The sequence below is a fragment of the Eptatretus burgeri genome, chromosome 2 (genome assembly GCF_056783735.1).
Source record: "Eptatretus burgeri isolate ZD-2024b chromosome 2, Ebu_testis_v1, whole genome shotgun sequence".
Lineage (NCBI taxonomy): Eukaryota > Metazoa > Chordata > Myxini > Myxiniformes > Myxinidae > Eptatretus > Eptatretus burgeri.
Window position 1 is genome coordinate 141,268,123 of NC_140962.1, and position 72,089 is coordinate 141,340,211.

Sequence of the window (72,089 nt, forward strand, 5' to 3'; positions counted from 1 at the left end):
AAAAACCACACCTTATCTGCCATTTAATTGGGCAAAGACACACCTTATCTGCCATTTAATTGCGCAAAAAGCACACCTTATCTGCCATTTCATTTGGCAAAAACACACCTTATCTGCCATTTAATTCAGCAAAAAACACACCTTATCTGCCATTTAATTTGGCAAAAACCACACCTTATCTGCCATTTAATTGGGCAAAAACACACCATATCTGCCATTTAATTTGGCAAAAACACACCTTATCTGCCATTTAATTGTGCAAAAAGCACACCTTATCTGCCATTTAATTGTGCAAAAAGCACACCTTATCTGCCATTTAATTTGGCAAAAAAACACACCTTATCTGCCATTTAATTCAGCAAAAAGCACACCTTATCTGCCATTTAAAACACACCTTATCTGCCATTTAAAACACACTTTATCTGCTATTTAATTTATTTGAGCAAAAAACACCTTATTTGCCATTTATTTGGGCAAAAAATGTGCCATTTAATTGGGCAAAAAACACCTATCTGCCATTTAATTGGGCAAATAACACACCTTATCTGCCATTTAAAACACACCTCATCTGCCATTTAATTGGGGGAAAACACACCTTATCTCCTATTTAATTGAGCAAAAAACACACCTTATCTGTCATTTAACGGGAGGAGCCGAAAAACGGCGTTACCCTCTGAAGGAGCTGGCCAATCGAAAGTGAGAGGGGCAGAGCCAGCCGGGGGTGAATGGAAGAAGGTGAAAGATCGAGCACCCCCCGAACCCAATAAAGAGGCATGCTTGAATGCCGAGAAACCAGTTGGAAGTTGGAAGTTGGAGTTGGGCTGGGCCGTTGGAGAGAGTCTTGAGTCTGGAGTTTGTGGCTTGCAGTTGGTGATGGGAGTGGAGAGACGCCCTGTTGGGAGCTAGAGAGTTCGGAGTTCAGGCAGTTGGTTCGCTGGGGGTTCGCCGGCGCAACCAGGAGGCCTGCGGCGAGACCCATTCCCTCCTCCAGCGCGTCGTCGGCTAGACCAGGCCGCAGTGGAGGCCGGACGACCAAGGGAGCCAGTCGGAGCTCGGGGGTCCGGGCACAGACATCGAGGGTCGCCGAACCAGGACCCAGCGAGTCACCACGAGGGTGGCCAGTTAGCCAGCTTGGTCTCTCGGATCCCCTTCGGTCATCCCGGCTCCGAGCAGTTATAAAGGCTCACGAGCCCGGTTCTTTCTTTCTGGGGTTTTGCATGAAAGTCTGTGGCGCCTTGTCCATAAGTAACAAACTGTTAAGTGCATGATTGTGTACATAACATATAGACATCGGGTGTAGGTTTGTGCTTGTGTCCTGTCCCATTCTCCCATTCATTGCATATGTGCATTTAAAATAAATATCCCCCATTTTTGAATGTTAACCTGCTCGTTGTGTCACTTTCTGCCATTGACTGCCATAATTGCGTTTGGGATATTAGCTGGCTGATTATAAGCCGATAAAACGTACATCTGGTCCGACGGGGCTTGGCGATATAAAACTGCTCGGCAATCGCATACGGAACGAGCTGCTTAAGCGGCTCGTTTTCGTGCAGGTCCCGTTGAGGTATAAACTCCCGGCATTTCTGTCCGTGCGAAGTTAGGTATATCGACAATTCGGCGATCGACCCTGTAGTGCGTAGACAGAAGAGTTGGCTGGTTAATGGTGTGTTAAAAACACCCATAGCTGTGTTTCGGCGTTGATCTGGAAGCTCCGACTAGATTGCCACGTTTGGTGGGTGCGTGCGGCCGCAATCGGGCTAAAAGTGGTCGTCCGCATGCCGAAGTGGCGAAAATCAACAACAATATATTCTGATATAGAGAGTAGTTGGTCTGTGTCATGGATAGGTGGGGGTTTACTCACAGGATACTGTTTGGGCCTAATTTGTTGATTGCGCTTATGGTGATGTGGGTGTGGATGTGGTTTTTTTGTAGTTTCCATTGTTCATTGGGGGATGTTTTGGAGGATGTCACTGTAGTGTCTTGCTGGTGTCGCTTTAATGTGTCTAGGGGCCGGTGGGTGGTTGTACGTGTAAGTGGCATGGGTGATTCGGATTGACACTTGCCTTTTGCAAGGAACTGTGTGCAGCACTCACGTCCCAATGATCTTCGATTATTTTTTTCGCATTTTTAGCTCACCTGGACTTCAGTCAGGTGAGTTTATGCGATCGAGCAGTGTCTGTAGGTGAGTGAGTGTCAGTGAGTCCGTAAACACTTCAGTCATTATCGCTTGAATCAAACACACGGTTTTGATGAAACTTGGCCACAAGCATCATATCTGATGCCTCATGAAGGTGTATTGATCGCATCAAAATGTGTGCTCATCAAGGGAGTTTACGAAGGGGGGGGGGAGGGTTGACCACCAAAAGAGGTATTTGCTCTCTTCTCAGAATCTACACACACAATTCTAATGAAACTTGATCCCAACCTTCATCACCCTTGATCGACCAAAGTTTGTTCAGGGCATTAAAAACATAGGGGCAATACTTCTGGGTGCTCACCTGGTAGTGGCTGGATAAGATAACGAGGTTACCACTGGTAGGCATGGATGACCCACAAAATATATAACGGAGAAGAAAGTAAATACCTATGGATGTTTTTTCATGCCATGAATAAATATTGGTACATCACGGGTTTTAAAGGTGGTGGTCAAGCTTCATCGGAATTGTATGTGGTTTCTGAGATGAAAACAAATACATATTTTGGGGGACAACCTCCACATAGAATCCCTTAGACCGCCAATTTTTTTTTAACGTCGTGAACAAACTTTAGTGCACAACGGGTGATGAAGGTTGTGGTCAGGTTTCATCAAAATTGTGTGTGTAGTTTTGGAGAGGAAAGCAAATACATTTTGGTGGGGGGGAAGGCACCCCTTTACATCACGGGTGATGAAGGTTGTGGTCAAGTTTCATCAAAATTGTCTGTGTAGTTTTGCAGAAGAAAGCAAATACCTATTTTGGGGGGCACCTCTATTAGACCCCCCCCCCCTCAGGGCCTAATTTAAAAAAATTTTTAATGCCATGAACAAACTTTGGTACATACACGGTGAAGAACGTTGTGATAAAGTTTCATCGAAATGGGATGTGTAGTTTCAGAGAAGAAGTTGAAAGTATTTGTGGACGGACTGATGGACTGACGACGCGCCATTCCATAAGCTCCCGGAAATATAGGTACAGTATTTGCTTTCTTCTCCGAAACTACACACACAATTTTGATGAAACCTGACCACAACCTTCATCACCCATGATGGACCAAAGTTGTTTTTCACAGCATAAAAAAAACAGAGGGTCTAAGGGTGGTTTGAGTGACTTGCTCCTGACCCAGGTGTCGGGGCAGTTTTGGCCACATCAAGACAGAAAAACCTTTAGTTCAATTTAAGCTGTTTATTCAGTAAATATCAGACAGACTCACGCGAGGAAGCCAAGCTTGGAACAGCGTCTCAGGCAAGAACTTCAGTATACATGGCGTATTACAAATATATATGATCTCACCAGGGCATGTTTAACACTTCAAAGGAAATCAACTGAACAAAGAAAGAGAGACCTCTTGGAGAAACAGCAGATGGAACTTTGGAAGGTTTAAAATGACATTGCAAACACAGGATGGAAAATGGTCTGTTATCGGAGCTTGCTTATTGCCCATGTGAGGGAAGGGAAAGAGCATGCGATTCCTTGCTGGCCATCTGGAAAGCGACGAGGTTTTACAAGGTTTTTACGACTACAGAGGAATGCGTGTTCTCCCTCCTAATAGCTTTCCCAGCAGATATATTTATTAAATTCTTTCTCAAAGCACGAACTGAAGCTAATTGGCATTTTACCTCATTATAAATGCAATTAACAATTCAGTTTTCACAATTCCCCCTCCCCCTTTTTGTTCATGCAGAACAACCCTAGGGTTTGTTCTGTAAGGACAAACCTACAGAAATTTAAATTTGTCTTCAGCGAGTGGCAGGCCCATTTCCACCGTGTCACCCAGACTTGCGCTCTGTGGTGGGTCGACACCCTATAGAGTGGATGCAACCCTCGGGGGGCCACCACCTCCCCGTGCTGTCTCGTTCCACAGAGTTTGGGTGCCCAGGCGATCTGAAAGAAACGAACCCTGTGCACACCGAACATATACATCCAAGAGGCAATTGCCTTTTTCAATTATATTATACTAATCAGCTTTTATTTGAGCGAGCCGCTCAAATTATTTTTCCTCTTCAGTTTTTAAGATATCTTTATTGTCCCACATCTCTTCATTACAATCATCCATCTGTTTTTGGTTCTTTAGCAACAATTGTTGAATTGTTTCAAAAGGGCTTTTGTCAGTCCCAAGGGCATGAGTGTCTGCACTTCACATTTTCCATAAAATACCACCGACACGGTGTCTCGACTCGATTTTATACTAGCTTCTTCATTTTCTGGGTTTTCTGGATCTTCTCATTGCCATAGTTGCCCAGAGATGGTCGGTCCAGGGAAATTTCATGCACCACAACCTTCAAGTGACATCATTGTCATTGTGGCAAATTTTCACAAACACACACACACACACACACACACACACACACACACACACACACACACACACACCGATTATTGCTCTTATACATGCTATGATGACAACAATAGCGACGAATATCATGAGTCCAATGAGTAATATGTGGAGTATCCAAGGTTCCCAATCCACCAAACACTCCCTTTCACCAAGATCCGAACCCTCCGTTCTTAAAATAGTCATGGTACTTTGCAGCTACCTTCCTTACGTGTCGTACCACATCATGGATATGTACCGTTTGGCGCTACTTTTGCATATGTCCCATTTATGCAATTCCGGTTATCTGCCATGTAATTATGGTACCATCCGGCTCCACAATAATCGATTTCCTCAAATGGGATCACCGCTAACGGCAGTCCTGTTTGTGAAGAGCGCGGTATGTTGGCACATACCCAACACTTCGCCTTATTTTCCTTCGTTGTGTAATTGTGCGACAGGGTCATAAAGGTGTTTATCCCACACATGCCTTTCTCATGCAATTGGTCCCGATGTTTACCTTCTTCTGCCCTGCGCACCCTGTCACGACCCATTCCTTGTTTCCCTTGCTCTTGACCGACCAAACATTCTGCTCTCTATGGGCATTCCCATAATGCCTTCACTGTCTGTTATCATCCAAATCACAATTATGCACATGCTAATCAGAAGCACTGCTACATATGTCATGAACCCCCAGTAACATTCTTCCCACTTGTGGGTTTCCTATATTTTCTTTATGACGTCCTGTATGCTCTTTTGCAGTGAGATGCGTGAGTCCATGATTAGCTTACCTTCTCACTTGACAGCTGTGTGAGTAACCAATAATACCTGGTGGGGTCCGGTCGAATGTGCCTTCAGTGCGTTCTTCCGCTTGAACACCTCGATGTACACCCAGTCACCAGGCTGGATGTCGTGGTGTTCCTCCGCAGCTGGTCTGGTGGCACTTGTTTGACTTGCAAGTCAAATTATTTGACAACATTTGTTAGTATTTCATGTGGGGACAATCCGCCGCGCCTGCCTGTTTACCGTTGACCCACCTGACATCAGTTTCAGAGGAATAGCCTCTGGCCATTTCAAACCCGTTTCATCACATATTTTATAGACAGTGGAAGTGTTGTGTTATTTGCAAAGCTCTGCAAAGTTCCTTAGTAATATCCTATGTGATGAGCTTCTTCTGGTTGTTTAAACACTTTACCAACATTATAGCCTGGTGTTGGCTTAGCGGTTACGGTGGTGGCTTGGGACCCAAGAGTCCTGAGTTTGAGCCCCGTTGGCCACTGAATTAACACCAGGGGGTTGACTGTCATTCTTCCAAGGCTGGCAAAATGAGTACCAGTATACTGGTAATAGGAGCACTGTATCAGCAGCATAGTCGCGCCCCCAACCAATGATGCAACCAGCAGCCAAAAAGGTAGCACATGATGGGAACCAACATTATGGTGTTGACAACACACACAGCTTCTACAAAAATTTTCTGCCATAGCTGTAAATCCTGGAGCATGCCATGTTCGTAGCACCTCCTTCTGTCTCCCCCGTTTGCTCGTGTGGCCACTTCCGTAAGGCAAACGAGCAGACCATGGCAAAAATGCCTTTGCGGCAACCACCGTACCCTCCTTTGAGACCCAAAGTTTTGTTTCCGCGCTATAGCAGCAACCTGTTTTCTCCCACTTGGCTCTTTCACTTGCCTCAGTTTCCTCCTGTAGTGCTGCAATGTCGTCAGTAGCCAGCGCCCTTTCCTAATTTTTCCCCTTTTGAGAGTACGTTCGCTCCCTTTCAAAAGAGCTGTATGATCGAGTGGACATGGGCCCATTGTTACGATAAACGTTGAATGTTGATCAATAACCTGACTTGCACAAGCACCTCCATAAGGCCGAAGGAACTCTGACATGAAATGCATCAACATCCATCCGAGAGGCGGAACGTACATTGATGCATCGCCTGTTTGTGAATTTTGCAGCATGAGCAATGATGTCCATTTATATATTATGTATGCAATTTTTGTGTTTTCACATCATACCATCACCTTCACCGCATGCATGCGCTCACATGCATCCACCGAAGCTCACCTGAACAAGGCTTGCCCCAAACGTGAAAGGAACCAATTTTGACTCATGACTCGTGTCCCATCCAAGCCCTGCACCAAAAACTTACGAGACACACATGTGGTCTGCTGCCAAATCCCCGACCACACTCCACTTGCACACCCGTTCCTGAAATGCCCTTTGCCATTTCAGCTTTTATCAAGCGAAGCAAATACATATTTTCACACACCTCTCTCTGGCCGCAACATATAGGACCTCCTTTCTCGAGCAATTAACTACAAAGTGTGGAAGTTTTAAAATGCACTGGTCTGACCACAAAACCCTCCGACAACGATAACACCAGGAGCTCCACAATCATCACCCACCCGGCTCGCCAACCAACATGGCGGCCCAAGCAAGAACATTCCACATTCTAACGTGTAATTTTAAAACACCTCTTCAAAAGAGCTGTATTTTAAAATACCTCTGCAACATGCATGCCCCTCACTGCGCAACCCTCCATTCACAAACCATGCATGCAAATCTGAAAGGCAAGGATGAACAACTTCACAAACTACACGGCACTCTCGGTACGGCCGCCCGAATATCCCCAACACCAGGCGACCCCTCCCCTCAAACATCGTTGCGGTCTCCACACCCGGCTCAGTTGCACATGTATTATGTCCACAGCCCACAGCGGTCGCACACAGAAAAATGCTTTTCATCTTCGTAAGTGGTTCAAATCGTTAAAGCTCATTCACATCAACTCATTCCTCATTCAAACATGTCATGATAACTAAGGTGACCAGATACCTTGACTCGTGGTTAATAAAGTTGTCATGCACACGGCTGGAATGACACGGCTCCACACCCCCAGCAATTTATATTTCCCAATGTCACCACCCATGCCAACTATCTGCATAAACTCCCCTCCTGACCACCACGCATGATTCTAATTCCTTCTAATCTCTCACATGGAGGACATACTGTTACGAATCTGGAAGCCATTTGCACACAAACAGACAGCAGCCCCCGCAGTTCAGTTATTTCGATAAGTATGTGTTTATAGGCAGGGTCCCGTCCTTCTGTCTAATGGGAATTACATGTGTGCGCTGCGAAAGTTTCTTTATTGTTAGTTTTTTTTTTTACATCTTCAAGCCACACAACGCCAACAAATCTTTTTCGCTCATCACCTCAGGGCTGGCTCCGCCTTAGCCAGATGGAGTGTTCGGCCCGACCAATGAGGGGCGGCCACTAGTTGCCCGACAACCCCTCGTTCAATCCGGGGGCGAGTTCCTCAGAGCGGTTCCCTCAACCCGCGGGGGAGGGGAAGGATAAGAGAAGGTGGCGAGCCGTCGTCAAGAGAGAGAAGAAGCAGGTGCAGATTAATCGTTACTTGAAGCTTGCCTGGAGCACCACCAGTGGAATTATTAATAAGTGTGTTGTTCTCATTTGGCTCGCCTTTGCTGGAAGGAGAAGCAGCCTTGTCGCCTGCTAGCGTTCTCGTCTTGCCTGCTGGCATTCTCGTCTTGCCTGCTGGCGTTCTCGTCTTGCCTGCTGGCGTTCTCGTCTACCCGCGGGTGCTCGTCTTGTCTGGTCCGTTCTCGTGCTGGCTGGTGCGTCGTTGCGTCGTTCCTGGTTCCTGGTGCTTGGTGCGGTGACGGAGGTGTGGGTTCGAGTCCCCCCCACCCCGAACCAGCTCGTCTCGACCAGACCGCACAAGGCGGACAGGTGCTAGCGTTGGCTCCTGCCCTCAGCTCGCTTTCCCTCCCGAGCTGAAGGGCCACCATTTCTTTGGGTGTGTGTGTGTGTGTGTGTGTGTGTGTGTGTGTGTGTGTGTGTGTGTGTGTGTGTGTGTGTGTGTGTGTGCCCCCCATCTGTAAGTAGAAACTGTTAAGTGTTTTTGTTCATTGTACATTTTCCTGCATATTTGGATAATTCTGCTCTTTGTGCCCCCCCCCCCCCCCCCGATAAATAAACCCATAATTGTTCAATATACCAGCTCGTTGTCTGTCACTTTCTTTCATTGACCCAGCACTGCGCGTATTGAGAATTAGAGAGGCCGTTTGGGCCGGTAAGTTGTCATTGGGACCGGCGCGGCTCTGGTAACTCCCGCTCGGTACGCCGGACCCGAGTCGGTACATGCGACTCGGTTCGGACAGAGTCGGCTGAGGGTGTGGTTTCCCTGGTAGCTAGACGGCGTGAGTACTTAGGTAAATTGGAATAGACAAGTGGACCCCACCTCACGCCGTCAAAATATTGGCGACCATGGTCCTTTAAGTGGCCCGTCGACTCCGGAGTTATCCGGGATGACGACCTTTCAATTCCGGTGTTCGGGAGACGGCCCAACTGCTCCATCTGGCGTTCGTCCTCGCTACCGAATCCGGCACCACAACAATACATCCTACAACCTTTCTCCACCCAAATGCCAACCATGGATGCCCAATAAGCCAAACATGGGAGAAAGAGTTAAAAGTTGGTCATTTTAACTCGCCCTGTATAACAAGCACAGTGTAATCAAATCATTGGATTTATATTCCACAGACTGAGATGAAACAACCTGTTCCTCGGATGAATTAAATTGGCTGACCCTTTTTGAGTCGTCCATATACACTGTTAATGCAACTCCAAATTTTGAAAGTAGTCAGCACGAACCGACACATACCATTTTATCTTTTCGTGATCACCATCGGGAATGCAATGGCAAACCACCTTGTGTAATCCTTGCACTGAAGTATAAACTCCAGTGCTGTCACCAGTTGCCATGGTTTTCGCATGCCATTTTTACCTGCCGGCATTTGCTTACATGCACACGCTTACTTCCGTGTATCTGCGTGCAGCCATTCACATAATGAGTGAAGCTCTCTGCCACATCTGCATGGTTGGCTCACTCAGTGCCACATTTCGAATCCATAACACTCAGCATCAACTTTAAATCTTTCTACTCTGGTGCCAACCAGCACACGAGGTACCACAATGTCCAACAAGTTCCAATCAATTTCAGACATCATCCAACTACAAACTGCCGCAACCAAACCAGCAACCAAACTAGCCAATGATGCAACCAACCATTCACATTGATGCCATAATAGCTTCGTTATGCTCAAATAATTATCGTTTTTATATCTTCAGTGTGTGTGTACCCACTCTCAAGAGATAAAAATTGAGCAATTCTTTGGCTAGGACATTTTCACCAGCAAAAGTTAATTTCCTTATTAATCAATTTTACAATGATTATTTTTCCTGCAACCAGTTTCTCGAGCATTTCAAAGACAAGCTGCCTCCACCCTTTTTCCCTTATCAGGCAAATCACACACAGCCTGGAAAACAAGGCAAATTCCTCCACTTCACAGCAGGGCATCCCTCACACCCCCGCCCCACCCCCAACCCCACTTTTTCATAATGGTTCTGCTCCAGTTCAGTGCACATAAATAACTTTTGCTTAATTTTAACACAACTTTTCCATTGAGATGTAAATTCATTTTTTTAACATAACAAAGGGAAACAAATAAATTCTCGAAACCAAACTGAAACTATATATTTTCTTTCAATTGGATCTTACAATCCAACAATCCGACCATTCCTCCACTGCATCCAGCATGACGACCCCACCCGTTCATGCCTGATCTGACTGTCAATTGTCCCAGCAACGTACTTTGCAGATACACAGCCAGGCAGAGATCGTGCACCCTTCCGGACGCCCCTCGCTCCGCACTCAAGCCTCGTGTAGATTTCATTATAATTCTCTCACGCTTGTAACCACAACACAACTGCGTATATGTTCGACACACACGTTCCCACATGCACTGAAGCATTGTACACAAACTATTTCAGAAACTTTCAGAACATTGACTCAATATAAACACCTCACATTAAATCACTTTGGTTCCATTCGCGATGAATTAAAACAATTCCGATGTTGATTCGTTACCTGGTTCAGCATCCTTTGTTCAATCATCGGGCATGCTCTTTCAAGTTCCATCTGGGGCTGGTTTATTGTCCTCAATGATTTTAATTCCCTTATCAAGTTTTCAACTCTGTCTCGCTGTAATTTTTGTTTTTCAGTTCACTCTGCCCACAACTTCACATCTTTTGAAGTACTCGACCCAAAGTTCTCATTCATATACTCGGCATTTTACCCGCTAGGAGTGGGCACATCGCCATCCCCTGCTTTTCAATGCTGGTTCCCCATAACCATACTTCTAAATCGCTCTAAGAACTCGTCGGCACTCTTTTTTTTTCTTTACAGCGACTTCTTCAAACCCCTTGGCTCCCGGCTCTTGCAACTTCAGTAACAAAAAAAAATCCTTGTTACTCGCCCTTGTGGCTATTCTTGCACCGACGCACCAACCCATGACTCGGTGTCTTATATTTCCTGCAGTGCCACCGCCGTTTCCCGACTTTCAGTTAAACAACTCTCTGTGCAATGCCTCTGGCCCTCCAACATGTGACTAGGTGCTTTTATCAAAACACAAGATGTTACCCGACTAAAGGAATAATAAATCCCTTATGCCTTTATGGGTTTACGCTGGCCGTTTTACCCGATGAAAACCCCAAAAGTCTTTAATTTCACTCAATAAACAGCTATGTATATATCCTTACCTTTTAAATTTTGATTCAGGACTGCGCAGTGTCAGCAGAGGTGAGCAATCTGCCTGGTGGGAACAGGTCACCCTCCAGCAGAGGTCTCTCACCTTTGGCTCCGCTAGTGCTTGCTGACCGCCGGACAGAGGTCCCCTCTTCTCCCCAGATGGAGGCTGTTGATCCATCCCAGTCACCAATTCTGTAGTGGTAATTTTGGCCACACCAAGACAGAAAAACCTTTAGTTCAATCTCAGCTGTTTATTCAGTAAATATCAGACAAACTCTCACGAGGAAGCCTATCCTGGAGCAGTGTCTCAGGCAAGAACTTAACTATACATAGCGTATTATGAATATATATGATCTCACCAGGGCATTTAACACTTCAAAGGAAATTAATTCAACCAAGAGAGGCCTCTTGGAGAAACAACAGATGGAACTTTGTAAGGTTTAAAATTACAAACACAGGATGAAAAATGGTCTGTTATCGGAGCTTGCTTATTGCGCCGGTGAGGGGATGGAAAGAGTAAGTGATTCCTTGCTGGCCACCTGGAAAGCGATGAGGTTTTGCAAGGTTTTTACCACGAGGAATGTGGGTATTCTGCCTCCTACTAGCTCTCCGAGCATATATTTATGAAATTATTTCTCAAAGAACTAAAGCTAATTGGCATTTTACCTCATTATAAATTCAATTAACAATTCAGTTTCCACACAGGTGAGCTTCAGGATGCACGGTCCTATTTTTAGCTCTGTGTAGGTGCTCGTTGGATGTTGTTCATGTGCAACCTGTGATGATGTGAAGGGCTTTGTTTTGTTTGGTTTGTGGGGTGTTGAGATGAATGTTTGATAAGCTGGAGGCCCAAGATGAGCTGACGGAGTTAATGACTGATCTAATGTACTGTTTGTATATTAGTGATGTTGTTTCTTTGTGGTAACCAAAGTCTGTGACTGTGAGTGCCCTAAATGTGTTAAGCCTGTGTGTGCATGTTTTTTTCAATGTTTGTGATGCGATCTGAGAATGACATGGATGTGTTAAAAGTCACGCCGAGTATTATTCTTTGGTGTGCGTGGGATAGGGATGTTGTTCAGTGTGATGTGTGGTGCAGCACTATGTTCATTGGTGTGATTTGTTAAAAGAGTGACTGTTCATTTTGAGGGGGCTACTTTCAGTCTGTTGATGGTGAGCCAGGTTTGAAGGGCACTGAGGAAGGGTTGAAGTTGTGGCGGTGTTGATGTTGTTATGAGTAGAGGTAATGGTTATATTGTCCGCATATGGGGCTCTATGTATGTTCTTGGGTAGTTGTGGAATGTCGTGCAAGAACAGATTAAAGAGTGTGGGGGAGAGGACTGAGCCTTGAGGGACTCCGTTATGAAAGTATCGTGTGCGTGATGACTTGCTGTTAAAAAATTACGAATGACTGCCTACACGATAGGTAGTTGGCCAGCCAGCGTTTGGTGTTGTGCATGTTTGTGTTGATTATTTTGTTTGTGAGCAAGAGTTTTTGGTGTGTGTCAAATGCTTTGCTGATATCCCCTGTGGTGAGAAAAGTACATTTTGATGGTTTTCTTTTGTTAAAGCCATCAAAGGTGTTTTGTATGAGGTCTGTGAGGAGAGTGGTCATGGAGTGGTTTGCTCTGAATCCCTGTTGGGTGTGTGAGAGAGGGATGTGAGGGTTTGTGAGTGTGAGTATTTGGAGTTCTATAACTTTGGGGGGGGGGTGTACAAAGTCATGTAAAAGGTCTGTAGGAAGCTGCTTTGGTGGGATCTTTGTTTGATTTAAGAATGGTCATGATTTTGCCTAGTTTCCAAATTTGGGGAATTATTAAGTGTTGGTGGAGAAATTGCTTATATTTGTGAGGACTGGTATGCTGTGTGGTCTTAGGTGTTTTAAATGTAAATTGGAGATGTTGCCAGGGCCGGTGGCCTGCGAGTTTTTGATGATTTTTGTTGTTTGTGCGGGAGTGAATGGCGTGATGGTGGTGTCGAGTTAGCAGCTTAGTTTGCGTCTTGCAATACGTGTTTCCTCTTCTCTGGGTCTGATATGACTTGTGTTTGCGTTGTGGTCGATGAGGATGTTAACTTTTTATATGATGGTATGTTGTCTGTGATAGTTATGAGGGTGTTATACTGCTGTTGGAGTTAGTGATGCTGTTAATGGTTTCGTACAGTTTATGGTGCCGGAGGGAGGTCACTCCCCAAAGAAGAAAAAGAAAGAAAGAAAGAAACGTTTTGTGGATATGTGATGCATGTGTGACTGTGATGTGTGGTGTTTGAATGAGTGTGAGGTGCTCATGTGGAAGATGAGAGGGAGTGGGCTAGTCCATGGGGACCGATCAGCGCTCTGACCATGACCGCACTGCTTCAACAAATCCAGGCAGCAGGGAAAAGTGGGGAAGATTTGGCCCCATCTTGCATTGGGGGGGGGGAGGGGGGTGAAACTATCGTGAAGAGGCATCCCCAATAGTTGCTCAGAATGTGGTTGTCCTTGTTGCTGTAATCGAGAGTTCATAAAAGAAAGGCAATTTAAGAATAGTGGGTTGCACCCAATTATATACGTGAAGACTGTTAAAATGGTAATTTTGAGAGAAGGAGAGAGAGAGCTGAATTGTACCATGTGGTGGATGAAATGGCAACCACCATATATGAGCCATGAATAAAAGAGGATTTAAAGGATATGGAATAAACGACAGGAGGGTTATAAGAGGAGGAAGAAGAAGAAGACCTACTATAGCCCACACAATGCATTCGTTTGTCTGTGCACACATATTAACGATATAACTGACTAGAGAACTCTACGTGTCATGGATGTTCATTCACCTGGGGGCCAGTTTCATAACCATCACACTACCCCCCTCCCCGTACCAGACTCATCCTGAGCTGTTAGTGCAGTTTACTTACGGATCCCTAAGTGTGACAATGCATGCATGTTCCCAAAAATAATAAAACCAAATGCATTTTGTAACTCTATCAGAACCATACAGACACATGTATGTAACATTCCATATTAAATCACAAAATCTAAACACATATCCAAAGTGGGCTCAAATACTTTACACCGTCTACATTCCACCCTGGTCCAGGACCTGCACCAAAAAGAACCAGAGTGGTGTCAAAGCCACCCAACGCTCGCCTGTTTATACATTTATCGTTTTAAAAAGACTAGTCTAATAATATTTTTAATAAAGGATTGCAGTGAAGTCTGATCCAAATAATTTTAAAGCAATATATGTATTTGTATATTGTAATCAGTAAAAAATAGTGTGGTAGATAAAAACATTAGAAAGGAAATAACTTGCACCAAAAACTTTAACATTTTCATGCTGACACTAACGCTCAAAGACTAGTCTGATAATATTTTTTTTATAAAGCATTGCAGTGAAGTCTGATCCAAATAATTTTAAAGCAATATATGTATTTGTATATTGTAATCAGTAAAAAATAGTGTGGTAGATAAAAACATTAGAAAGGAAATAACTTGCACCAAAAACTTTAACATTTTCATGCTGACACTAACGCTCAAAGACTAGTCTGATAATATTTTTTTATTAAGCATTGTAGTGAAGTCTGATCCAAATAATTTTAAAGCAATATATGTATTTGTATATTGTAATCAGTAAAAAATAGTGTGGTAGATAAAAACATTAGAAAGGAAATAACTTTCACCAAAAACTTTTACATTTTCACGCTCACTCTGACGCTGATGCTCACGCTGACGCTCACGCCGGGGGTATCGCTATAGCTCTCTGTTCTTCGAACAGGCGAGCGAATAAGTAAACGCCTTGGTGCAAATGTTGAATAACGGGGCCACAACAAAACTGGTCCTTGGCACAACGCCGAAGAATGGGGCCACAACAAAAGTGGTCGTTTCAGCTGATATGAACTTGAGGCCACAGCACAGTGGTCTTTTGCAGCAGGTAGGAACTTAGGGAGGCATGACAGGCGACAGGCAATTGGTGGGACAACAGACATGGGTAAATGCAAACGAGGTAATGCGTCGGCATACCAGGTCTGGCAGGCATCGCTGGGGTGGCGGAGCCAGTAGATTTGAATATGGGCTCGGCCTTAAATTAACCGTCCCCTCCCCTTAAAAGAAAATATAAAAAATCCTATGCCTATTTTGTCATGGTCCGTGCCCCCCCAGTCTCTCTCTGCAGTTGTACTAACCCGAGCCTCCCTGTCCAATTTGTGTCTGTCTTCTAACTATAACATCTATGAAGTCCCACCAATCCATTGCCAAATTCCGACCCAGTCCCCGAAGGATTCCCTCGAAAGAAAAGGAAGATTCACGGGAATCTCATTGCAAGTTCAAAATACATCTACAGGTCCCACAGTTTCCAGGAGTGGGCAAGCCCAGCAGCCAGCAATCATCCAAGCGGTGGATGGGGTGGAGTGCCGGAAGGGGCACATATAACATCTCAATTTATCCTCTCCATTATGACATTTAAACTTCCCTGGGACTTACCAACACGTCTCTTTAAACTATGCGGTTCTAATAACCCAAATTCTCTGTTGTCCCACTCATTGGTGCTCATACAGGTTTGGGCCTGGTCCTCAAATTTTTACTTGTGCCCTCACACAATTTTGTGGCTGGCAGTGTGGCTCAACTGGCAGGTCTGCCCATCTGCATCCTCACCCAATGACACCCCCAGGACACTGAGGCTGCCTCTGAGCTTACCTGCTCCTCTCACTGATACCTGGCGGGGGGGAGCCTTTGCTGTCTTCCTCCCCAATGCAAACACTGCACTGGTTGGTGTTGAAGAAAACTCACTCAGGTTCTTTCAACAATTTATTTTAATGGAGTTTGTGAGTGAGTTTTCTTCAACAGTTTTGGCGTCATGGACAGGACAGCAAACCCCAAAGGAGGTCGCACAGCAACTTCGAGATGGCAGCAAACACTGAAAGCTGGCTGAAACAAGGTAAAGGGAGCCTTTGAACATCCTTAATTCTTCTGTGTTTGCTGTCATCACAGGTCTCCAGCTTACTGGGTAACGGGATCCGAAAGTTTTATCTGCGTGTTCAAACTTGAATTATTTATAAGGCCACAGGAAACAGGTTAGAATCCTGTTGCATTTGTGAATGCGATAAAAGGGATTGCACTTCCCATCCCCACGTCCCCTCCCCCATGTCCCTTCCCCTTTCCCTCACCAAACCCCTCCACATTCCCCCTGATCCTACCCTATTCTACAAGAGGGGCGGGAGTGGGAAGGACAAAACAGTGGGGAACAGAGACATTAGGAGATCTGTGGAAGGGAGAGGGATGGGGCATGGAACACGGGGTATACAAGATGGACATTACTGGGACTTTCAGGAAGGAAAGCAGAGAATTTGAAGGAAGTGGGTTTGGGGCGGATTAATGGGGGTAGAAAAGATTGTGGTTTTGGATGGGGAACGATAAGAGGTGGTGGTGAACAGCCGTTTTGAAGGCTTGGAGGGAAGAATGGGATTGAACAGAGTGAGGGAGTTTATTCCAAAGGTGGGGAAAAAGAGGAATGAAAGAGTGCAGGTGAGCAGTGATTCGTGATTTTGGTAGTTTTACCAGAAGGGGATTGTTTGCAGACCTTGAGCGCCCTGCGGAAATATGGTGGGGACACATCGCAGACAGAGCAGGGGGGGGGGTACCGGAGAGGAGACGGTAGAAGACAAAAAGACCACCAATGTGCCTGCGGTGAGAGAGTGAGAGGCCCAAAGACTCAGCCTCAATGAGGGAGATGCCAATGATCCGAAATGCCTTGGTTTCCACAGCGTGAAGCCGAGAAAGTTGGGAGGCAGGAGCATCAGCCCAGAAGGGAGAGCAGTACTCCATCAGGCTGTGGACAAAAGCTTTATGTGGTCAGGAGCTCAGGTGGGCTGAGGAAGGACTTTGCACAATGGAGGATTCCCAGTCGGTGAGTGGTTTTGGAGGCCAGCTTGGAAATGTGGCTTTCCCAGGAAAGATCATGGCATATAGTGAGACCCAGAAGCTTGAAAAAAAGTACTTCTTCCAGAGGATTGTAGAGAAAGTGGATGGGGTGGGGTGGGGGGGGTTCCAAATGGTCCTTTTGGCGAGACATAATGAGAGTGAGAGATTTGTTTAGATTGAAAGACATGTTCCACGTGTTGGACCAGTTTGTGATTTTACCCAGATCTGCAGTGAGTGAAGAAGCTGCTGCTGAAGGCAGAGTGAGTGAAGGCAGAGAGGGTGAAATGTTAACAAGGCAGAGGGTGAAATCATCAGCAAAGAGATAAAGAGGATTTTCCAGAGAGTCGGAGAGATCATTGATGAAAACCAGAAAGCACAGGGCCCAGAACACTGCCGAGAGGAACTCCAGCCTGGACAGGAAGAGGGAATGAAATAACTCCATTTAGGGCAACACGTTGACTGCGACAGCAGAGGAAGTCTGCGAGCCATGAGTGGAGATGGCTTTGGATACCATATGAAGAGTTTGGTGAGCAGAGCAGGGTGCCAGACCGTGTCAAAATCACGTGATATGTCGAGTGATATGGCTCTGATTTCATGTCCGGCATTGAGGACCTCCATCCATTGTTGGGAGAGCAGAAGCAGCATATCCACTGTGGAGTGACCTGGTCTGAAACCAAATTGATGATCAGAAATAAGGCCATTGGAGAAGAGAAAGGATTTAATGTCTGAAGCGATGATGGATCCATAACATTGCTGATGATTGGGAGAAGGCTGATTGGTCTGTAGTTGCAGGGATCTGTTTTACACATTTTTTACCAGTCTGTCACCCCCAAGCTCGCCAAGCACTCATTTGCATCATGCACATAACCAGACTCGCCATGATTCACCTTAACTGGACTCATCTCCTCCCGGTTCGTCTCAACGACCTGTATCCTCTTTGCGTGATCTCTGAGCAACTTGTCACGCTGTAAATATAACATGTTCATGCATTCCATCATCTCCTCCTTTACTCATCACCTGCTTCTACCTGTTTTGCTTTGATTTCAGTTCTCATTCTTTACCTCATCCACCTCTACTTTTACCTTCGTTAATTCCCGATGCGCCCCTTGTATTTCCCCCTTTAACGTCACCTTTGTTATTTCTGTCTGTTTTTCTCTGCCCATCTCTTCACTCATCTGCCTTTTTATTTCATCGCCCATCATGTCCATTTTTCTGCTCATCACGCCCATTCTCCTGTTGTTGTCTTCACTCATCCTGTCCATTCTGCTGCTGCTGTTTTGGTCCATCATAATTATTTGTGCCATTAATTGCCTCATGAACAACATAGTGTCATTCTCGGGCTGCACTGGCTGCGATAACCCACCGTTCTGCACTATTGGCACTGCGTTTTTCTGAGGCTGAGGGTGGGAGTTATTTTCCATCTCTCCCATTGTTTCCTCTTCACCATCCATTGCAACTTCATGCAGGTCCTGGATCAATTCCTTAACCAAATTCACATCATTTACGTGACCCACTGGAACCTGCCCGTGTTGGTCTGCCATTGTCCGCACCAATAAATTTGAATAAAATTTAGTCGAAACAGCTCTGAATTTTGAGGTGCATGAAGTGCACCACAGATCCAAATATCCCACTTCTGATCAACAATTTGTTGATCAGGGTTCTAATTTCACACTCTTAACATCAGCTTGTTAATCGGGGGGGTTCGAAAAATCCCACTCCTGATACCAGTTTGTTACGGCCATGTGTACCGAGTGTATTATGAGGGGGTTAATCGTCGTTTCTCCTCGGAAGAGCCGGACCTGGGGCCACCACTCACAATTAACTTTGTGGTATGGTGGGTTGCATTACAACCATGAACGCCAATCAGTTAACCATGAGTTCCAGTGTCCACCACCTCATTTTCCGTTTAACTTGAGGTCACGTGGCTTCCTGAATGGGGAGCGCGCCCTCGGCGATGTACCAATCTTATCTTGATTAGATCTTAAGTCAGGCGGCCGAGCATTTACCGCTGGTGCATGCTGACTATGACAGGTTAATTAGGTTCGGACAATGCTGGATCAATGGAAGGAAAGGACAAGCACGGACAGGTTGAAATGTTAAGGAATTTATTATAAAGAAAAAATAAATAAACGGAAAAACTTTTTATTTCTTCGTGGTGAAAATAGATGAATTCAAATCAATCAAAATAATCTCAAACAAAAAAAGAACTAAACAGGCATTCAGAGAAAAATCAGGCAAAGAGCAGATGCTTATTACTATGCCTTACTTAGCGATTAAACACGAGACAAGGGTACCCAGCAGATCATTCGCTTGGGGGGGGGGGGTGGGGGTGGGGTGGGGGGGAAGGAATCTGGTCTCAGATTACAAAGGCAGAAGTCGTTGTGTGTCCAATAAAATGTCCCAAAATGTGTGAGCATGCCTTGGTCTGCTGCCAGCGCCCTGCTTCACCATGCACCCACCCACAAGCAGGCTCGAACACCAATAGACATAAAGTCGTCCCCGCCAGGAACCAGAGACACCAGGAATCAGGTACGCCAATAATCAGGTACCGAGCAGAACGAGCAGGAACGCTCCAACCATCACCCACCATCAGGAACTACCAGGAGCTGCAACCAATGGACAGCTGTAAGGAGCTGTAAGCATTGGTCAGGAACCATCACCAGCTGTCAGGAATTGTCACCAACTGACTGGAGCTGTGAGGAACCGTCATCCAGATGTGAGGAACCGTCACCCAGCTGTGAGGAATTGTCACCCAGCTATGAGGAATTGTCACCCTGCTGTCAAGAATTGTCACCCAGCAGTCAGGAATTGTCACCAACTGACTGGAACTGCAAGGAACTGTCACGCAGCTGTCAGGAATTGTCACCAACTGACTGGAGCTGTAAGGAGCTGTCACCCAGCTGTCAGGAATTATCACCAACTGACTGGAACTGCAAGGAACTGTCACGCAACAATCAGGAATTGTCACCAACTGGCTGGAGTTGTGAGGAACTGTCACCCAGCTGTTAGGATTTGTCACCAACTGTCAGGACGATGGTCCTCCCATCCTTCGTATAGGCGACCAGCCTGGGCGGAGCCTCAAGCAGACTTCAGCCAAATCCACCTTGCCTATTGGTGCATCGCTGCATGTGACCGACCATCAATCTCGTCATCATCACTTCCTCGTTCAGCCCGACATGAACAAGAGCCAGCCAGCATCCACAGAGCTGCCAAATGGGGCATCAAAGGTCGATGGAAAAAGGTGAACGTCAACTTCGGTGAAAGAGGTGGGTGTGGAACGTCAATGAAAGATAGGTGGGTGAGGTAAATGATCCACAGCCATATTTGACCGTCAGAATAACTGTTCAGAGAAAGCCTGTGGTGTGCTTCATCAAATGTCCTGCAAGTCCAAAGTGTAAATAAATAGTCCACCTCCAAGCCAATGTGTCCCGATGAAAAGGGGGTAGAATAAGCCTCCGTTGGGGTAATGGCTATCTCTCGCGTGCATGAATGTGTCGAAAAGAGAAAAAGGCCATCCCATAATAAAGGGAATCTGTTCTATACCCTTCTCCAACGCATCAAAGAGTTAGCATCCCACCAAACAAGGGGATGGGCCTATCCTGGACATGCATTTATGGAAATAACTGTCTGAGGACCTGAATGTTGTATGCATTAGTCGGATCTGATTCTGTAAACCAAAAAAAACACACACACACACACACACTATTTGCATATTTTAGCCCCTTTTTCAGTTTAAACGTTCACTTGGGAGAGAAGGACATGTTTAATTTCCAAGCATTCTTTCTGGATTTTGTGGCCTTTTTCGATCAACTTGGAGTTTTAAGTGTTCATGATAGTCCTTGTTATTAATATTTTGTGCAGTTGCTTATTTTCCATCTTCTATGCAAAGATGTTTCAAAATAAACAATAATTTGATATTTAAGGCTGGATAAAACCTCAATTCCATACATAATGTGGAAAATTAAAGTTGTGTTTTGTGATGAATATGGAACATTTGATAAACCTCCAGAAAAGTTCAAAACAAGGTCCTTGTCACACTCCCCTCCTTATTCAATCATCCTACCTTGATGTCTGAAACATCGAGACTTGAGCTTCTTCAATAACTTGTCCAAGCTCTCAGAAAGTCCTTTCCACGTCAAGGGAATCTTCAACTGGAATTGAGGGTCCGGGCTGCGGTGAGAAAAATTCACACAAATTGTCTTTACATCATTATTGCTGTTCCTTTCAGGAAACAATGCACTCAAACACACCTGGCACAGTGTATATGTCAGGTACTTGTTATATTTTAATATTTATACGGATGAGTATTTGCATATAACTCATGAACCCCCCCAAAAAAGGTAACATCATCGGTAAAAAGCAAAATACAACACGTGAAGCTTTACCAGAGCACCGACATGGTGGGTGTATGATTTTCCAAATTACGATTCCCGGTGGAGTCAGGCCAACTGTCGAGCCAATGGGTTTTCCCAGGAACGCTTCAGACCCATGCACACAGACAGCTTCATCAACATTTCTAATATATCGGATTTCTTGTGCAGCTTCTCCCCAACACAACAGAAGGTTTTGAAGCTGTTTTCACCAAGTAAAGAAGAAAGAAAAGGAGGAGAGTCTCACAGCTGGTCCTCATGTCAAACAATTAAAAAAGCTGTCTAAAAACAGAAACTCGACTGGGTTTTGGAATTCAGGAAAGGAAACTTGTCAACGACAATTAATATTAAAAAGACTGAACGAACCATTTCGATGTCATGTTGAAAGTGTCGGAAGAGTCGAGGCTGCTATTCATCTGGCTCGCCTGTGTGGAGACAATAAGTAAATAAGTGTGATGACATATTGTGGAAAATCATGGTTTTATTTTGTGAATAATAAGAACCTTGTCATACTCCTCCAGAGAAACTCAAGTCCAAATAAGGAACTCTTCAAATTCCCCTGATTATTCAATCCTCCCACCTTGACGTCTTAAACATCGAGGCTTGAGTCTCTTAAAGAATCTGCGCAAGCGTTGACAAATTCCTTTGCGCTTCACCGGATTTTCCTGTGGGGGTTTGGGTGTCTCCTGGAGTGGAAACAAAAATTACATGAATTATCTTGAAAAAACGAACTCTGTACTCAGCAAGAACGATACAATCACACAGCTCCGGAATTCACATATTACCCTCGAGAGGGAATTGTATTTGGGTCCATTTGTTAGTTTGTCTGTCGGTCTGCACAGAATGTGTTCTTGTCGGCCACAAACACCACCTGGTGATCGCCATTGTTACATACATGTTATCTTTTTTCTCTATAAAGTGTGGTGCCTCTATCAAGTATTACAATTACAATGTGAGCACATCCTGGAAGTACGTACTATGGGAATGCAAGTCTGTCAATAAAGGATGTCCTATTAACATTGTGTGTTCGTCTCCAAAATACACGTGATTGGAACGTGAATCCACACAATGATAGAGAAAAGGGCTGTTTGGCCGCTGTATTAACATAATCATACGTCGGTCGTGAATACACCGTCTATAAACCACACAAACACAAACACAAACACACCAACACACAAACACCACACAAAACGAGTCTTGGTGAGAGCCTGCAATCTCTGATTGCTCTTTTAAGTTCCATTGCAGAAATGCATAACAACAAAAAAAAAAAAGAAACTCTCACGAAGAAGAAATGAAAATGTTCTGTTGTTTTTGATCAATTCACTTTGAAATCTTCAGCAGAAAAATCGAAAATGCTTCACAACTTCACATCATAACACAACAAACATTAATTCACCATCATGAAGTACAAGGTGCTTACCACTTCCTGGACAGGTAATGGTTCTGGATTGCCATGCACACCATCACTACTGAAAGTATGTATTGATTCAATGTTCTCATAATTAATTTCCATTTCAACAACTCCTTCAGGGACTCTTTTCTCTTCAACAACAACCTTGGGAGGGAGGGATTCTGAGAGGAGGTCGAATGAGAACAAAAACAAAATTACAGGAGTGAGAATTCCTTCACATGTGATATTTTCTAAATCTAAAAATGGTAAAACTCTGAAAAATTCATGAAACGCTGTGAAACTCGAACTTGTTCTGCAACTTATCATAATAAAGCCGTGCACAAAGTTTCAGGTGAATATGTTAAAGGGTATGGGGAGAAAAGGCTGAAAAACCACAGGTGGGATGGACTGACAGACAGAAAACGTGTCGTCCCCTCCGGTGAACGAGCATGGGGTTTTTATTTATTGTCATAAATTATCATCGTGATGATTGCACACACTCAGGTGATGTGATCACATCATGATCATTGATGGATTTCAAAATAAGATTTCACTTCAAACACTCAATGTCTCCATAAAGTGGACACTTACAGCGACACCTCCATGACACAGATGAAGAAACAGCATCATGACAAAATCTCTGATGTGAGGACAAGTTTCACCAAAGAACTTGTTCCTCATGAATCGATCAACGAGCCACCCGGTGATCATAACTCCTGCATCATATGACCTGATGAGATGTATTATAAGATATCAATACCATCCTGCCTTTTAACACATATCTCTACATGTTGATCAATTCTTATATTGAGAGCCCTGTTAAGTGTAGCCATTGTAGGTGCACTCAACAAAAGCAAGTCAATAGTTCAAGTTCTTTCCAAAAAAACTCGAGTAATTTGACTGTGCGCAGTTGACGGGTATGCCTCCGCTCTCCCGCACAAACACTTGAGTATTGACATATTTGACCCTTGATCTTTATCATATCTGGCTCAAAATCGAATCAATTAATTGCCCTGTCTAACTTTACCTTTGTACCAAGTTTGATGAAATTCTGTCCAATATTTATTGAGTTAGGGCATAAACTGTAAAATTTCAGTTTGACCTTTGACCCTTGACCTTTATCACATCTGGCTCAAAATATAATCACTTAATTGCCCTGTCTTACCTTACCTTCTTACCATGTTTGATGAAATTCTACAATTTGATTCTTGAGTTATCACGTAAACGAAAATACGGACGGGCGGACGGACAACCCGGAAACATAATGCCTCCATCACCCTTGGTGCGGAGGCATAAAAATATTTTTCTGAAATTTTGCTGAATACGTGAATTATGGAAGAAGAAAAAATTAATCAGGGGTAAAATTGGGATCCTCAATGGCAAATTAAACAAATGATGAGTGATGATGTTCACTCCTTCATGAAGAGAAGGCAAGCTATCGCCGGCACCATGGCCAAGTTCCAAATTCCTGCCAAAACTACTGCTGAGAAGGTGACGGAAAACCACCAAATATAACCCTTACTCAGGAAGTTGCTTTGATGACACCGACGCTCTGTGATGAGTGTGGATCATCAGTGAAAGAGGGAGATAGAGAGACAAAGAGATCAGACAATGAAGTTCACAATTGGCATCCCATAACATTCAAGGCAACAGAGAGGGTGTATCGTGAGAATAGGAATCCTGATAAAAAAAATATTTGCTTCCACAAAACAAAAATCAGGCAGGAAGTGGGAAAGAGGTAGCATGAGAAAGATCTCAAATGTCAACAATGTGTCAGTGATGGGGTTGAGCTGTGAAATGTAAAGGACGAGTCATTGAGAGTTAACACTGAAAAGAAGGGTGTCTGTGGGTTCCACATCATGACCTCTCCTCCGCCCTTGGACTGTGTCATTGGGCTGGATGCTCATTACAAACTGGTGGGAATGGCTCTTTCCTTGTCAGCCTTAGACCTGCGGCTTTCAAATGCCTTACTCATCTCCGAGCCACACTTTGATCCTGTTTTTTACCTCCTTGACCATCTGGCTTGTGCAATTATGAAAGTCTGTGAGGGTCAGACCAATGAAAGATCTTGGTTGGTCAGAATCCCAGGTGCCTTTAAGGTCTTATGACGACTCAGGGACATTGTCGTCCACAATGTTTATCAACATCTTTGATGACACCAAAATTGAAATAGATTGATTGGGGTGATGGCCACTCGGGTAAGAGATTGAGATATAACTGACAGCCTCTGACTGTTTACAAACACACCATCGAATCAGAGAACAATAGACCTGTTTGTTTAACTCCAGAAAGATGTTAGAGATGTTAATTATGGATCAGCTGGAGAAACATTTTGGTAAATTTAAACTAATTACATGCAGTCATTCATCATGGATTAAAGGGAGGTCATGTTAATTTTTTATTAGGGTTCCATGAAGCAGTTTCTGATTGGGTAAAAGAGGGTTAACCCTTTGAAGCCTGAGCTCCTTGGACTATCGCCTTCCCACCCTGGGCTCCCGGAAGAAAAATCCGGCCGTTCGGGCATGAGGAGGTTTGAATAGCGGCTGGTAAAATGGCCACTCGGGTTCAAAAGGTTAACATAAACAAATGCGAGGTGCTGGGGATGGGTAAGAATCATAAAAGTGTGGATTACATGCTTTTCGGGGCAATCTTGGAGCGTGTCGCACAGGAGACGGATCTGGGGTGGAAATGGATAAGGTGGGGTTGGGGGGGGTGGGGGTAAGTAGACTGAGCAGTGCCAGGTAGCTCCACAGGAAAGCAAATCTGGTTTTTGTTTGTATTTACAGGGGGTTAAATTATTAATCAAAAGAGGTGGTTTTAACATTGTATCGGAGTTTAGTGAGGTCTCATCTTCAATATTATGTGCACTTTTGGTCACCACATCTGAAGAAGGACTTGACTGCCTCAGAGAGGGGTCAGTGTACAATGACAATATTGATTCTGAGACGAGATCAACGAAGCTATGAACAGTGAATGAAGGAGACAGGACTTGAGACATTAGAGAGGAGATTACAAAGGGACCTCATGGAGATTTTTCTTTTTTTTTTGCACAGGAGTGGGCTCAGACAAGAGCAAGGTTTGTCGAAGAGTGGGACAAAAATCAAGGCAGAAAACAAATAGGATAAGTGGAAAGGGAGGATGGGAGGAAACACTGAAACGAGCAAGAAAAGATGGTTGGGGATCAGATAGGTCATTTATGTCGGAACAAGACCTGGGCCCAAAACACTGCCTTGGGGAACTCCAGCCTCCATTGCAAGAGAAGAGGGTTCCATTGATTTCCACCCACTGACTGCATGAAAGTCAAGAGTCCAGGAAGGAAGGCGGCCTCCTATACCAAAGTCAGAGAGCTGTGCAAACAATGCAGGATGACAGGCTGTATCAAATGCCTGAGTTATGTCCAGAGAGACGGTCCAAATTTGAGATGTGGCGCCTCCAAGTATTGCTCAGAGGGGAGAAGAAGCATATCGGGAGTTGAGGGACCAGGACAGAATCCAAACTGATGGTTGGAGATCAAGTTGTTTGAAAGCAGGATGGACTGGACAAAAGCAGTAATGATGGCTTCCATGACATCACTTGCAATTGTAAACAAGCTCACGAACGAGCCTATAGTTGGTAGGGTCTGTTGCTATCCCTTTCTTATGGATGGGAGTGATGTTTGCTGACCTTGAAGCAGAGGGGAGGGTGCCAAAGGAGAAAGACAGATTGATAAGGGGAGACTCAATATTCTCAATAAAAGGAGAGCAAACACCAGAGAAGACTTGAAAAAGCACCACCATGACTTGGAGGAAGGAGACAAGCTTGAGAGTTCAGCCTTGAGATTATTTGTTTTTGTATACCTTGTCGAGGCTCGTATGAGAGCTAACACACAACGCACAGCAAGGGGGGCATGAGACAAGAGGGGCGGGAGTGGGAAGGACAAAACAGTGGGGAACAGAGACATTAGGAGATCTGTGGAAGGGAGAGGGATGGGGCGGGGAACACGGGGTACACAAGATGGACATTACAGGGACTTTCAGGAAGGAAAGCAGGGAATTTGAAGGAGGTGGGTTTGGGGTGGAATCATGGGGGTAGAAAAGATCGAGGATTTGGATTTTTGGACGATAAGAGGTGGTGGTTCACAGCTGTTTTGAAGGCCTGGAGGGAAGATGGGATTGAACAGAGTGAGGGAGTTTATTCCAAAGGTGGGGAAAAAAAGAGGACTGAAAGAGTGCAGGTGAGTCGCGATTCATGATTTTTGTAATTTAACCAGAAGGAGGTTGTTGGCAGACCTTGAGTACCCTGTGGAAATATGGTGAGGACAAATCGCAGACACAACGGGGGGGGAGGCGAGACTGGAGAGGAGACGGTAGAAGACAGAAAGACCACCGACCTGGCTGCGGTGATCGAGTGAGAGGCCCAAAGATTCAGCCTCAACGAGGGAGATGCCAATGATCCGAAATGCCTTGGTTTCCACAGCGTGAAGCCGAGAAAGGTGAGAGGCAGGAGCACCAGCTCAGAGGGGAGAGCTGGACTCCATCAGGCAGTGGACGAAAGCTTTTATGTGGTTCTGAGCTCAGGTGGGCCGAGGAAGGACTTTGCACGACGGTGGATTCCCAGTCAGCGCCTGGCTTTGGAGGCCAGTTGGAAATGTGGCTTTCCCAGGAAAGATCATGGCAGATAGTGAGACCCAGAAGCTTCAATGAAAGGACTTCTTCCAGAGGCTTGTTGAAAAAGTATAGGGGGGGGGGGGTTCCAAACGGTCCTTTCGGAGAGACATAGTGAGAGTGTGAGATGTGTCAGGATTGCAAGACATGTTCCATGTATTGGACCAGTTTGTGATTTTACCCAGATCTGCAGAGAGTGAAGAAGCTGCTGCTTGCCGGTCTGAGGGATGACAAATGGTACGGCAAGGGGTGGAGTTATCAACAAAGAGAAAAACAGGGTTTTCCAGAGAGTCGGAGAGATCACTGATGAAAACCAGAAAAACAGGGCCCAGAACATTCCCTTGAGGAACTGCAGCCTGAGCAGGAAGAGGGGATGAAAGAACTCCATTTGGGCCACACGTTGACTGCGACAGGAGAGGAAGTCTGCGAGGCATGAGTGGAGATGGCGTTGGATACTGCAGGAAGATAGTTTGGTGAGCAGGGCAGGGTGCCAGACCATGTCAAAAGCACGTGATATGTCGAGGGATATGGCTCTGATTTTATGTCCGGCATTGAGTACCTCCATCCATTGTTGGGAGAGCCGAAGCAGCATATCCAGGGTAAAGTGACCTGGTCTGAAACCAAATTGATGATCAGATATCAAGCAATTGAAGAAGAGGAAGGATTTAATGTCTGAAGCGATGATGGATTCCATAACCTTGCTGATGATTGGGCGAAGGCTGATTGGTCTGGAGTTGCAGGGATCTGTTTTTGTGCCTTTTTATGCAGGGCAGCAATGTTTGCTGATTTCCAAGCAGATGGCAGATGACCTTGAGGAAATGAGTGGGTGAATAGAACAGAGAGAGGGTGAGCAAGAGCAGAAGAGCAGGTTTTTAGGACACGTGGGCTGATGCCATCTGGACTGGTTGCAGAATCTGAGTCAAGGTTTGACAGCAAGTCTCCACCTTGTCAGGAGAAAAGGACACAGAGTCAGGGGACAGTTGGGTGTGACAGGGTAAGGTGGGTACAGAAAGCGATGGGTTTTGGACACAAGATTTCGATGCAAACACCGAATTTAGGCATTAAGCCATTTCACGTGCGGTATCAGAAGTGTGTCCATTTGAGGTAAGGGAGGGGATGGAGGGAGAACATACACCAGAAACAGATTTGATTTGATGCCACCAGGATTTAGAGGAGGGAGAGAGGTTTGAGAGTTCACTCTTGAGCTTTGAAAGATGTTGTTTTCTGGCTCTCCTCAGGGTCGATACACACTTGTTCCGAGCTTTATGGAAGGAACTGAGATTACCCTCAGTTGGGTTTGCTTTCCATGAGGCAAAGGCAAGTTGTTTCAGGACAACTGCATCCCCACAAGCTTCAGTGATTAATGGGCGTGAGAAAGGGTCGCACAACTGAGGACGAGAGGGGATAAATCTGTGCATGAGGGAGAGCAAGTTTCTTTGAAAGAATTCCCAGGATGAGTTGATGTTGGAGAAAGTAGCAATAGGAGACCAGTCTAGAAGTTTGATGGCTGCTTGGAGACCCTGCCAGTCAGCTTGAGTGAAATGCCAGAGTCGACGGTGGTGAGGTGGTTCTCGAGTAACAGCCAAAGAGATGTCTACTTTGACAAGCACGTGGTTAGAAGAACCGATTGGAGCGGAGAAAGAGCAGCAGATATTTTCAGAGAAATTTGTCAAAATCAGATCCAGAAGAGATAGAGTACCATTGGTTGAGATTTGGGTTGGGAAGGTGACCAATTGAGTCAGTCCCAATGAGTCGTTGATGTCTTTTGCTGAAGTGCCATGACAAGTGATAGAGGTACCCACACCTAGCCAACTGGCATGATGACAATCACCACATATGAGGAAGAGAGAGTTTGTATGAGAAGATAGAAGTTGGTCCATGTTTTTGGATGGTGAGGTGTAAATGGAGTCATCACTGTTTGGTGGACGGTACAGCACACAGATAAACAAGAGGTGGGAGTGGAAGGGAAGCCGTAGCCAGAGGTATTCCTGGGGGTGTGGGGGAGTGAGGCAGTGCATGGAGAGTGAGGAATAGAGTCTTTGATGAAGAGAGCAACTCCTCCACCAGGATGAGGCTTCGGTCTGTCACACCGGAGGAGGGAGTAACCAGGGAGAGATACTTGGGAGTCAAACGTCTTGAGGGAGGAAAGTTTCTGTTTCGCAGATTATGTCTGGTTTGTAAGTGGAAACCTGTATGGAAAGATCTGTGAGGTTTAAGCAAAGGCCCCAGATATTTGAGGTGCACACTGTTCATGAAGAGGGAGGGGAGAAGGCTTTGGGTGCAGGGGATGGGAGGGGAAGGGAAGGACAAGGGAGGAGGAGGGGGGAGGTAAGGAGAGTTGTTGAAAGAGTGTGGGAGATTACAGACTAGCTCGGAGAGGGGGCCAGATGAGGAGGAGAAAAGGCTCTGTGGTGCTGGGGGGGAAGGGGGCAAGAGTGGGGGCAGAAGGCAGTTGGGGACTTGAGGATGAAGATTTGAGGAGGTGGAGTGATGAGATGGAGGTGAGAGGGCAGGGGAAGGCGGCAGCTTTGTGGATGTGAGGGGGGGTAACTTTGAGAAGGGTGAGTGAGAGGGGAGAATGGTGGGAGAAGGGTGAGTGGGAAGAGTTGAGGGAGAAAGATGAGGGGGGAGTTTTTGAGAGAGGTGAGAGGAAAGCTTGGAGGGAGAAGAATGTGATGGTTGCTTTGAGAGGGAGGGTGAGAGGGGTGAGTTGGCACTGAAGTTGGAAAAAAAGAATGGTTGATGGAAAATGAAGATTCATAGCAAACTGGGTTTTTTTAATTTTTACTTAAGAAATGCGATTTAAGACATTTCTTGATGGATGCCATAAAGGCGAATTAAGAGAATGGAGAGAAGAAACCCTGTAACAGTTAGATTTTTTTCGGCAGGTATGAAGGAAAGGTCGAATTGAGAGCAGTCTGTTGAAATAGAAGAAGAGTCGTGAATTATGATGCAGTAATGAGAACCACACGTGTGAAAGAGGAAGATAAAGCATGAAAAGAGATCGTTTTTATTATTATTATTTATTTATTTATTTATTTATTTATTTTTTTTTTTTTAGAGAGAGAGTTTTCATCAGATTAGGTAATGGGAAGGTTGTAGTAAAAAATTGTGAGGTGAATGGTGAATTTGGATCGGTAAACGCAGAGGGTGGAAACAGATCGTGTGGTTACGGGAAAGCACGTGGCTCTGGGAGTGTTTCGTCAAAAGTGAATTTATTTATTTTAAATAAGGATTGCATAAGATTCAAAAAAGGGAAGGTTGAAGTGAAATTGCGGAGGTGTGTGGTGAATTTAGAACGGTAAACGCAGAGTGAAGCTGATGGATCGATGAAAAGTATCAGGAAGAGGGTAGAGAGACACGTGGTTACAGGAGGTGTCTCGATGGAAAGGACACAAGGAAAATTATTATTTTTTGATGGATTTTTGAAGATTAGGTAAGATTCGAGAAGGGGAGGTTGTAGGAAGAAATTGTGAAGGTAATGGTGAGAGTGGGTCAGCTCAAGTAGAAGGAATATGGGGAAGAAGAAGAAGAAGTTGGTGAAGAAGAAGAATAAGAAGAAGAAGGATCGGGATTCGTGGGTATGCAGGGAGAGAGGTAGTTTTTTTCTTTTAAATTTAAGACAAGAAACAGTGTTTCGTTGCGAGGGATGAGGGGCGTTGGGAAAGTGGGGAAATAGGAATTGAAGGTAATAGGGAGAGAATGCAAATAAAAACGATCGTCTCCTCAAGGGGAAGGATGGGTAGGCCTCCAGCAACCTGGTAAGACAAGGTCGATAAAAAACTCACAAAATAGCACGATTTTTGAAACAAAACCGAACTATAAACACACAGTAACATGTCGGTGAGAAAATAAACAGTTAAAACGGGAGAAATAACGACAAAAATAAGTCCTCACCTTTGACCTGTTTGAACAACCATATCCTGTATCATTGAGGTTGCTCCCTTAAAATAGCCAGATAAATATGGGTCTTTAAAAAAGTGAAGTTAAGTTGATAAAGTTGATTATATTGAATAAATTGATATGGTGTAGATGAAGCGCAGGCTTAATGGACTGAATGGCCTCCTCCTACATCAAAGTTCCTTGTGTTTCTTTGTTGTGTGTATCCTCATGAACAAGATTGATTGCAAAGAGATTCCTCTTCCAGCAAGTCAATTCTCCCAAATATTTACAAAATGCGATAAAACGATATTTTGATGACAATTGGAATGGAAGAGGAACAGCCATGACTTTGCAGAAAATCCCCCTTTGAAAGTACATGTTTTAAGAGAGTAATAGAAAGGATCAAAAGGCGATCAAATCGTGCATGCACCAACTTCTGAAAACTTATCGATTGTGACTGTAAATTTACCTCTTCCAACTATAATGGAGAAAACATGGATGTCACAGAAATTAACTCTAAAATGGATGTGTGGGGAAAATAGCGCCACCTCTGGTGGTAGCCGGTGTTACAAAAATCATGTTCATTTATGTTATGATTTGTTGTGATCAATAACATTTCTTTCAAAAATGACAAAGTGCTTTTCCCAAGACTGTGACGTAGCACAATGCCCACCCAAGGCAGGCTAAGAAGGGTACTTCAGCCCGGAGGGTAGGAGTACCTGCTAGTATTTCCAATTATGCATCCATCAAAAAGCTGAATGAGAGCACGACTTACCATTGACGCCTTTATATTGAGCATTCTTTCTCCATGGTGTTCCCGGAAAATGTTGAAACCAACGGTGGTCCATTATTTCCTGAAGACAAAACGTTGTACAAAAAAGTTTCAGAATCATAGAAAAACACCGCAGAACCTCTCAACCCCCAGCCCCCCAAAAAAACCACAGTAAGAACACAACACAAGATCGGCAGCCCAGATCATGCTGCTGAACTCGTTTGTACATTCAAAATAAAATCTCCAAAATCTGCATCTCATTGTGGTCACCAACCTGCATCAAGATCCTCTTTGCTGCATTTTCACAAATCATGGATAACAAGAGGGAAGTGCATGATTTGCTGAGCATTGCTGGAGGATGGTATGGAGTCAACTCTTGGAGGGGTGACTCGATTTTCTGTAATGAGATGGTAGAGGTACCAAATTATTCATCAACATCCATCGGTAACGTTCACACTCACCTTGAGACACAAAAACATTACACAAGAAGTCACATTCCAATTATATGCAAGATGATTTTCAAAGGCAAAAAAATTACATTTTCTCTTTGTTAAAAATATTGGCTCACCAAAAACTTTATTCACAGTTGGGAACAAATTGGGGAAATAAAAAAGTTAAAATTGAGGAAATTAATACAAAGGAAGGTGATGATTGTTGAGGAAGGTGATGGAAGTGTGGACAGAATGAGAAGAGAATTTAAGAAAAGTTTAGATGGGAAAAGGAAGAGGGAAAGGAAGGGGTATGTTTAGAGCAGGGAAGGGAAGGGGTGGAGGTGAAAAATTTTCCCTATTTTGGAAATAATATATTGGGCAACGATGTTTTACAACAAAATTCAAATTATAAGATTAAACTTAAAAAAAATACAAAGCAACAATACTGCTGTTTGCGAATGAAGATGTTTTTCATGTTAAACATTGTGAAGGTTGTAAGCATGAGGGGAGGATAGTTGGGAACCCCCCTCGAGAAGGACAAAGCACGTGCACATAGGGTTAAAGCAAGTTATGCCGGAGTAATTTGTTTCACAATTAAGTTATATCGTGGGTATGTTGTGTTAATTTCGGGTATGTTGTGGGCAGGTTAATTCATTTAAAACTTTGATGTTTCTGTCGGGAAAACAAATCAAAGACTTGCATTCATTCATTCAAAAAAAAAAAAATCATTAAAAAAAATTCAGAGCGTAAAGACATGACTAACTCCAAACAAACATAACCCAGAGATTCTCTGTGACTGGGTGCCGCTGAAGTCGGCCAAAACCATGTCAGAAAATTGGAATTTAGCCAACACTTTATAAAAGGTTGTGTGGCATCTTTCACATAAAAATAAATAAATACTGTCAGATCCGACAATCGCGGTCTCGTTATTCACAGAGCCCGCGTATTCACGGATCATACAGTGTGACCTGCTTCCACATTCACGTTTTATATTTTTGTTATTAATTTTAATTTTAATTTTTTTTTTTACACTTCAGGACTTGTCTCCAATATCCACCACCACTGATATGATTTCAGCCTGGGAATTCTTCAACAGAAAAATGCTCCCTCTCTTCTCCTCTCTTCTCCTCTCTTCTCCTCTCTTCTCCTCTCTTCTCCTCTCTTCTCCTCTCTTCTCCTCTCTTCTCCTCTCTTCTCCTCTCTTCTCCTCTCCTCTCCTCTCCTCTCTTCTCTTCTCTTCTCTTCTCTTCTCTTCTCTTCTCCTCTCCTCTCCTCTCCTCTCCTCTCCTCTCTTCTCTTCTCTTCTCTTCTCTTCTCCTCTCCTCTCCTCTTCTCTTCTCCTCTTCTCTTCTCTTCTCTTCTCTTCTCTTCTCTTCTCTTCTCTTCTCTTTTCTTCTCTTCTCTTCTCTTCTTTTCTCTTCTTCTCTTCTCTTCTCTTCTCTTCTCCTCTCCTCTCTCTCTCTCTCTCTCTCTCTCTCTCTCTCTCTCTCTCTCTCTCTCTCTCTCTCTCTCTCTCTCTCTCTCTCTCTCTCTCTCTCTCTCTCTCTCTCTCTCTCTCTCTCTCTCTCTCTCTCTCTCTCTCTCTCTCTCTCGTATGCACAGATTAATCCCATCTTGTCATCAATTATCTTACCATCCTCCCGCTCGTGCTTCTCTGAATCCTCAGGTGAGGCTGTTGCTTTATTTAAAACAAGTTGCATTCTCCTTCTGGAAGGCAAATCCGACTGAATGCAACCTCAGAGTAATCCACAAAGCCCACAACAAGTGTGTGTTTACCCTCAGGAGAGCGAGAAAACAACATTTGTCCAATCTTAAAAATGAACTTTCAAACTTGTTTCCCTCCTCTAAAACCTGGTGGCACCTAATCAAGTCTGTCTCTGGTGTATGCTCCCGTTCCATCCCATTCCTCTCTTCAAATGGCACCACAGCCAATTCCACTCGTGAGAAGGCTGAATGCCTCAAAACCTTTTGTCCCAAACCTCTTCCTCTCTGTACCTAATGAAGTTATATTGTGTTAATGGGGATAGGTGTACATTGCAAATGTGAGTCAGACCAAGTTCGTGTTTTTTCCTTCTTTGACACCGTCATCTCGAACCATTTCCCACAAAAGGCACACAAAGACACATCAGGATGTCCCCACGTCCTTCCTTTAGCGGAGAAATTGTGGAGAATCCCGCACAATCGGCTCGAGTAAGGAAGGGAATGTTAAGCCTACGTGCCAGTTCCCTCCAAATGGAAGCTGTCCATCCAATCTGACAGGTGACCACTAATCTCCTAGCCCCTCCCATTTCCTGAAAAAAATTCTTGAAAAGTTCGCTCCACCAATTGGGCTCTATTGCTGGGTGAAAAGGCAGGAATCGACCAATGACCATCTCGGAGGGTCTTGATCATCCCCGCAAGTCCTGCACCAATGAAGAGTTGCAAAGCCGAAGAGTAAGGGAGGGGATGGGAAAAGGAATTCAAAAAGAAGGAATGCACAAAGCACAGAGAGAGAATTTTGGGTACAGTGTTGAACAGCTTTTCTCTCACCGACCCTCTTCCACACTCGAAAGAAAACTTTTCCCAACACTTCTTCATGTTTCCACTTTTCCAACTTTCATTTCTTGACATTCTTCCGGCCTTTTTGACCTTCCATTTCCATCTTCCATACTTTCCACGGCTTTACCCAGCCACTGACACACATTTCAAGCCCAGCTCAAATGCAGATAGTCCGGTTGTCACCACAGGACCGCCACATGAGCTCGAAACAGTGCACCAGATTCCTGCCAACCATGCCGTCCATCGTGTTTGGTCGAGGGAACATCAAGCGACCCCTGCATGACCGGGACCCTGATAGATTGGAGGAAATAGTCCAGGAGGGAGTGTGCGGAAGGCGAGCCTGAACCCCTGAGCAGAGGTTGACCACAGCTTCAAACAGGATTGCAGAAGGTGTGTAGAGGTGCGTAAAAGACCCCACACTACTTCTTTCTCACCATTATTTCTCACCCCTCTTCCCGCATTCTTCCTTCCCTTGGGTGTCTGGATCCATTTCACATAAAGGTACAAAGTAATTGTGTAAGGCATCTTGGGGTGGGTATATCACAGTGGATAAGAGGTCGTGTACATGGTCCTGTAAATTTATGAATTTTGCTTGCCTTGCCTTTCCTGAAGTTTCCCACCATTTCCCCATTTGAATTCCCAAAACATTTCTCCCACCAATTTTCTGCTTGTGTAACAAGTTAATGAAAGACATGATATCGTGTCTTGACTTTTTGACTGCTCAGGTTTGATTTGAAATAGCGCTACTGGGGAAATTGGCCCAAGTCAATAATTGGTCTGATAGACGACAGTGTGTGACGCGTAATGCTGGTTCACTCGGCCAATTATTCGTCATTACGCAGTCGTAGTCATGGTTCTCCATCTGCTTCATTCATCTCACAGGTCCGGTAAACCAACCCTGGGCACAAAGATACAGCCGGATGTGAATGTTGGTGATGGCGTCCGTGGTCTTTTATTGACATACCGGGCTTTCGAAGTTTTCCGACCCATGTCCGTAACAATATAAAGGAGAAAGAAAATGGGTCGGTGACATTTGGGAGGTGGGGAGGTGCGGTGTGCAGCACAGCGTGATTGTAGCTTCTGTATCGTCTTTATATTTTGAACCACCATTTGAGAGTTTTGGGGATCATTTACATTTCCAATCAATGTCAATGTCAGAAACATGTTTCTGGAAAATGAACAGAAGCTCTTTTTGCAAATGAAGGAAAGGGGGGGGGGGGAAGGGAGGGGAAGGCGGTGCAGGGATGTCTAATTGAAGAAAATACAAAGAATTGAACGGAAGAAAGGGATTTGGATGAGTGAGAAGAAATAAGGGGAGATTAGTGGGTGAGATACTTGAGAAGAGTTTTGAGAAAGAGAGAAAGAGAGAAAGGAAGAGGTCAGAACCAACAACAACAAAAAAAATTTAAGTTACAATATTAATGAAAAAATGATGATGAGAGGAAATGTATATATGCTCACTCGTAATTCCCTCTTGGAATAGGGATATTTTTTGGTGAGCAAGGAATGCAGTACGATTCCGCTTGCCCACACATCCACTGGAGGACCGGCGTAACCTCTTCCTCTCAGGATTTCCGGAGCCATAAAGGAGAGTGTCCCCACTTTTCCATGGAGCCGCTCACCAGGTACAAAATACCTTGCGAGCCCAAAGTCAGCTACTTTAATTACTCCCTTTGCACTATAAAGTAGGTTTTGGAGCTGGAGAGAGAATAAAAACAGAGATGGCTTTGTTGAAGTGGTATGATAACATTTCATAAAAATCATAGCATAAAGACGATGACATAATCAACTACAAACAGACATAACCCAGAGATTCTCTGTCACTGGGTGTTGCTGAAGCTGGCCAAAACCATGTCAGAAAATTGGAATTTATCCAACACTTTTCAAAAGGTTGTGTGGCATCTTTCACATCTACAAGTTAGAGTTGGCAGATGGTGCAGCTCGGTTGTGTTCTCCTCTGACGTCACAGCACCTCGGTGATGTAACACTTCTGGCAGAGAATTGGGTTAATAGTGTGTACGTGGATCCACTTCAGTCTGTAATCACAGCTGCCTGGATATCAGCTCAATTGGATATACTGTTACCTCTGAGGTATGTTGTCAGTTCTTTAATTCAATAAATTTGTGCAGATTATTGTCCTAATTGCTGTAAACATTCCAGTTTCAAAAAAATTTTCACCATTCTGAAACTTGTCTGAGCTAGAGATCTATCTGATGAAGGATAAAAGGAGATATCACCCACAGTTGAATTTACAAGCTGACGGGATTCCCTCTTATTAAGGTACGTCTAGAGGCCGAGGAGGTCCGCACACTCGCCTCTATGTTGTCTAGCCTGGGTTTGAATCCTGACCTCGCTATAAATTGTCATCCCAGTGTTTCACTGGCAGAGTGATTCATCAATGTCCATTGGATAGACATTAAACATCAATATTGTCTGTTCGCCTTTGTCGGTGGACATTAAGGACCCACGGTGTCCTTCACAAAGTGTAGTTGAGCTATCGCTGTTCCCTGAACAAATTACAAATTCCTGCCCCAACCTACAGAGGGGAGGGATTCAATCAGTGGCACAGCTACGCCTTCAATCATGATGCTACCCTGCAGCCTTATGCTGTACATGAAAGAAGAAGGTGGATTTACAGGGTATCTCACCAGCAGCTGCATGGTATAGAATGATCCTCATAAACTTTAATGTACATACCATGCTACTTCACTGTGGTCTCAGATTTTCATTCAATTTCAGCACACTTAATGTTCAAAACATTCCTCGAGCTTTTCTTATCGACTCAGAAAACATGCTCAATTTCCTGAACTTGTAATACCAGGGAACAAAATATATGGTGTCATTGAATCATTTGCAGGACTGTGCCATGTCTCCAGGTTAAAATTGCAAGTTCCAAAGTAGTGGAGAGGAAAGCAGACGTCTCCGCATGTTTTTATCAAAAAATATAAAAATACATTCAGAGAATTGGTGAATTTTCATCTGAAATATTGTTACGAATCTGGAAGCCATTTGCACACAGACAGACAGCAGCCCCGCAGATCAGTTATTTCGATAAGTATGTGTTTATAGTCAGGGTCCCGTCCTTTTGTCTAATGGGTTAATTACATGTGTGCGCTACGAGTTACTTTTATAGTCAGGTTTTTTACATCTTCAATCATCCTTCGTTTTCGCACCATCGCCCACGTGCAGCATGTCACGTACAGTGGTGAGGTTCCCTCCGCCCACCGCAAGCTCGTCCAATCAACGGCGGCCAGCATGACAGCCGACCCGAGATCGCCCCTCCCCGCTACAAGGGTGGATGGAGAATAGGGTGCTCCCCTGGTTGTTCCGTCTGGGATCTCAGACATGCACAGGGGGAGGGTGGTCGTTGCCCCTCTACCGGACCACCTCTTGTCCAATCAGCGAAGCTCATCACCTCAGGGCTGGCTCCACCTTAGCCAGGTGGAGTGTTCGGCCTGACTAATGAGGGGCAGTCACGAGTCGCCCAACAACCCTTCGTCCAATCCGGAGGCGAGTCCCTCAGAGCGGTTCCTTTGACCCACGGGGGAGGGGGAGGATAAGAGAAGGTTCGCCCCGTCAAGGAGGGAAGAAGGAGAAGGAGAAGAAGCCTCATCTTGCCTGGTGGAGTTCTCGTCTACCCGCGGGTGCTCGTCTCGTCTGGTCCGTTCCCATGCTGGCTGGTGTCCGTTGCGTCGTTCCTGGTCCCGAGTGCTGCGTTGTGGTGGCGGGTTCAAGTCCCGCCACCGGACAAGCTCGACCAGACCGCACGAGGCGGACAAGTGCAAGAATAGGCCCCTGCCCTCAGCTCGCCTTTCCCTCCCAAGCTGAAGGGCCAAATAAAGGCCGTGGCCACCATTTATTTGTGTGTGTGTGTGTGTGTGTGTGTGTGTGTGTGTGTGTGTGTGTGTGTGTGTGTGTGTGTGTGTGTGTGTGTGTGTGTGTGTGTGTGTGTGTGTGTGTGTGTGTGTGTGTGTGTGGTGCCAGTCTGTTAAGTAGAACTGTTAAGTGCATTTCACTCACTGTACATTGCCTGCATTTCTTTTATTCGGATAACTTTGCTCTTTGTGTGCTCCCCTCCCCGATTATTGTTTATAAATAAACCCCCGTGTTAAATGTTCCAGCTCGTTTTCTGTGCTTTTTACCATTGACCCAGCACGGTGCGTATTGAGAATTAGTGAGGCCATCTTTGCCGTAAATCATTCATTTGGTCCGGCGCGGCTTTGGTAACTTCCGCTCGGTTATGCCAGATCCGAGTCGGTAACAGCAACTCGGTTCGGACAAAGTCGGCCGAGGGTGTGGTTTCCCCGGTAGCTAGACTGCATGGTTACTTAGGTACATTGGAGATCGAGACAATTAACCATATGCCACGCGGTCAAAATATTGGCGTCCACGGTCCGCAAAGGGACCAGTGACCTTTGGAGTTATCCAAGGGTTACGACCTTCCATTCCGGTGTTCGGTGGGAGACGGCCTAACTGCTCCATCTTGCGGTCGTCCTCGCCACCGAACCCTGGCCCACAACAATATGATCATTTTCACTTCCGAATAACATTACTACAAGAAGTTTCATTCCTGATCCTCTGAATACTTCAAGTCATAAAATCCATCGAATCAAAACTCAAATTTTGAAATGATCGATCAACATGTGACAAACACTCAGAATTGGTCAGACTTGCAGAAGTGGATCTGGGTGGATGAACAATACACAATATTCCTCAAGGAATCGCCCACTCTCCCTTTTACGTCCACCAACTCATGGCAGCAGATGGGACCCCCAGTTTAACGTGCATCTGAGGGATGGCATGTACAATGATGAATCACCATGCTTGTGAAACACCGCGATGAGAGTTTATACCTGGGTCAGAATTCAAACCCAGGCGAGATGACTCAGAAGCTAAGTGTCGGTATCTCGAGGGCACCCTTCCAGCCCCAAAGAATATTGGAGTTTATTTAATGAATTCCTGTTGAAACGCAGCACCACCAAATACAAGATTTATATTTCGAGTGAAAATGTTCCACTCAATCAGCAAAGATGAATGGAAATAAAATTTCAATGCTCAGGTGATATTGCTGAATGGTGAACTTCCAGACGCTGCGGTTTGTAAAAGTAACGTCTGTATGTTCAACATAAGAACTAAAGTTTTGTGAATTTCTGTGTGTGTCGGAATGAGAGATGTGAGAAAAATCTGAGTTATGTGATGAAAACACAATCATGAAATGAGCACGAGAAAAAAAACATCTCGTTGTCTGGATTCTTACCTTTATGTCAGAATGAACAATGTTCTGATCATGGATGTGTGCGAGTGCAGAAACAGTCTGGAAAAGATCAAAAGCACGTGATAAGATTCCTTTTGAAATTAAAGATCAAACTCGTTCACAATTATCTTGTTTTCTGTTCAATACAACATTTCAAACCGGACGTGTGAATCACACTTGTGAACACGATTCACTCACCTGGTACATTATCGGCCACGCGAATTGTTCAGACAGAGGGTCATTTCGAGAGACGAAATCATGGAGCGTTTCTGCAAACAAAACTCATCATGAGACTTCACAGAAACAAATAAATACAAGGCATGTACAAGTTAATTGAGAATATATTAAGTGATTCTTCACCATTGAATGATATAATAAGGAGAGAAATAACAAATACAGAAAACGATATCTCAACAAGTTAAGGACTAATTCGGACAAGACTTCGTGGATGAATTGGGGAGGTGACAAGAACAAGCCGATTCAATTTAGGTTTAGTTCCGGATGTGGATCCGGCCGATCATTGGGATACAAATTGTAAATGATTCAGCCTGGCGTCGGTGTGTTCTCTACAGAGTGTCGTTCCCGTTTCTTTATGTCATCCAAAAACTTCTGCCGTGAACTTTAGATACAATTGTGCAGAAATAACTTACTAAAACGAGTGAGTTCACAGAACATGATTATCCCCTGTCGTGTTCAAGTCTTTTCTTCAATTCTAAGAAAATAATGATTTGAAAGATAGTTTTAAAATCCGCAAGTTTAACACTCCTAAAACAGTCTTACACATCACACTTAAACACTGAAATAAGACGACATTGAGTCACAGTTTAGAAGATGGAGGCTTCATTGATCACCATAGAATGCAGCATCAATTGGCTTCGGACACAGCCGTGTGACGGTCTCTTCTTCACCCCCGATACTGCACCTCTCACATGCCGTGCCCTCATGCTATGTATCATGTTTATAGAGCAGGTTCTTGGAAGTATTATGAAGACAATTTGCCTTCTACGGCGTTCAAATGTACAATTCAATTCCAATCAAGGTTCAGAGAGGTTTAAAGGTGGATAAAATGATTAATTCTGGATTACACCACCATTTTACCGAGTATCAATTACATCATCCTGTCTGACATGTTATATCAGTTAGTTGACCTTTTGTTTGTGTCCATCATGCATGCCTAGTGTTGGCTTAATGGTTAGGGTGGTGGGCTTTGGATCTTTGGGTCCTGAGTTCAAATCCCACTCAGCTGTTGAATTAGTACCCGGTGGGGTTGACTCTGCCTGTCATCCTTCCGAGGTTGGCAAAATGAGTGCCAGCTTGCTGGTATACTGTGTTGGAGTGGCGACCCGTCCAGGATTGTGCCCAATAGCCAAGGAGACTGTTTAAGCAGCACCAATGCTCTGCACAGAGTATGGTCTCAATATCCTCCTCCTCCTTCATCATGTCCTTAAAAACACTAAGTTTCCTGTTTGGAATGATTTTCAATTTTGTTTGAGTGCCAGGCAGGACGGCAGAGTAAAAAAGATCATCTCACTCCTCTCTACACATGTGTGATCGGAACAAATTCAGAGCCAACGTGCAACAAAACGACAGACTTGTCTTCACATTGATGTTCAGATTCGTGTTCAAAATAAAACATTCAATTCAAATGAGTTGTTCCTCCGTCATAAATGATGATCATAAACTGAGGCAGACAGGTGGACGGACATGAACCAAATGCTTCACCCTGGTTTTCCCTTTGTGTGCACGGGGAAATTATTACAGATTTTAAATTGATTACGATGTTCAAATGTGAGATAATGAACACAAACATCACCACATAACAGAAGGAGGATTGAAAAAGCCTTACCGCCATCAACATACTCCATTGTTAAGGCTGCGCAGTCACTCAAAACTTGAAAACGAAACACTTTCACTGCACAGGGACAGCGGGATGGAACAAATGAAAACAATGTTGAAACAGATCATCAGAACACGAGACTTACTTGATCCATGTTACCCTTGGTGTCGTTTATTTAACTAGTGCGGGCCCGTAGGGGCGTGCATGTGGGTGCGTGCCAGTGTGTGCAGCTTCGTTCCTTCGCTCTCGTAAACGACGACTGGATTGATATGACGACGCCCCCTCTCTTGTGACGCCCCCTCTCTCGCGCCACCTCTCTCACCCCCTCTCTCTCCCCCCCGAGTCTCGCCCCTCCTCTCACTCGCCCCTCTCCCGTCCCCCTCTCTCGCCCCTCCTCTCTCTCCCCCTCTCTTGAATTGTGACGCCCCTCTCTCTCGCCCCCTCCTCTCTCGCCCCTCTTTTTCACCCACCCTCTTTCCCCCTCTCTCTCTCCCCTCTCTCGCCCCCTCTCTCACCCCTAGTCTCACCCCTCCTCTATTCCTCCTCTCTCTCCCCCTCTTTCACCCCCTCTCTCTCGCCCCCCTCTCTCCCCCTCCTCTCTCGCCCCTCTCTCTCGCCCTTCTCCCTCACCCCTCTCTCTCGCCTCCACTCCCACCCCCTCTCTCACACCCCCTCTCGCATCCCCTCTCTCGTCCCCACTCCCATCCCCTCTCTCTCCCCCTCTCTCCCCCTAGTCTTGCCCTTCCTCTCTCCCCCTCCTCTCTCGCCCCTCTCTCTCGCCCCCACTCTCATCCCCCCTCTCCTGTCCCCCCTCTCTCGCAGATATTGGTCGACAGATAAATGGCCGTAGCTTGGAAACCGCTCGTCCGATTAATATCAAACCTCGAAAAGGCACATCCGCGGGTCTCCAGCAATATTCCTGGCAAGTTTCAATCAGATCGGACGGTCAATCGTGCAAAAAAAACTTAATAATAAATAAATAAATAAATAAACAAACAAACATTAATTGTGACGTCATTCGTGACGTCATAGCACCGTGCCTTGTCATTGGTCGACAGATAAATGGCCGTAACTTGGGAACTGCTTATCCGATTAATATCAAACCTTGAAAAGGCACATCCACGGATCCCCAGCAATATTCCTGGCAAGTTTCAATCAGATCGGACGGTCAATCGTGCAAAAAAAACTTAATAATAAATAAATAAATAAATAAATGAATAAATAAACATTAATTGTGACGTCATTCGTGAAGTCATAGCAACGTGTCCTGTCATTGGTCGACAGATAAGTGGCCATAACTCGGGAACCGCTCGTCCGATCGATATCAAACCTCAAAAAGGCACATCCGCGGGTCCCCGGCAATATTCCTGGCAAGTTTCAATCCGATCGGACCGGTGATTGTCCGGTTATTAATAATTTGGGAAAAATTTGGCATGATAAGGTGAGAAGGTGGAACGACACCTTCAGCTGCCATATATACACCTTTTCAACACTGAAAAAGCAGTAAAATGGCCGTAACTTGGGAACCGCTCGTCCGATCGATATCAAACCTCGAAAAGGCACATCCGCGGGTCCCGGCAATATTCCTGGCAAGATTCAATCAGATCGGACCGGCGGTCGTCGAGAAACGGCGGTCGTAGACAGACAGACACACAGAGATTGCTGGAATTATAGATAGATACCAACAAATACAACCCGTCACGTTGCTGACGGGGAGATAAAGTGGGAGGGGGTAAGGAGAGATGGGAGAGAGAGGAGATGGAGGAGAGGGATGGGAAGAAAGAGGAGGGAGAAGGGAGAGACAGGAGGGAGGGGGAGAAAGAGGAAGAAGGGAGAGAGATGCAAGGGGGGAGGAGGGGAGGGAGAAGGAAGAAAGAGTCTGGAGAAGGGAGAGACAGGAGGGAGAAGGGAGAGACAGGAGGGAGAAGGGAGGGTGAGGTAGGGAGGAGGAAGGGGTGAAGGAGGGGGGGCAAGGAGAGAGCAAGGAGGGAGAAAGGAGGGAGTGTGGAAGGGGGAAGCTTGGTGTTATTTATTTAATATTAGCAAATACCACCCGTCACTTTTCTGATGGGAATATTAAGGGAGGGGAGTAATAAGGAGGGGGAGGGAGGGAGAAGCGATAGAGAGGAAGGAGGGAGGGGAGAGAGGAGGGGGGAGGGAAAGGGGAGGGCAAAAGCTGGGCTGATGGAGGGGGGAAACAAGGAAAGGAAGTAGGGAGGGAGTTTGTGAGGAGCTAAGCGTGAGGGGAGGGGAAGCGAAGACAGCGCAAGGTGAGGGGAAGGGAAGGGTGATAAAATGTGTCCAATCAGCAACATTTTCTTTTTAACCACTAGGTTCCATATAAAACCAGGTGGGAGCAATTAAAATCCATGCTAGCTATCTGTCAAATGCCTATATGCATGCATGCTCACACATGCAGTGACCTTTGCACCCCTCCAAGCAGCACAATCCTAATCTGATTTGTACACGAAAGACTATGGGGAAGCAATTTTAAATTCAAAACTAAACCGTCAGTCCTTAACAGAGAAGGGAGAGGTGGGGGAGCAGGGAAAAGGGGGAGCAGGGAAAAGGGTGAGAGAGGGAGAGGGGGAGGGGAAGAGGGGATTCCGGCAGATGTGTCGTCCAGTTTAACTTCATTCCGAGAGACGGTACACACACATTGATGAATTACCTGACCTGTGATTTGAACCCAGGCGAGACAGCTCAGAGCGAGAGCATGCATATCTCTCAGCTATCCTACTGTGATGTGGCAATTCACTGCTTTGTGTAATAACTAAAATATTTTTACTCATTGTAATCATCTCATTTATTTTGGCGTCCTCACTCCGGAAATGTCCCCAAACAGAACCGAGCCGAAAGATCACCATCAAAGCTTGAAGAGCGCTCACTAAATGCCGAAACCACTCAAGCAAGTAATGCAACGAAACAGTTGAAGAAACTTTTAAAAACAAAACAGTGTTTTTATAGGTATTTATCTCTGCTGAAGTGAAGGGTCGTATAATGAAAGAAGATCGTACAAATCGGGGAAATGTGGCGTAAAATAAAATTTCACATTTTCAGCGAATGAATCGCCACCCGACTCACCGCCGGAGGCAATGCCCGGCCAAAACACAGACGAATGAGCCCTCAAGTGTGTTCAAGTTGATCGATATATTCAGTGACCGTGCGAGTGTTGCAGAGTGCTCGCCAAGTCGATGAAGCACTCAAGCAAGCACTCCAGCGAAACGGTTGATGAGTAATGGCTGGCTTAGCAAGCGATTGCCGATCAGTTGTGTCATCACCATGCATCTGGAGATGACTGGAATGTCAAGCAATGTCCGAATTGGACAAGCGAACACTTTTTTAGCGATCAAAACTGCTGTTGAAATCAATAAAGAAGTTTAAATTTTGAAATTCAGCTGAGATTAAGAAATTTTGAGGCTTTTGGCATGTGCATAAATTAAATAAAGCCATGAACGCTTGCATCTCTGAGCGTTAAGCATTGCCATGTATCCATCGATTTGTAGGTTTGATGATCAGACATTCAATATAATGTGAGGAAAGTGAAAAAAAAAACTTTCCGTTAACAAATTGTTGTGGCTTATTCCAAGTCAAGGCATTGTTATTGTCCATTGTTGAGCAGGCCAAAAAATATGGCGGCTTCAGACTCTTGTGAGCTGACAGAGGGCTGACCAAGATGGCACGCCACTATTTTTGAAAGGCTTATTTTGTCGTTTTTTGTGATATTTACCCCATAAATTATCTTCAAAAGGGGTGTTTAAATTAACCCAAACACCCAATTTTCATTCATGTACTCCCTCCGAGATCCCTTCGTGTGCATGCAAAGTTTGGGGCCGCAAGGTTTCATGGTTTTGGAATTATGGAGGAGACGGGTTGACGAACTTACGGACACACACTGACATTTATTATTATAGATTATGGGTCAATGGTTCCTCAAACTGTGTGAACATTTTCTCTGTCATTCATAGGGTTTCCAGTCTCGACGACTCAGCAATACCTGTGATGTGTTAAGAAACAATGAGAACAAACTGCACGAGTCAGAGCCATCACCAAAATCGATATAAAAGCTCAAGGAAAGGGTGATATCGACACACTTACCAACATTTGGATGAAAAGCCTTGGACAATATTTTCCCTTCATTGGAGAGCTGAAAAACAAAAAAATGGATCAAACTTATGAAAAACTTATCCGGATGAAAAATATGTTATCATTTTTTCAAGAGTTAAATTTATTTCATATAAAGGAAGTGAACCAGTTAAAAATTTACAGAAGGAGGTGCTGAGGAGCCTCGAGGAACAGGAATACCAAATATCGAAACTGATTATCTTTCTTGGCAGAGACTCAGGAACATCCACCATTTTGCTGCCGTTTCCGTTACCTCTGTACATTCTCATATGATTACGTGTGGGTTTAAACGTCACAAACAGCCTGTATAGTCCCAATGGCCGGTGGGGTTCCATGGAACTGGTCCAACATTCATCACATTCCTATAAACTCACCATGTTCCAATTATTCTTCCTCGTGCACTTCACAGCAACCTGGGGAAGGAACAGCAAACATATGGAACAATCTCATGTTATAACCTTTCAACAGAGCATGAAAAAGCAGGAAATGAGCACAATGTTGGTCTCTATTGATTTACAATGATTGTGAATGTGCACCGCATGATACAATTGATTGGAGCAGATGATGTTAGCCTTACTTTGTTTCATTGGTGGTACTATTTAAATCAGTGTGTATTCCATCAATAAGTTTACCCTTGCACACTCAAACATGCTCTAATTACGTCCGCCACCAAAGGTGAAGGTTATGTTTCCACCCCTTTCTGTCTGTTTGTTTGTGTACAGGATATCTAAAAAAGTCGTGGACGGTCCGGATGAAATTTTGTGGACAGGTTCGGTGTGTGACGGAAAACTCCGAAAGGTACGGGTCCTTTACAGGACCGTGACTCGTCAATAAATAAACCACGTGGGACAGGGTTATCTGCCAAACTTCAAAATACCTTGAGACCCATGTGGTGAGCTACCGAGGATTCACACCCTCAACGGCACTCGTAAGGGACGAGCCGTATGCGTGCTCGACCCGTGCGTAACCCGAGCGGATGGTTACCGAGGTCCCGTCGGTCCAAACGTACAATTTGCTGCTTCCAAAATTTCCCAACACGCACTGTGCTAAGCCAATGAAAGAAACACAAAAATGAGCCGAAACATTTAACAGGGGCTTTATTTATAATGGGCACGCAAGGAGCAGAGTTATCCCATTATAAAAAAAAATGCAGTATGTACAAGGCAAAAAGCACTTATCCAGTTTCTACTTAAAGACGGGTCCACAGACAGACTCACACCCAAAAGAAACGAAAGGGATCTTCCCGCCTCGTGCGGTCTTCGACGAGACGAGCGAACCAGACCGGCATCGAGATGCGACCAGCCCAGCATCGACGAGAGATGCGTTCCGCGATCAAGCAGACTACACGCGCTCGAGCTGACGGAGAACCAGACTCCAGCGACAGGACGAGATGAATCTCCTCTGTTCGTCCAAAATCAACCCCCCCTTTCTCTCTTGGAGGGAGGGGCCTCTTCTCCTGAACAGTCGCCTCTTGAGAGGCATTTGTGGCTCCGCCCACCTCCTCACCTCTGGCCACGTGCTTAATGGCGATCGTGTTGAGTCGGAAACAGGGCGGGTGAGACGCCCGCTCCTTGCCGAATGGCTTACAGGGATGCCATGCCTATGTTAGGCTCCGCCCATGCGCGCGCTTGCTGGCGCACGCACGAAGGATGCTGCGAGCAGAGCGTTGTCATGTGAAAGTGAAGATGTCGTTGCTGTGGTTGTTACAAGTGTAAAAATCCTATCGAAAATATAACTTTGCAGCGCATGTTCACTTAATTACCCACTAAACAAGGGAAAGGGAGCGATCTATCCACATTTACTCATCGAAATAACTGAGCTATGGGGGCGGCTGTCTGTCTGTGTGCACAAGGCTTCCAAATTCGTAACAATATAGCACGATATCTCAAAAATGTATTCGGCCCGATATGTTCTCGTGGATCAGGTATTATGTGACGGAGGTATACGCACATCCTCTCTCTGCGCTTTTCACCCCATCATTTACCCGAGGTCATCTTCCATCTGCTTGGAAAACAGCAACATCACTACACTTGATAAAAATGTGCAAAAACTGATCCCCTCAACTGCAGACCTATCCTCTTTCCAATCATCAGCAAGGTCAGGTCATCCATCATTGCAGTTGATATGAAATCCTTCCTTTTCTCCAACATCCTCATCTCAGATCATCAATTTAGTTTCAGACAAAGTCACTCAACCTTGGATATGCTGCTCATGCTCTTCCTACAATGGATGGAGGTACTCAATGTCGGATACGAGATCAGCGCCGTCTCTCTGGACATATCTCATGCTTTTGATACAGTCTGGCATCCTGCCTTACTCTCCAAATCCTCTGCTCATGGCATCCAAGGCCAACTCCACACATGGCTTGCTGACCTCTACTCTCGGAACTAACATGTGGCTCTTGATGGAATCCATTAATCTCCTCTTGTCACAATCCATTCACAACGTTTGGAGATGTCGTGCTATATATCATTTTGGCCACATCTCTCAAATGGTGTGGAATCGCTGGAATTTTTTTTAATAAGTTCTCATGTCAGGATGTACAGTACATCTCCGTAACACTTGGACAACCCCCCCCCCCCCGTAACACTTGGACATACACCCCCAACACACCCTGCAACACTTGGACGTGCTCCTCCCACTCTCCATGCGCTATGTAATTTTTGAATGGCCCCTTTCCCCCGCTGTTCTGTCCATTTTGTTGTTTTCCATCGGATGAGGATTATCTCTAATTTTCGTCGGGATCGTGTCGGCTTTCAATCTCTGCAATTTACTCTTCCCAAACTGGGAATACAGGACGGAGTGGAACGTATCATCTTCAAACTGGGTGCTACAAAGTCCACTTCAACCCGTCTGGCCGTGCCACGTTCCTCTGCTCAGTTTCACCTTGGTGTCCAAATTCTCCTTTCAGTTGAATCTTTTGGTCAAACACGGATCCTCACAACATCTTTAGTTGTTTTGCTACAGCTATCAGCAATACATCGTGCTGCCATTCTCAGTACTTTTTCACAGTTCAGAGCATATGAACGCCGCATGTAAATGTCGGTCCCGCAGCAAAAGTATCCTCGAGATGACGAGGCGGGTCACGTATGACGTCATCACATCATCGTTTTTTGGGGAGCAGGGCCAATCAGAATACAAATACACCAAAAAAAAAAAAACGTTAAAAATATCCGTTTCAAGATATTTATTCAAGAAAAAAAACCATTAAGTGTTAAGTGGAGCCATATTTATTTATTAAACCAAACTTGATTTTCTCATTCTGTGGACGGACGTTGAAGCACTCAAGTCAGCACTCCACTCAAAACCGCCCATATGGAACGGCAGGCTTGGCAAGCGCGAGCAAGCTGCTTGGGAACTGAACACACCGTGGTTGTCCAGCTTTTATCATTCCATTGTGTCGATAGTACAGCGGATAAACTCTGATATTTTAACAAATTGTGCATTTTATGAGAAAAGCATGAAATTTCTAGCATAGTTCGGTCATACCATAATGTTTATTTTCGGATGTGGAGGGAAGTCAGATTTGACCTCTGAGGACCGTGAGAGGTCAAATCCAAGATGGCCACCAGTCCACCAGGTCTAATGTTCAAACGCGTTTAATTTTGGAACCAAACAGTGTTGAAAAACATTTAAGGTGTCATTTCCAACTAAGTTGTGGATGCCCATTCATTTGGTGATACTTTTGAGATCGCCAGAACCCAAGGACTTGCATTTAGATCAAGGTCAATGTCAAATTACGTTAAAAACTTTTGGACATTCTTTTGCTAATACATTTATTTTAGCTTGGACACTGGATTGGACCGATGCAAAAACAGTGAAACTTCGCTTCCATTTTGACACGATGTGCACTAGATATCCACATATTTCTACCAAATTGCGTAACAACTTCCTTTGAAATATCATTTCTATCCGGCAAACTAGTACGGATCAATGTAGCTCACAATAACTATGAATCTTCCAAGTCATAATAATTTTTGAATTAGCACTATCCACAATTTCCGAATATCCTATCGGTAATGATCAAAATCTAACAGTCTCCAGAACAGAAGCACAGTGCAGTGCACTTGAGTGCAGCTTTGGCACACTTGCACCGTCCAGTGCACCCTTTCTTGCAGCGACAATGGATCAATTCATGGCATGATTTTGATGCTTCAGGGAGAGTGGTCCAAAGCGGCTGCCACCCAGTTGTTTCCCTTGTCCAGCCCCAGTCAGATGTGTCTGGCATCTCAGGATCCAAGACCAATGCCTGGTTCCAACAGTTCTTGGTCGCAAGTGCACTTGACGTGCTGCTTCAGTGCTGCCTGGGTTGAAGGAATGTGCTCTAGAGTTCTAGACTTCTGTGTGAAGACCTGTTTCCTGGCATCATTCACTTCCGTACTCTCACTGGTTTGGTCGTACATCGGCACGAGAAATCGCTCCAGCAGTAACATTGATCCTTCACTGATCTCAGTTGGCATGCATACCAGTTCATTGAAAGCATCATTCACCTCTGGGAAAGACTTCCAAGTTTTCCATGCTGTCTTCTTTCCTCTGCCAGTGAATGCAGATACAGCGTCACACCCGGTGAAAGCGTGAAGGACTGGGATTGTCAGACACTGTGTTGGATTCATTGTGGCAACCATTTAGTGAACAGCTATGTACCGAAAGCTTGACCCGACACCAAAGGCAACCCACAGCTCATCAGGAGCTGTCTTGCTGAATGAAGCCACAGCCAGTACCACCACATCAGTATCAACGGTGCGTTTGGTCACCTTCTTAAACCCGTTTTGCACAGCATCTGCCACATGCAGACATAGACGAGTGTCGGCCTCCTCTTGTGAACATGGGGCAAGGTGGGCCAAGTATGACTCAGCCGGAGAGCAGAGGACTCCACTTCCACCTGTTGCATACAGTTCCTTGCCCTCTGCAAGAGGAAGATGAACAGCTTCACGTGACAGGAAAGCAAACAATTAGGTTTTGTTCTCATTGTATCGAAGGAAGTCCTTCCATTTCTTTGGCATCACAGTAGGAGCCACTCTTTTCCTGGCGCCCTTTCCCCTCTTCTGTCTTGTTGAGGCTTTGAGGCTGGCGGGTAGGTATACATCCCAGACAAGGTCGATGCGGCTGTTTTTCTCAAGTTGAGCAGAGATGTATGGTGCAAACACCCTTTCTCCATACTCTTGAAATGTTCTTGATGTTCCAGGATTTAGCATTTGAACAACAGCTGCACCATCGAGAATTGTTACATCAGCCACAGGCGCACTATTGTTTTCGAGCAGATCTGATTCCAGGCAGCGAAGTAGATCTGATTTAACCCCAATCCACATTTCTCCTCCATTTGACAGAGCTGGTGGGGCTGCATGGTTTTCATGGAAGAAGAAATTGTCCATGTTTTCATCTCGTGTTTGACAGGAGATATACAGCCTCGAAAAGACCACAGGCATTCTTCAGTGCTGCGAGCTTTGCCTTCTCTTTTGACTTAATCTTGATTATTTTCAGATATCGGCACACTTGGGATACTTCAGTCTTGACCTTGACCTCAATGTATGACCTCTTCTGGCAACCTGTAAATTAACATAAAATATATGGGCATCTGAAGATTCGTTTAAATGACATCTCAAACATGAGACACCACCGGGGGTTCACTTGCAAATTTCAACCGATTGCTTATTTTTGGTCAATTTTTACCTTGACCTTGACCTAAATGCATTTCCTTGAATTCTGGCGATCTCAAACGTATCATCAAATGAACGGGCATCCCCAATTAAGTTGGAAATGACACCTTAAAAAAAAATTTTTGTTACACTGTTTAGTTCCAAAATTAAGTGTGTTTGAACATTAGACCCGGTGGACTGGCGGCCATCTTGTATTTGACCTCTCACAGTCCTCAGAGATCAAATCTGACTTCCCTCCACACTGGAAAATAAACATTATGGTATGACCTAACTATGCTAGAAATTTCATGCTTTTCTCATAAAATGCACAATTTGTTAAAATATGAGAGCTTATCCGCTGTACTATCGTCACAATGGAATGATAAAAGCTGTACAACCACGGTGTGTTCAGTTCCCAAGCAGCTAGCTAGCGCTTGCCAAGCTTGCCGTTCCATATCAACCTTATGGTATTCACTAACTATGTCAGAAAATTCATGCTTTTCTCATGAAACGCACAATTATTGTGCTTATCCGCTGTACTACGAAGATTGACTGATTGAAAGATATCTTGAACAATCAAAACTCAACAAAATTACGTTCAGGAGAACAATGAAACCACAAAGTCAGGAAAACAATAAAACCACAAAGTCAGGAGAACAATGAAACCACAAAGTCAGGAGAACAATGAAACCACAAAGTCAGGAGCACAATGAAACCACAAAGTCAGGAACACAAATTTTTACATGAAGATCCGTGTCCGTCCCGCGGTCCTGGTCGGGCAAGGCTGCTCTGGGCCAACAACAACAACAACAACAACAACAGCAACATGATCGGGTCGGACGGCCCGTGGATCCAAATCAAATGAATATTCACCACAAAATTACAACACGTGATCATTTGTAAATCTGTTTCATCAATAAATATCCGAATATTTACAATTCAATGTTTGTTCTGTTCATTTGATCTTTGCATGTGAATTTACACCAATAAACGTCGAGACTCTGAGAGACATTGGTTGGTTGACGACTCCTTGTATCTCGACCTCATGTCCAGTCAGTCCTTCGAATGAATTACACCGAGGAACGAATGAATTACACCGAGGAACGAATGAATTTCACCGAGGAACGAACGAATTACACTGAGGAACGAATGAATTACACTGAGGAACGAACGAATTACACTGAGGAACGAATGAATTACACCGGGGCACGAATGAATTACACCGAGGAACGAATGAATTACACTGAGGAACGAACAAATTACACCGAGGAACGAACGAATTACACCGAGGAACGAATGAATGAGTGAAACCGAACGAACCGCTCACATTCTTACCCGAGTCCCAGATTCCAGGTTTGTCGCTTTGTAAACATTCCCGAAGGCTCCTTCTCCAAGTTTCTGGATAATTTCCAGGTTCGGAACCTGTAAGAAAACATAGAAACCTCATTCCACTCCGAGAGGACTTTCTGGAAGAGGGAAGGAAACAATAAAATATAAAAATAATATTTCACATTGTGTCCGTGTGGAGGATGAACTTGGGGGTTGTACACAAGGTGAACATGAACACCTGGGGAAGAGAATCAACAGGAAATGGAACATATGGTTCACCTTGGGCATCTCGTGGTCGTTAGGAAAACACTCTTCACGTCTCCAAATGTTCACGTCATCCTCGTCGTCGCAAGGATTGTCTGCATCGTTATCCGCGTTTAATGGAGATTGATGACTTCTAATCTCCTGACAAGGTAAAACCTCAAATCGTCTCATGGTGAAATATTAAATCAACAGAAGCGAAAACACCGAGAGAACCTTTTTGATCGTCTCCACACGAGCGAGAAACAATGACGAACAATGAACCTCATTCCCTGGTGACGAATGGGAACGCCCCCTTCATTGTTCGTCATAATGGGCCGTCAAAAATTAAATAACGCTTGCGGGGGCGGGGCGAGACGGGGTGTGGGGGCGGGGCGAGGCGGGGTGTGGGGGCGGGGCTTATTGAGGATTTTTGAACTGGAAGTCGAGAAATCAAGGGAATGAAATCACATTAATTCTGTGGGAGCGAAATTCTCGACTCCTCATGGTAATAATTACATCACCATGGAGAGTATTATGTTATTTCCCTCCTCTGTCATGAAAAAAAACTGCTGTGCGAACAATTTACACAATGTTAATCGCGGTAATGACGTCATGACGTAAATCAAAAGTCCATCCGGGTGAAATGAGGGAAGAAACGAATCCGCACAACGTAATAAGTGAATAACACCCCAATTTCCCACGGTTTGTGCTTCTGACGACGAAAATACGAAAACCTCCATATTTGTTGTTATTTAAAATAAAAAGGGTATTTCCGTGATCATGTGGAAGAGTTTCACCCATGAGCAAAGATTTCTGGTGATCTGTAGACGACGGCACTTCAAAGTTCTAACCAATGACAGGGGAAAATAATGTGACGTCAGAGGAATTGATTCACAACTGTAAATACAGTACCTACTGTACACTGCACTGTACAGTGTGTACTGATGGTAACTTGTAACAAGTAAGCCATGTCTGTTTTTTTACCAACACAGGTCCGGTGCTCAGTAAAGCCATGAGAAGGAGCGGCGGGAAAAAGAAACACAGAAAGGCTCTCGTACTATGTTCCATGTCGGTGTAATTAAGAGCAGTATCTCTCGTTCCAGTGACAGGAGACCTCGTGTTCCACAAGTGAGGGAAACAATTTGTGAGGAATCTCGAGGTGGTCCCGCTATTGATGAAATAAAAAAACAATTTCTTCGTGCAATTGAAAGTGAAGTTCAGAGAGATGGTGGATCATAATCACAAGGCCATGAACTCTCACAGAACATTGAGGGCCCCTCAAATTCCAATGTGTAAACTATGACGTCACCAGGTCTCTGAAATTCCAATGTGTAAACTATGACGTCACCAGGTCTCTGAAATTCCAACCCAGACAGAAGAAGAAACCTGTGAGAGAGGAGGAGGCCATCAGGAATATCCGAAAGAACTTCCTTCTGATCGACAGGGTCACAAATTTCACACAAACATCTTCAGTTTCAAAATGTCGAACGGTGAAACTGGCCCAGTCCTTGATGAATATTATATTAATAAACCATCACTCCGTCTGTCTGTCTCGTTGGGACGTTGTGTGGAGGTGACTGTCAGGGCTGATTCTTGCCTCGTCCTCCCTTGTGCTGATTTGTGTTTCCACACTCCCCATTTCGTTCCTGTGTGTTCGTGTGTTTTTGTTTGTGAGGTTTCCCCGTGTTTCCCCTCTGTGTTCGTGTGTTTTTGTTTGTGAGGTTTCCCCGTGTTTCCCCTCTGTGTTCGTGTGTTTTTGTTTGTGAGGTTTCCCCGTGTTTCCCCTCTGTGTTCGTGTGTTTTTGTTTGTGAGGTTTCCCCGTGTTTCCCCTCTGTGTTCGTGTTTTTGTTCGTGAGGTTTCCCCGTGTTTCCCCTCTGTGTCCGTGTGTTTTTGTTCGTGAGGTTTCCCCGTGTTTCCCCTCTGTGTTCGTGTGTTTTTGTTTGTGAGGTTTCCCCGTGTTTCCCCTCTGTGTTCGTGTGTTTTTGTTTGTGAGGTTTCCCCGTGTTTCCCCTCTGTGTTCGTGTGTTTTTGTTTGTGAGGTTTCCCCGTGTTTCCCCTCTGTGTTCGTGTGTTTTTGTTTGTGAGGTTTTCCCGTGTTTCCCCTCTGTGTTCGTGTGTTTTTGTTTGTGAGGTTTCCCCGTGTTTCCCCTCTGTGTTCGTGTGTTTTTGTTTGTGAGGTTTCCCCGTGTTTCCCCTCTGTGTTCGTGTGTTTTTGTTCGTGAGGTTTCCCCGTGTTTACCCCCTGTGTTCGTGTGTTTTTGTTTGTGAGGTTTCCCCGTGTTTCCCCTCTGTGTTCGTGTGTTTTTGTTCGTGAGGTTTCCCCGTGTTTCCCCCCTGTGTTCGTGTGTTTTTGTTTGTGAGGTTTCCCCGTGTTTCCCCTCTGTGTTCGTGTGTTTTTGTTTGTGAGGTTTCCCCGTGTTTCCCCTCTGTGTTCGTGTGTTTTTGTTCGTGAGGTTTCCCCGTGTTTCCCCCCTGTGTTCGTGTGTTTTTGTTTGTGAGGTTTCCCCGTGTTTCCCCTCTGTGTTCGTGTGTTTTTGTTTGTGAGGTTTCCCCGTGTTTCCCCTCTGTGTAGAGAAGAGAGAGAGCACGTCGCGCCGCCAGTCAGGGTATCGTCGGTTCCTGGTCAGTTCCCTGTTCGTCTTTTCAAAATTCAAAAACTTTTCCCCTGAAACCTTTATTTTCCTTTTTTATTTCGCTTTTCTTTCCTTATTTTGTTCAGTTCGCGTTCCCTTTCCCAAGGTTCGGATAAAGCTGTAGTGTATTGGTAACTGAAGAAGAACTCTTTTGTGAAGTTGAATATTTTATTGACAATGATAATGGCATTTTATCTGCAACCAAAAGGGAAAATAGACAATATTAGTCTGTTTACTTTCACACGATATGGTACACAGGAAAATGCCATGAACTAACAATGAAGATCTCATGTCGACATTGGCGTATTCAACATTACTAACTGGTGATATACAATTGCACTAATGATAATAATAATACGAACCAACGATAATGTCCAACTATAATGAATAAAATAATAATGGACAAATGCACAAGACATTAGGACATAGGGCAATGACAATCACTCTTCATCCCCCCCCCCCCAGCTCGGGGTCCACACCACGAGCTTATCTACTGCATCAACCAGTCACCCAATTCCTGCCAGGCCGGTTTTCGAGTCGCACGATGAGGATGTGCAGCAGGAGGGGTGGGCGGTGAGGTCGGAGCGATGGGGTCTGTAGGTGAGGAAGGTGGCGTGACACGGTTCGATGGGGAGGACCACGGCGTTGTAGGGCCGCTCGCAGGAGGAGCCGCGCGAGGAGGAGTTGACGGCGCAATAAGCGGAGGCGGCTTCTCTGGTGTCTGACTGGGGGCAGGCGGATCTTGTGCAAGAAACTGACACGGAGGAGGTTGAGTGAAGGTGCGGACATCCGTTGGTGGCCGCGAGTCTCGCCGCAGCGGGTATGACGAGGGGGCGGGAGTGGGCATGGTAATGTCCGTTAAACTGGGATGAATGTGCGGAGGAATTTGCGATTCCGTGTTGTCACCCTCCCCCAAAAGTCAACCTTGATGCAGTATTTGTCGTGATCAAACACCTTGGTGACCGTGTCGGTTCTGTCCCATCGCTTGGGATGATTTCCCACACCATTTTGCATGAAACATCTGTCTCCCGCATGGAGAGGGAGCGCAGGGCGAGCACGGCTGTTCAGAGATTCCTGCGACCGAGCGCAGCGTGTGCGAAGCGACGACTCTTTCATTTCCCAGGCCTCCCGCCATGTAGGCCTGATGTTGGGGTTGGAAAATTTTTCCAGTCGGTTCACAAAAAGCAGCGAGTCTCGCAGCGGCTTCCTGAAGATGATTTGGGCGGGCGAAATGTTGCAGTTGGGGTCAGGCGTGTTTCTTAGTTGAAGGAGGGCTCGCAGGAAGCGGTCGTTGTCGAGCATTCCGGTTGGACCGATGTTGGATCTCAGAAGCTGTTTGGTGGTTTTGACTGCAACCTCTGCTCAGCCGTTCGCTTGAGGGTGGTATGAGGATGAGATGCAATGCTTGACGCCCCATCTAACGAGAAAGTCACGGGTAACACCGGCAGTGAACTCCGGCCCGCCGTCGCTGGAGAGTTCTTCCGGTACGCCAAAAGTGGCGAATAGTGAGTGGAGGCACCCGATGAGGCCCGCAGAACTTGTGTGCGAGAAACCGGGAGGACACGTGAATACTTCCGACCAACTGACAAGCGGTCACCAACAACCAAGTAATGGTGTCCCACAAATTCGAAATAGTCAGCGTCGACAGATTCGAAAGAAGTTGATGGAGGCACTGTTGATGCTGCAGGAAGAGGAGGCTGCGACGGCGCATTGCGGTTGCAGTCGGCGCATGCTGCGCATATCATGTGAATGTCCGCAGTGATCCCCGGCCAGAAGATGATGGCACATGCACGGAGCTCCATAGACGAGGTCCCTTGGTGAGCAGCTTGGAGGTTGTCCAAAACAGCATGGCAGAGCGAGGGTGGAACAACGACTCGATCCTCAAAAAGGACAGCACCGTCTGAAATGTAGAGCGTGTCATGGTAGTGCCAGAAGGGGGAAGCTAGAGGAAAGTCTTTGTCGGTTACTGGGAAGCCGTTCGCAACCTCCAGGGCACGCATGTTGTCGTCGTTCTGGGTTTCTTCGACGATTTGAGACCATGGTAGCACCAAAATCTCGGCGGCTTTGCGCCGGATCACAGCGGCAAGTGCATGTTCCATTTGATCGACGACGGCCAAGGAGCTTAATGCAATTAATGGCGAAGGATGGCAAAACGTCGCGTCGGTGGCCAAATTGGACATCCCAGGCATGTGTATGATGGAGAAGTGCCAAGGCAAGGTGTGCTGTTTCAGCTGAAAGAGTCTGGTGTTGGTAATCACATCAAGAGTGCAGTCACCAAAAATCTTGACCAACAGTTTGTCGTCCGTCATGACTAGCAAGTTGTCGCAACCCTGCGTGAAGAAACGGGTTTGGTCCAGACCCCATGCGACGGCAAGTGCTTCCCCTTCAATCGGTGCATATCTTGACTCGGCGCCGGAGAGGAAGCGAGAGCCGGCAAAAATGATGCGCCACCCACCCGGGCAGCAGTCCGGTGCTTCCGAGTGGCATCCACAATGTTTCTGGAGCAAGATGTATCCGATGCCCCCTCCCACGGGCATAAAATAAGTGAATGACACCCCAATTTCCCTTCAACATGGCAGGTGTTTCTGAAATGAAAATGCGGAAACCTCCATGTAGGTTAAAAAAAAAATTTTGAAGGGGGCTGAAAATACTGGGGAGCTGAATAAGGGGACTGAAAAAAAATATGCCAGGATACTGAATTTTTTTTCGTCGTGCTCTTAATGATCAAATGGCCATCACAAGTTATACATGCACATCTTCCTCACCTCCACCTTCCCCCCTCTCGCAGCAGAATCATACTATCTGAGCTAAGTCTTGTGTTTTGCATTTACGGCTAAGCCATAAATCTCTGAGCTAAATTGTAAGCAATCAGTTACGTACTACATACGTACGTGTCTGCATTGTGTTAAGAGCGTATATCGAAAACCATTTCTTCTTCTTCTTCTTTCGGCTGCTCCCGTTCGGGGTCGCCACAGCGGATCATCCGTATGATCCGCATAGTGATTTGGCACATGTTTTATGCCGGATGCCCTTCCTGACGCAACCCTGGTCGCCTCTTACAACACAGGGATATGGTACACCGATTTTAACCCGGGTATACACCGGCCCAGTACACTGGTACTCATTTCGCCGACCTCGGAAGGATGACAGGCTGAGTCAACCCCCTGGTGTATTAATTCAGTGGCGCAACGGGGCTTGAACTCAGGACCTCTTGGATCCCAAGCCGCTGCCCTAACCACTGCGCCAACACCAGGCTAGCGAAAACCATTTGACATTCATTATTAAATTTAGCTTCGTTCCTGGTTGTATATGTTACAGGTGTCGGTGGGTGGGATCAGCAAAGTGAAAATGGGAGAAGAAAAGAAACAGTCTTGACATCACATTTCAATTTCATCATCAAACGTTGCTAGCCTTTCTGGGGCAAGACTGGATCGTCCTTCGTGGTGCATTACATTCTGGGTACTGTATGATAAAATCGTTCATCAAGTGAAAAGGTCATATATTGGGTTGATCTGTTTCAACATTATGATCAGAACCACGGTTCATGATGTACCTGGCCCAGGTTAAAATGCTGTTCGTATATGTGTTTGTCCATTGTCTATTGTTGCCAATATAATTTGCACGAAACAACATAATTGCTTACTCGTGTCTGTGTTACCCCATCATCAAAGGTGGACGAAGGTTATGTTTTCACCCCTGTTCGGCAGTTTGTCTGTCTGTGGGTAGGGTATCTCAAAAGGTTTTGGATGGATTTGGACAAAACTTGGGGGACAGGTTGGGTGTGCAACAAGGATGAACTGATTAGATTTGGGTGAAGATCAGAATTCAGCCTATCAGTGGATACAAAAAGTAAACTGTTCAGCCTTGTAGAGGGAGGTATGTGTTTTACCAAGTACTGTTCTTGATCTGTATCTGATTTCCATAAAAACCTCTCCAAGAGCCTGAGATCAATGTTATAAAATAAAATGTAACCAAAGAGTTGGTGTCAAAGCCACCCAATGCTCGCCTGTTTATACATTTATCGTTTTTAAAAGACTAGTCTAATGATATTTTTTATAAAGCATTGCAGTGAAGTCTGATCCAAATAATTTTAAAGCAATATATGCATTTGTATCTTGTAATCAGTAAAAAGTGGTGTGGTAGATATAAACATGAGAAAGGAAATAACTTGCACCAAAAAGTTTAGCATTTTCTTCGCTCACGCTCACGCCGGGGGTATCGCTATAGCTCTCTGTTCTTCGAACAGGCGAGCTAAAAAATGTCAGAGGAATGGAAATGGTCTTCAACACACAGGGTCTTGTTCGGATCAGAAATTTTTTGATCAGAAATGAAATTTCTCCTCGCAGATCCAGCGATGTTGTACTCGAAGGGATTCCAGATGGAACTGATGTTAGGCTTCTAGAATAGCAGTCAACTTCTGTCCCACTGCAGGAACACCGAGAATAAACAATCATTCATCGTTCCTGATTTCACACCACGGGATATAAAACGAGTGTTTTCTTCCAATTGATTTGTTTCATTTTAAAACTGTGTCCAAATAAATATGGTACTGTGACATTGGAAAGCCATGAGACACTCTTTTCTATTTTTTGAGAATGCTCCTGCATCCAAGTATTTGTCACAAAGGCTCAAGTTGACCATTTCATCCTAACTTGGGAATGTTGAAGAGACCACCGTGGGAAATATGAAGGAAATTTATTTGGCAAAATCAATTTGCTCTGTCGCTGCCTCTTGGGTTTTTGGATGTTTTCCACTTTATATGGTTTGATCGTTTTCCATTGGACCTATTGAGGAAATGAACTGAAAATCCTTTTCTCATGACCTTCACCACCAAAGGTGGGCAGAGGTTATCTTTTCACTCCTGTCTGTCTGTTTATTCGTCTGTCTCTGTCTGCGTGCATCACTATTTTTCTCAGACATGGCCAAACGGATGTTCATCAAATTTTCATAGGTCCATCAATGAATGCCGGGGAGTATTTTAGGCAAATATAACTTTTTTGAAAATCCTTTTTAAAACTTGGCATATTTTGGATTTTTAAATTTTTATTATTGTTATTATTATTTTAAATCGATCTGTCGTGCTTCAGTCTTAATATCAATGTGAATGATAATATTAAATGACCCCCACCCCATTACTTAGCCGGTCAAGAGAGGAGTTTTCGGCCCCAACAAAAATATAAAAAAACAACAAATTTTCTTCAAATTGCCAACAGGATTAGAACAGCTTAGGGCAACACCAGTACCCCTGCTCGTGGTTAATAAGAGAAGAGATGTGAACAATGAAGACCCTCCTTAAGACCACGATAGTGAATCTGGAAAGCACTTCCAGCATTAATAGGAAACAGGAATCGATGAAGAAAAGATAGAGGCTTCAATTGGTCCTCTTGAGGTTTTGAGAAACAGGAAGTGGGAAGGAAATCGAAGATCAATATGGTGCCATTGAATTACTGGTACTTCCTCTTTCATACATGAGACTTCAGCACAGTAGGGGACCATTAGACCCACCAAAATTACATTTGTAATTGCTGCCAACCTATGGTCGTTTGTGTTATATCCTTTATAAATGCTGAATGTCAAGCAAGGAAGCAACACGTACCATTTAAAAATGTATTTGGGGGGATTCAGCCAGGATTCGAACCGTTGACCTCCCTGACACAGAGGGGACACTCCGAGCATTACACACAGAGTTAGGTTCCTGATTCTTCCTTCACTTTGTGCCTCTTCATTGGGAAGTGTTTACACCCAGGAAGAACTCCAATGCAGTATTCGGTCTCCGTTTGATTATGTTTCCACCATATCCTGATGCTGTGCGGACTGTGCTTCCCGGAACTCTGGTAGCTTGTACCTGTTGCTGTGTTTGAGCATGGGGAGTAACTGCTGAACTCTATCTTTCCGGGTTCGTCTCGACATCTTTTATTCTTTGTTCCTTTCGCATTTCTTTCTACCTTTTTCACAATTCTCTTTATTCATTCGAAATCTTGCTTTTTCTCTCTTTCTCTCTTTCTTTATCGTACTGTCTTAGGAGAAGTGAATTCGTGCAGAAATTTTTCTGGAAGGCTCACTTGTCTGTGCCTGGAAGTGTTTGAGGGTTGTGGAGTAGCGGCTGGAACCCAAATCCCATCCAGGTTCCTCCGAATGACTCAATCTTTGTTCTTTACTTATTCTGGTTCATCCTAATGACTCCAATGCAGGATTTTTGGTCTCCGTTTGATAATGTATTTCTTTGAGATCTGTTGAAAACACCTATTTGTTGTATCGTGTTGGTTATTTTATTTCATTCTTCTCTTTAGCTTCATGATCAGGGATCATTTTTCACAAGGTGACTGCATCAGAGGTGTATGGGAAAGGGGGAAAAAAGTTTTCATTAAAACCAGATTTAATTGTTAATGATTGTATTTATATAAATTATTATAATTTGTTTGTTTCACAATCTGCGCAACTTTCGCAATTATATGTAACATTTCACAACATAAGTATTTTTCGCTCGTCTGTTCGAAGAACAGAGAGCTATAGTGATACCCCCAGCGTAAGCGTGGGCATAAAAATGTTAAAAAATTTTGGTGCAAGTTATTTTTTCCTTTCTAATGTTTTTATCTACCACACTTTTTTATACGCCTGATATATATATATATATATATATATATATATATATATATATATATATATATATATATATATATATATATATATATATATATATATATATATATATATATATATATATATATATATATATATATATATATATATATATATATATACATATATATACATATACATATTGTTGCGCATTCGCGCTCGCCGGCGTGCGAACGGCCACGTAACTCGAATCGCGGCACGTCGCCCACCGGACGGACAATCCAGTCGTGACCCTCTCGGACTAACGCCGGGAACTAGTCACGGGTGGACCTTTCGGCCTCACCACGATCGTGCCAATCGGCCCCCCGCATGGGATAGGGTTGCTCGCCAAATTCGACCTACCTAAGTACCCACACGGAGGGTAGACCGGGCGATCGCACCTCGCCGCAGGTCGACTTCGGACACGGGCCACTTTAAGCGACCCGTTCCGTACTATCGGGATAACCGAGCGGTGTTATCGTCGGCCCCGACGGTTCGATTAATTATCGGGCGTTTTAGCCCACGACCAACCCTTTACGTGAAGTAAGATGGAGATTCAATACAGGAAAAGACGAAGCGAAACGGGAAAACAGTTCAACAATAAGCACATTTATTTCGCGATGAACGGAAAGCACACATATACAATTACACCAAAAGCAAATGTAAAAGGAGAAGAAACACACAATATTACACAAAAAGCAAATATAAAAGAAGAAGACAATGCAGAGCTATCCGACCACCGAGCACACGGCAACACTTATACAATTTTACTTCACAGACGGCGCCGACAACACATATACCCAAAGCAAAAGAAAAGGACCACCCTCAAGGATGAGGGGGGTAGGCGGGCCTGGGGCCGAGACCGCGTCGGGCCTACCCGTCTGATGATGAGACGCAAAGTGGCGGTGGCGCCCCAACTCCGCGGGCCTCGCGGACGGTGTCTGGTAGGGGGGTGGGAAAGGGGCCCCCTTCTCGCACTATCTCAGCGCGGGGGGAAACAGGAGGGGGTTGTTGATGCTCGGGGGGAAGGAGGATATCTCCCTGTCTCGGGTCCCGCGACGAGCGTCTCCACCACGACCTCGGTCGCGCCGCCGGCCTCTCCCTCCCCAGCTCCCCGACACTGACACGAGCACCCCCTCGACCGCCTTCGCCGCCGCCACCTCTCCACAGCTCCGTCCTCTTCACTCTGACTACTACCACTTCTTCCCAGCTCCACCGACAACTCCTAACTGCGAACTGCCTTGACTGACGAACGCAGCCGTTTATATCCCCCGTGGCCTCGCTCCTTCACCTTTGACCCTTTACCTCCGACCCTTCACCTCTAACTGGCTCCCCATTGGACCAAGGAAAAGTGGGCGTGAATGCTTTTTGATCCATGAATTTGCATATAGCGACCACATTCCAACGCCCTGGAGGTGGGGCCAAATCGCCCCACGCTCACCGATAGGACGGAACAGAAGTGGGCGTGAGTCGTTTTTGATCCGTTTTCTTCGGAAAGTCTGTGATGTTTCTGAACACGCTGCTCAGTGCGCGCCCTGCACGAGTCCAGTATCGGTGCCCACAAGTGGCGCAAGAATGGTGGTGATGCGATGGTGGCGAGTTGTGACGGTAAAGGTCGTGGCTGTTGTTGTGAAGCGGCGTTGTGGTTGGTGGTTGTTGTGTGATGGCTGTTGAGACGTGGTTGGTGGTGGTAGTAATGGCGGCTGGTCCAAAATAAAGATAGTAAAAGAAAAACGGCTATCCTGAAGAGTCGCAGCCCGACTGAATGACATTTATTCCCTCGAAACAACGGGTTTGGGCCTAACTACACATATACTTACAGAGATATCTCACCTAAGGGACCTGAATGGTGGTTTGTGAATTTCGTCAACCACAACAATATACATACATATACATATATATATATATATATATATATATATATATATATACATATACATATACATATATATATATACATATACATATACACATATATATCAATATACACATATATATATATATATATATATATATATATATATATATATATATATATATATATCTATATACATATATATATACATCTATATATATATATATATATCTATATACATATATATATACATATATATATACATATATATACATACATATATGTATATATACATATATATATATATATACATATATTCATATATATATATATATATATACATATATATACACATATATATATACATATATATATATATATATATATATATATATATATATATATATATATATATACATATATATACACATATATATACATATATATATATATACATATATATATATATATATACATATATATATATATACATATATATATATATATATACATATATATATATATATATATATATACATATATATATATATATATATATATACATATATATATATATATATATATATATATATATATATATATATATATCTATATCGGGGCGTATTATGTGTCGTCCGTCCGTTCCTGTCCGCACTCTAACTCCAAAAGTTTTAAACTTTCACGTTTTATATTTGGTACATCGGTACAGACTGTGGAGACGGTATGTCGCGACATACATTAGTCATCTAAAGTGGTTGCCATGGCAAGCAGGATGCTGTTTTCCACGTAGTAGCACAATTCTGTACATACCTTCTTGTTCGGGCGTATATTGTGCTCACTTGGGCTCTTGTTACTGATTACAATATACAAATACATATATTGCTTTAAAATTATTTGGATCAGACTTCACTGCAAAGCTTTATAAAAAAATATTAATTATTACACGAGTCTTTTAAAAACGATAAATGTATAAACAGGCGAGCATTGGGTGGCTTTGACACGAACTCTGGTTTACAATAGCATGAATCAAGACGATGTGGATACAAATCAAATGTAACGAAAAATAATGAACATGAACATAAATATATTTGGCGAGAGGGAGTTCAATCAGACGAGTCATCACTGGAAGAAGAAACCACACACTTAATAACTATCGGAAGAAGAAACCAGTCACAAAGGAAGAGTTTTGTTGAAGATTCCATGAAATAAGCATAACTCCAAAAGTAGGTTTGATTACGAGGACAGGGTGGTGAATTTTGTGACCTCTGTGTGTAAACGAGTAAAGCAACATTCAGAGCCGAGTGTCCACACACAAGACAAGACCATCACACATTTGATTTTTTTTTTTTTAATAGAATCTTAAAAATATAAATGAATTGTTTCTATCCAGGAAGTCAATTGTGACAACTTACGCTCTGCAATATGAGAAAAATTAATCGATTGCAGAATTTGACAACTTCAACCAACACTCTCTCAAACAGATGGAACCGATGTTAAGCTTTTCCAGCTACAGTCAACTGTTGTTCCACTGCAGGAACACTGAGAAACAATCATTCATCGTTCCTCATTTCACAACATGGTATATAAATCAATCTTTTGTTCGTGTGTGTGTGTGTGTGTGTGTGTGTGTGTGTGTGTGTGTGTGTGTGTGTGTGTGTGTGTGTGTGTCTGTCTGTCTGGGATCAGGAAAGTGGGAGTGCAGTTGTAACAGCCTTCATTTCCTACTATGATCCATGATGCATCTTGTAGTTTTGCCTTGAAATAAATAAATTAGTTTATTCTTGGCAGTGTACCACATTACATTACAATTACATCACCAAACGTTGAGCCTTCCTTCGGAAAGTCCGGAAATCCTTCATGGTGCATTGTATTCTGGGATAAAATTGTTCATCAAGTGTAAAGGACCGATATTAGGTTTATCTGTTTCAACATTTCGATATGAAGCAGGCAGGGGCTCATGATACTCATGAACTCGGTGTAAACCCCATTACAAGTTGTATTTGTCCATTGTCTGCCAATGTCTTTGTAATCCACACCAAAGTACACCAATGTCTATTAGTGTAAATTTGTCCTGCATTTGATTTACATACAAACCCCGACAAAAACCTTCAATTCATGTAAAAAAGACAAAACAGGAAAAGATGGTGGCGGAGTGAAATGATCTTCAACACTCAGGATCTAATCCGGATATTAAGGTTTTTGATCAGTAATGACATTTCTACTCACAGACCCAGTGCTGTTGTACTGGAAGGAATTCCGGATGGAACTGATGTGAGGCTTTCATAGTGGCAGCCAACTTGTGTACCACTGCAGGAACACTGATAATAAATAAACATTCATCGCTCCTCATTTCACACCGTGGGATATAAAAGTCGTCTTTCCTTAAAATAATCGTCGTTTAATCGGAAATTACGAGACCAATCAGAAAATGCTAAGTAAAGAGAGTGATAATTCAATCCAATAGTGGCCACTTCATCATCCTCACCCTCCTCATTCACACACAGGTCAAGCGAGAAAAGCCTCAGGTGATCAAAAAAAGACACCTATTGAAATAACAGGAGGAACTTGGATTTTTCAGGTGGACAGGTGCAATATTTGGGATGGTACATGCTGCTTGAGGAAGACATTCATGGAAACATGGTACTTGCTGCTTCAGGGAGACAATCGTGTAAACATGGTACGTGCTGCTTGAAGGAAACAATCGGGGATGAGGGTCCGTGCTGCTTGAGGAAGACAATCGTGTCAACATGGTCCGTGCTGCTAGAGGGAGACAATCGTGTAAATATGATGCATGCTGGTTGAAGGAGACAATCAGGTAAAGATGGTCCATGCTACTTGAAGGAGACAATCATGTAAAGATGGTACGTGCTGCTAGAGGAAGACAATCGTGTAAATATGATGTGTGCTGGTTGAAGGAGACAATCAGGTAAAGATGGTCCATGCTGCTTGAAGGAGACAAACGTGTGAAGATGGTACATGCTGCTTCTGGGGGACAATCATGTAAACATGGTCCGTGCTGCTCGAGGGAGACAATCGTGTAAATTTGGTGCGTGCTGCAAAGAAGGAACGAATCGTGTAAACATGGTGTGTGCTGCTTGAAGGAGACAATTGTGTAAATATGGTACGTGCTGCTTCTGGGGGACAATCCTGAAAAGATGGTACGTGGTGCTTCTGGGGGACAATCCTGTAAAGATGGTACGTGCTGCCTCCTTGCTGAACGCTCAGCATATAAGAATAGAGAATGGACGAACCACCATAGGATGACAACCATTGTGCAAGTTTGATGGGTAGAATAACCTCCTCCGAGAAAGAGGAAGTCCTCGTAATTTTCTTCCCACTTCCTGTTTCTCTAAACCACAAGAGTATCAATCCAAACATCTATCTTTCCTTCACCGACTCCTGATTCCTGTCATGCTGGAATTGCTTTCCCACTTCACCAATCATGTTCAGATGATTTAATTGAGATGGGAATCCCATTGATTAAACGACAGTAAACCCATGCATGGTGTCTCAGGTTGGGTGATTCATCAATGTGTGTGCCTTCGGATGGACGTGAGATGGGAATACCGTCTGCTGGCATTACTTGGTGGATATTAAAGATTCCACGGTGTCCTTCACGAAGAGTAGGTGAGCTATCTTCGGCATCGTCGTGAAATTGAAAATCCCTGGCCGAACTCATTGCTGGGAGAGGAATGGCAAAGGACCCAGCACGATTCTTGCCAAGAAACTGATTCGGCAGAACCAAGTAACAGACGCTCCATAGTGCAGAACCATTTTGGGGGTACTCCGGCGGTTCTGATTGCATGGTCTCTATCTGTGTTATCTCCATTGAAAATATTCCTTAAAAGTAAAAACCACATCCTGTAGCTCAGGGATCCGAAACACAACCAAACCCATGATTGAGGTTCTGATATAATCGAGGGTGACCAATTATTTTGATGTCAAATTACTTGGTGATAAACTCTTGATCCCAGTTTGAAACCACAGCCCTCCTCTGTGAGATGAGGCAACACCTGGTCCATGCAATCAAGAAAATACTTCATCTTGCTTTCTATGTGAACGATTCCAGCTCAAGCCGTCAGGACATTGAAAAACTTAATAACTATTCTTACCTCACCTTGAACGTAGTTCCGTGGAGCGTACGGGATAGCACATCGTCTCTCCGTCCATAAACACTTGCAACTTCTTCTCAGAAAGGACACAAACAATTCTGATGAAACTTCACTACAACCATCGATCATCACCCGTGATGCACCAAAGTTTGTTCACGACATAAAAAGAAATGGGGGCAATACCCCTGGGCGCTTACCCGGTAGAATAATGATATTAAGGAGGAAGTCAATGTGGTACGGAATCAGCAAAATGAACCAATGTATTAGCAAATACCTATTTTGAGGGGAACCCCTCCCCCCGTAAATCCCCCTCGACCCCAAATCGGCCACGTAACTCAAATCGTGACCGCGTCGCCCACCGGCAAGGACAATTCAGTCGTGACCCTCCCTGGAACTACCGCCAGGAGCCAGTCACGGGTGGGTCTTTCGACCACACCACAATCGTGCTAATCGGCCACCCATGCAGGATAGGGTTGTTCACCAAACTCGACCTACCTAAGTACCTGCGTGGGTAGTTAACCGGGCGATCGTACCTCGCCGCTGGCCGGCCTCGGACACGAACCACTTAAGCAGTCCATTCCGTGCTTCAGTGATAACCGAGCGGTGTTATCGCCGGCTCCGATGGACGTGATTATTTGCAGGGTGCTTACACCCTTCTACCAATTCCTTCCGTGATGCAAGATGGAACTTTCAAACAAAGGAAAGGACGCAACGAAACAGGGAACAGTTCAACAAGCACATTTATTACGCACTCAGACAAGGCAAGCACGTATTCACAGCCATACAGTAAGAATGCAATTTACAAGCAAGAGTTACAACCGAATAAAGAAATGCTTATTTACATGCACTTAAACAGTTTCTACTTCACAAGACACGGCGCCACAACATGCATTCAAAGAAAAAGCAAGAAAAGACCCCCCTCATAGACAAGGGAGTCAGACTGGGCCCGTGGGCCTAATGCGCGTGGAACCTAGATGAGCGGCCAGGTCCACGAGACCAAAGGGTCTTACCTGTGCCCTCGTGGCGCGATGGCGGGCAAGCCGCGATGTCAGCGTATCTGCGCCTGGCTTCATGCCCCTGGCCTGGTCGGCGAGCTCTCTCCAGCGATCCCCGTCTGCCTTTCCCGTCGGCTTCGAGCTCCGTCTCCCGACTCGACTGCTCCGCCGACACTGCAGACTTGACTGCCCCGCCGACACTGCTGCTGCCACTCCACTGCTCCCACTTTTCCACGCTCTCCAGACCCTCCAGACTTGACTTCCACTCTACCGCTCCCACTTTTTCTGCCTGCCGTGAGCTGCGCCGTGCTCGCGCTTATATAGCCCGGGGGAGGGGCGTCTATGCAAATTTCTGGATCACAGCGGGTTCGGAGGCAGGGCTACACCACCCGATGCTCAGCCATTGTGCGGATGAAAAGGGGGTGTGAAGCATTCCTGATCCGCTTTTTGAGGCAAAAAGAATGCATTCACAGCCCAAGGCACGACGTGTGGTAGAAAGGCAGAGGTGGTGGGAGTTTGGTTGTTGGCGGGCGTCGTTTGAGAATGGCGGTGAAGCGATGTTTGCGGGATGGAGTTGTGGAGGTAAAGAGGCGAAGGTGGTGGTGGTCTGCGAATTTCCACAGCCGTAACAATATATATATATATATATACATATATATATATTGGGGTGGTCTCAGGGGTTTACGGGGATTGCCCCCCCAAAATATGGATTTGCTTTCTTCTCTGGAACCACACGCACACTTTCGATAAAAGTTGACCACAAATTTCATCACCCGTGATGTACCAAAGCTTGTTCATGCAATTTTAAAAATTATGGTCTGAAGGAGTTTACAGGGGGAGGGGTATTTGTCCCCAAAAATAGGTATTGTCTCTTCTCAGAATAGGCATTGCCTCTCTTCTCTCTTTTTTTTGACATTATAATGTTCTTTCTGTTAATATGTTTATACAAATCGAGTAACCAAGGGTTCATCGTTCCTCATTTAATTGAGTCAATGATATAATCGATGACTTCCACTCTACCGCTCCATTGAAAATGGATGGTGCATGATGACAGTGTGTGTGTGTGTGGTGTGTGTGTCCTTGGGCCCCGTCTTTAAGTAACAACGCAACGCTTCAAATACAAGAATATTAACTCACAAATGGAATGGAGCGTCCCATTAATTTTCACATGCATTTGTTGTCGTCTAATATTTCTACGTAGATCATATGTTCGAAATGAAAGGGGTAAATTGGAAAAATGACGAATTTTATAAACCGTGGTGTGAAAACAGGAACTATATGAATGTTCCATGAAAGTCTCTCGGTGTTCCTGCAGTGGAACATCAGTTAACTGTAACTCAAAAGGTTTAACATCAGTTCCATCAGGAATCCCTTCAAGAACTACGGTGCTGAAACTGAATCTGGGTATAATTGGGAAGTTGTAAGGATAGAAAACATGTGCCTTATTATCATGATAAGATCACATCATAATAAAAATAAAAATAGGACCACTGGGCCTGTAGCTTTTCTGGGCCCTGGCCTAATGTTGTAACCCAAATTTGGTAGCATTTTGACTGGTGCATCTGGAGAAGAAAATTTTGCAAGGAATTTACATGATTTTCTAAAAAATTTACAAAGTCTGCCATTTTGACACTTCCAGTTATGTGATCGTCATGATCTCTGCAATTTCACATCATGACCCTGTGTTAATGTAGCAACACAAATTTGGTAGCGTTCTGACTGCTGGGTCTGAAGAAGATTTTTGAGGAATTTACGTGATTTTCACAATTGACCAAGACGACCATTTTGACACACTTCCGGTCACGTAATCAGCATGATCTCTGAAATTTAACATCCCTACCCTGGCTTTACATTGTAATCCAAATTTGGAAGCATTCTGACTGGTGGATCTGGAGAAGAAGATTTTTGAAGAAATTTACGTAACCACCATTTTGACCTACTTAAAGTCATGTGACCGGAGCAAGCTTTGCGATGCCCGTTATCCGTCATAAGCGGAATGTTGCTGCCAACTTTCAGCCGGATCGGCCCGGCTGTTTGGCCAGAGAAGTCGAAATAGGAGACGGATGGATGGTGCATGATGACATCACCTTATCTGGAATTCCAATTCCAGATGAGCTAAAAGTTATCAATATATAATCAGTTCTTATCAACCTGTTGTTATATCTGCAATGAGGAAATTATTCACAAAATATAATGCGATGAAACAGTCTGCCCAACCGATCACTGAACTTTATTATTCTCTGAACATATTTTGCAATCACCATTAACAGAGTGATCTCAAGCAGCAACAGATGCAGAAACATTGGAATATATGCAGGAATGTATATATATATATATATGTATATGTATATATATATATATGTATATGTATATATATATATATATATATATATATATATATATATATATATAT

General features: G+C 44.5%; 1 protein-coding gene across 1 annotated transcript; it reads right to left on the reverse strand.

The window, feature by feature from the left end:
* Nucleotides 1-3,381: 3,381 nt before the first annotated feature.
* On the reverse strand, nucleotides 3,382-53,780 carry LOC147033354 (uncharacterized). Its single transcript, XM_085871610.1, has 16 exons — nucleotides 53,498-53,780; nucleotides 53,225-53,311; nucleotides 46,628-46,666; nucleotides 46,227-46,275; nucleotides 42,138-42,203; nucleotides 40,490-40,560; nucleotides 40,295-40,351; nucleotides 36,499-36,735; nucleotides 32,343-32,465; nucleotides 32,072-32,150; nucleotides 22,802-22,953; nucleotides 21,962-22,067; nucleotides 21,748-21,806; nucleotides 21,397-21,583; nucleotides 21,075-21,181; nucleotides 3,382-11,313 (listed from the first exon to the last, which is right to left on the reverse strand). The coding sequence occupies exons 1-13, from the start codon at nucleotides 53,651-53,653 to the stop codon at nucleotides 21,790-21,792; spliced, it is 1,239 nt and encodes a 412-aa protein (XP_085727736.1). The 5' UTR covers nucleotides 53,654-53,780; the 3' UTR covers nucleotides 3,382-11,313; nucleotides 21,075-21,181; nucleotides 21,397-21,583; nucleotides 21,748-21,789.
* Between the last annotated feature and the right edge of the window lie 18,309 nt (nucleotides 53,781-72,089).

Coding starts and splice junctions, on each gene's coding strand:
- LOC147033354 (XM_085871610.1), bottom strand. CDS start 53,653: ATGAGACGATTTGAGGTTTTACCTTGTCAGGAGATTAGAAGTCATCAA. Junction 46,276..46,627: donor GGAAGAATAATTGGAACATG/GTGAGTTTATAG, acceptor TTTGTTTTTCAG/CTCTCCAATGAAGGGAAAAT. Junction 32,466..36,498: donor ATTCCAAGAGGGAATTACGA/GTGAGCATATAT, acceptor ATCTCATTACAG/AAAATCGAGTCACCCCTCCA.